The sequence below is a fragment of the Adiantum capillus-veneris genome, chromosome 10 (assembly GCF_014529385.1).
Source record: "Adiantum capillus-veneris isolate H3 chromosome 10, ASM1452938v2, whole genome shotgun sequence".
NCBI lineage: Eukaryota > Viridiplantae > Streptophyta > Polypodiopsida > Polypodiales > Pteridaceae > Adiantum > Adiantum capillus-veneris.
The window spans coordinates 132,359,652-132,431,740 of record NC_140940.1 but is presented as its reverse complement, the minus strand read 5'-3'; the positions used below and the strand labels follow the sequence as shown (position 1 = coordinate 132,431,740).

The window sequence follows — 72,089 nt, the reverse complement described above, 5'->3', positions numbered from 1 at the left end:
ACTGGTGAATTTGATACCATGCATGCGTACAAAAAATATGTAAAATGAAAGTAGAAGTGCTACTAACAAGAACTGTGTGTGTGTGTGTGTGTGAGAGAGAGAGAGAGAGAGAGAGAGAGAGAGAGAGAGAGAGAGAGGCGATTGTTTTGGAGTACTTTTATCCTTCTTTTGGAAAGATGTGATGATGTGATGACCGGTCGAATTGTTTTCCAACTTCAAACATGCCTTTGCATGGTGAGACTCCCAAGTAAAGGTGTATGTTGACAAATATTCAAGTAAAAGAGGTAACATTTGTTTGAGGTTTTTGGTTAGATCTTGACATCTATTTAACTTTCTTGCTTGCATTCAGCACTGAAAGAACTTAGGGTAGCTTAAGCTAAATATTGGAAGACAAAGGCCCACATTCGGGGGGCGAGAGTAATGGAATTAGGGTTACAGAGAAACACACACAGCTTGGAGAAGACGAAGGAAGCTCAAGGCACACAATAGAGAGTGTGTTACTTAGTGTGCAATGGAAAGATAGATAGCCCTAGAGTGATGGGCGTATATACAATGCACGGAGGAAAAAAACTCCTAAAGAGGGAAGAAATGCCCCGGCGGTCCTAGTGTGTTCACACACATCACTACCACATGTATATGGTAACAAATCCCCCCTAGAGTGATGCGGTGAACGAGAGCTGGCACATGAGTAAAGGGAAGTGCCATGCCCTGAGGACAGGATCAATCCACAAAGGGGAGTAAGCCCAAAGCTTTGCGGAAGGCTTCAAGCTTCTCACGAGACAATGCCTTTGTGAAAAGATCTGCAAGGTTGTCCTGTGTTGGCACATAAGCCAGGCTGATCTCTCCTGCTGAGAGCCTCTCCCTAACATAGTGGTAATGCACCTCAATGTGCTTTGTGCGAGCATGAAAAATTGGGTTCCTCGCAACTGCCAATGCGCTCTGACTGTCAGTGTAGATAGTGTTGACAGTGTCGTGTCCAACACCCAAATCAGCCATAAGGCGTCTGAGTCATACACACTCAACCGTAGCTGTGAAGACTGCCCTGTACTCAGCCTCACAACTCGAAGTGGCCACAGTAGGTTGCTTCTTGCTCAACCATGATATACATGAACTGCCAAGCATGAAACAAAAACCACTTGTGGACACTCGCGTATGTAAGTCTGGCGGCAATGATCCCCCCTTGGGATAAAACAAGCCAAGATGTAAAGTGCCACTAAGGTAGCGGAAAATTCTCTTGACAGCCTGCCAATGCTTAGACCCTGGGCTATGCATAAATCTGCTGACCTGTGAGACTACAAACTGAATATCCGGCCTCGTGTTACATACATAAATGAGGCAGCCAACAGCAGTTTGGTAAAGAATGACATCAACAGGATCGCCAACATCATGTAGACTCAACTTCAAACCTGTTTCCATGGGAGTGGCAATAGGTTTGCAATCCTCAAGTCCAAACTTACATAGCAATGTCTCTATGTAACTTTTTTGACACAAGGCAATACCACCATCACACTGCTTAAACTGTATACCCAAGTAATGATGCAACAGCCCCAAATCTTTCATCTTGAAAGTAGCATTCAAATCAGCCTTAAATTCAGAAATATGTCTCTCATTTGGTCCAGTGATCAGCAAATCATCAACATAAAGAACCACGATGAGAAATACATCACCCTCACACTTTACATACAATGTGCTTTCTGTTGGACTGTTACGAAAGCCTTGTTTGACCAAATGAGTGTCAGCTTTCTCATACCAAGCACGAGGAGATTGCTTCAACCCATACAAAGCCTTGTTACATTTGCACACTTTGTCCTCTTGTCCTTTTATGACAAAACCGCGAGGCTTCGTTACATAAACTTCCTCAAATATGTCACCATTCAAGAAAGCAGTAACAATGTCTGATTGATGTACATCCCAACCAAAATGAGCTGCCAATGCACATAGAAAACACACAGTAGTCATACGACAAGTGGGAGCAAAAGTCTCTTCATCATCTATGCCTTTTTGCTATGCATAACCCTTTGGAACAAGTTGAGCCTTATGGCGATCGATCTCAGCATCCGGCTTGCGTTTCAACTTGTAAACCCACTTCGTACCAATGGCCTTTTTGCCACGAGGCAAATCAGATAAAGTCCATGTGTCATTCTCTATAAGTGCTTCATATTCTGATTGCATGGCAGCCATCCAATTTTCTGAATTCTATGCTTCATCAAAAGATAGAGGCTCCTCAACATCATGTAAACTAGACACAGCCAAAGCATAACAATCTGATGCATAAGATGCATGGCGAGAGCCCGACTAGACAAAGGTGCATCCAATTTACTGTCACGCAAAGTGTGCACCAGCCATTTTGGCATACCTCTAGCCTGCTCATTTTCAACCCTTTCCTCATCAAGTACATCATGTACATGTGCATCAGCAATAGGCTGATCTAAAACATTTTCAGAAACCCCCATACGCTGTACATTTGCCTCATTGGAACTTACATTCATATTTCCACCATTGAAAAGAGGCAACAAAGTGTCATAAATGTCCTGTGAGCTTACATTACTGTCTCTAGTACATGACAGCAAGGGCTCAACAGAATCTTCCACAAACACTACATCCCATGAAACCAGAATACGTTTTGTTTGCGGATGATACAACCTGTAACCTTTACTTTCACCACTATAACCAAAAAAAATACATTTGACAGCCTTATCATCCAATTTTCTGCGTTGCACTTGTGGCACCAAAGCATATGCCAAACAACCAAAAACACGCATGTGCTCAATAGAAGGCTTTCTATCATGCCATGCTTCATATGGAGTAATAGACTGCAATGCTTTCGTAGGACACCTGTTAAGTACATAAGTGGCACACATGATGGCCTCAAGACAAAAAGAATGCGACAAAGCTTGACTTTTGACCATACATCATGCCATTTCCGTCAGTGACATGTTTTTCCTCTCAGCAACACCATTTTGCTGAGGTGTATAAGGCAATGTACATTGGTGTTTTATCCCACGACTATCCAGAAATACATTAAATTCATGAGACATATACTCCCCCCCTCGATCGGAAGGGAGGGTGCCCATAGTACATTTCGAGACATTTTCAGCCAAAGCCAAAAATTGTTTGAAGCACATGAAAACTTCGGACTTCGCTTTAAGCGGAAATAGCCATGCATGCCTGGAGTAGTCATCAATGAAAGTCACGAAATACAGGTAATTGCCCAAGAACGGAGTTTGCATGGGCCCACAAACATCACTATGCACAAGCTGCAACCTGCATGTGGCCCGAACTGAACCATCCTTTGGAAACTTAGAAAGCTGCATCTTACCCAAAATACAGACTTCACAAACATGTTTGACAGGTGCTTCAAGAGGCGGCAAAGAAGCAACCATATCAGATTTCTGCAAACGCAGCAAACTAGCAAAATTCAGATGACCAAAACGTGCATGCCAAAGTTTTGCATCTGAAATAGCCCTTGAATCTGCAACAGCATTTGCAAAATTTTTTCCACACTTGTCATACAAAGTGAGCTTATACAGCCCACAGCACAAAAGGCCAGATGCAACAATTTCATCACCAAAACTGAGATCATGAACTGTACATATGTCATCCACAAATTTGACTACAAGTCCAAGTCTAGCAAGTGCGGATACAGACAAGAGATTCTTCTTGATCCCAGGTACATAAAGTGCATCAACAAGTGTGAAGGAACTGCCATTAGCAGCAGTGAGCACAATCTTTCCAACTCCCTGAACTGGATGAGAGGCATTGTTGGCACAAGTGACTGAATTCCCATGAGGGACAGACTTGAGAGAGGTAAACAATTCACGATGTGAGGTAATGTGCTTTGTAGCACCACTGTCGAAATACCACACATGTGAATCTGCAGCAACTGACAACCATGCATCATGAACAGCAGGATTGTAAGTGCACTCTACGCTAAAATCCTATTCTGCATCAACATCAGCAACACAGTCTCCTTTCACAGAAGACTCAACAATGGCTGCATTTGTAGTGGAACCAGCATTTGCAGTGGAACCACCCTCTTTCTTCTTAGCCTCTTTGGCCTTCAACTTAGGACACGACTTGATCAAGTGATCATTGGCTTTACAATAATGGCAACGCATCTTCTTTTTTCCCTTATCACCAGAATTGCCAGACGAAGTGCTGCCAGCAGAAGCATTAGGAACAGAATTTTTGCCACTCGCAGCAGAACCATAAGAAGTGGCTACATTACTGTTACCACCCTTTCTTTCAGAAGCAATAAAAGCATGTTCAACTGCGCGCTGCCTAGTCCTGTTTTTTCTAGAAAGTGACTCTTGCAACAGCAATGTGCATAATGCATCAAACTTGACAACTTCAGGATTTCCTTGGGTCATAATTAAGTCTCCAAGTACTAGCAAAAGTCTGGTAGGAATCTGGCAAGGCATCAAGAACAGTTTCCACAAGGGAACTGTCTGAAATGACTTCACCTGCAGAAATAAGCTTCTCATTGATATCCTTGACACTAGCAAGGAAAGTGTCCATATCATCTTCCTCATGCATAATCTTGGACTCCAGCTCTTTACGCAACAAATCAATTTTAGCCTCATTGCGGCTTGCATAAAGACCTGCTAGAATATCCCAAGCCTGTTTTGCAGATTTTGCTGAACGGATGGGAGGAACAATGGTGCGCTTCACAGACAACGCAATCAATGCATGAGCCTGCGCATCCTTAACATCCCAACGAGCTTGTTCTGCCGTAGGCAAAACAACTCTAACAGCTGCAATCCTTGCAGCAAGACCTGCAACATCCTCAACATCGCCTACATCCTCAGAACCAGGACGTACATCAATGCCTTGCACAATGTTCCAGACACCCTTTGACACAAGAACATGTTGCATCATATAAGCCCACATAGGGTAGTTGTCCCCATCCAACCTGTCCTCAGCAGCAAACATCTTGAACACATCTGTGTTGTTGTTGTCAGCCATGGTAAATGTTGCACCTGATGTGAAAACTGCCCAAAAATAGGAGAAACGGAGCGGGAACAATATGTGCTATATAGCACAAACCGTAGAAGACTATAAGGCACCTGTTATGCAGAAAACGGCACTTACAGAAATTCTGCACAAAATGACGAAATAGCCTGTGCAGTACTGCCTGTAGTGGAAACGGAAGCCGAAATGAGCCCAAATCAAAATTCTGAGCAGACCAAGCTCTTCGAGCATTCCCAAAGTATTTTTCGACCTGCGAACGCTCACCAAAGCTCACTAAAATCGGAGAAAGTGAGCAGGTGTGTGCTGGAGCAGCTGGCGACTAAGCCCGGGAGAACGTGACCTGCTCTGATACCAATTGTTGGAATTAGGGTTGCAGAGAAACACACATAGCTTGGAGAAGACGAAGGAAGCTCAAGGCACACAATAGAGAGTGTGTTACTTAGTGTGCAATGGAAAGATAGATAGCCCTAGAGTGATGGGCGTATATACAATGCACGGGGGGAAAAACCTCATAAAGAGGGAAAAAATGCCCCGGCAGTCCTAGTGTGTTCACACACAGCACTACCACATGTATATGGTAACACACACACACACACACACACAGAGACAGAGAGAGAGACTCCTATTAATGCATCAAATTTTGAAGTTGATTTCCACATGAGAGAAATGAAATGATATATTAACATATTCAAGAAGCCAAAATGACCTATGGAACCCAACCATTACTAGCTGGTGAATCCGATACCATGCATGGGTACAATATATATATATATATATATATATATATATATATATATATATATATATATATATATATATATATATATATATATATAATGAAACTAGAAGTGCTACTAACTAGAACTGAGAGAGAGAGAGAGAGAGAGAGAGAGAGAGAGAGAGAGAGAGAGTTGCATAGGAGAGAGCACGTGTCGTAACCTCCTTCATTCGGCACTATGTCCTGTAGCTCTTTTGACACAGGGAACAATGTGCACATAGCTAGAGAGAGAGAGAGAGAGAGAGAGAGAGAGGCAACTGTTTTGGAGTATTTTTATTCTTCGTTTTGGAAAGATGTGATGATGTGATGACTGTGTTGAATTGTTTTCCAGCTTCAAGCATACCAAATAAAGGTGTATGTCGACAAATATTCACCTTTCTTGCAATCTATTTAACTTTCTTGCTTGCATTCAGCACTGAAAGAACTTAGGGTAGCTTAAGGTAAATATTGGAAGACAAAGGCCCACATTGGGGGGCGGGGGAGGAGGGAGAGAGAGAGAGAGAGAGAGAGAGAGAGTACTTTTCTTTATTTGCTTTACAAAATTTGCGAAGGGGGTTGAGGGTAAGAGGGGCATGCCGTCGTCGAAGGTGGCGCTGTTTTACTAGTTTGTATAGTGGTGGATGCTCAAAGTGATAGGGAAATACTGGTTTTTTTTTTTTTTCGAAGTGGAAATGCCAATACATAGCTTTGTGAGGACAATAAAGAGAACGATAGGGACATTGACACCACAAATTGGCATCTATGGACTTGAATGGAAAAACCACCATATCAGACGACCTTTGCATCTTGAAGCGAATAGATGAAGAAAAGGTATGCAATTGGACAAGAGTTAACGGACTTGACACAAAAGAGCACCAATTGGAAAAAAAACAGATCGACATAATTACTGAAATTTGTGGGACAAGATTACTAGCAGCTTGACAAGTAAATATGGCATACCTAGCTGGGCCCTTGCCCCCAATAGTACCTAGCTAGGTATGCCGTGCCTCCCTCACAGAAGCTCATGATGTTGATGTAAGTCATAATGTGGGAATTATTGTGAGAATCTGTCCAAAACTTCTGCTTCTCCTCCGCCTCCCGCAGCTTCGCTTCCTCCTCCTCCTCCAAGCAGAGTCACCGAACCTAACTACTCCTCCACCTGGCCAAACTACTCCTGGTGGCGCTACTCCAACTAATCCAGTACGTGCAGTTAGGCGCAAAACCCATGGCGGTGGTAATTACACGGCTCTGTGGTCTCCTCCGTCGTCCTCATAATCAACACCCTTTTCTCTTATCTCACATTTTCATCCCACGGGCCGGTTTGGGCCTTTACAGGTAGTAGCTGTCGAGATGAGGCCTGCACCCCCTGCGCAGTCCCCCATCACCAGAAGAGCCACGCACCATGCCACCACCGTCCACACCATCACGCTAAGTAGGCGCCGCCCCATCTCCTTATAATTCTGCTGCTGTTGCTCCCCGCCTGTTATCAACGCCGATGTGCCCCGCTACGTCAAAGCCAACTCCTTTTATAGTATGCAAACCCGATTTGAAAAGCTGACATACGCGTGCTTTTGGTATAGGAGAAAAGAGTAAGAGAAGAAGAAGAGAGTTTTGACATCGTAGGAAACTATCCCAAGAGAGCTTAAAGATCTATCCGACGAGGAGAGTTTAACGCGAGAGAGAGAGAGAGAGAGAGAGAGACAAGCTTAAAGGTAAAAAACAATCTATTTCGAGATATATAATTCATTTCCAGAACAGGCACATCTATCTATATTGTGGTGCGCCGGAATGAGAGGGCGATGGATCCAAACTAGGTATGCTCTCCACCACTAAGGCAGGCCATTATATTGATAACTAGAAGAGTACAACCAACTATCAATATCTTGGCATCTACTTGAGGGCTCACACATGGACCTAAATGACCACACATAATCGGGCAAAGAAAAAAAGGAAAATTGGGGTCCGGGCAACCCTGGAATTTAAACCAGCGTACAAGTTCGTAGTGGAGGCTATCAACCTCAAGAACAACGCGACCTATGTCTCTGAGAAACTTTTCAATATGCTGTTAGCCAGAATCAAGAATCCCGAAACTGATATCAGTCTAAGCACTTTCCTGCATAACAGTCTGATGCAGCAAACTGCAAAAGTGAAAACTCAAAATCTGTTCAAAGCATGGTATGCATGGCATTTTTTATATTGGGCTACTTGTCATTCTACTGCACATCAATGCTACCAGTGCTTGGAAGATAGCCCAGGTAGAATGCATTGAAGACACTCAGACCAGTGAACAAGAGACACAAGAGGGTCCGAGAAAGGAATTGGCTTTAGTCCCAATTGGCTCAAACAGAACAACAGAACAATCAAAGGAAGGCATCTCAGAGCTAGAATCAAAGAAACTGAAGTGTCAAATCTACTAGCATAGTTTAAAGCCAAGCAAAAGTCAGCAACAACATCAACTGATCTGAAGAAGTCACAATTTGAAGTAGAACAGACCAAGCGGTCCTATGGACAAGGCTATTGAACTGCCTGGTACTCCATCAAAAACTACTGCAGCTGATTCGGACCCTCATTGTGCATGCTAGATGAACCAATTTTGTCGAGTCCACTTGTGCCAATGTATATGTGACTTCTGCCGTTTCTTCTTCAAACACTTGTTTCCCCCGTGGGTCTTTGGGTTCTACCATAGTGGCATCTCAAGTTATGTGGTGGGACTATTGTAGTCCTTGTCTTTGTCATTGTGGAGTGGAAATGGGAAAAGGCGGACCATGAGATTTTGTTTGCTTGAACATGGTACCCGCCATTGTGCCTCAGTAGTTAGCACCATTGACCCTGACTCCGTAGGTTCCATCGATGCGTGGTTGATCGTGGTCGTCAGTGTTGCACATACACCCTTTTAGTACTCGACTAAGGTTCCATCCGTCCTAACAGGAACCTCATAAAAAGTGATTCTCTACGTATACACATGCAAAGGGAATAATCAAGTTTGGTGACGCTTATGATCTTGAAATCGTGGGTGTTGCAGGAGACATTAGATTAGCTCAAATGGTGGCACGGAGTTCATGTTACAAAACTACATATATCTCCAACCTAGCAAAAAGCTTGATTTTAGCAGAGCAACTAGATGGCTTGGGTTATACTACCATCTTTGGGAACGGCTCTTGGGTCATTAAAAAGGGACATCTTGTGGTTCTCAAGGGGCAAAAACATGGTACCTTGTACTCTATGTATGCGTCATGGATTACATATCTATAGTCGAGCTGTGTCTACAGAGTTGTGGCATAGTCGGCTAAGCCATATGAGCCAAAAGGAAATGAAAATATTGGCATGTTTGGTTACTTTCCTCTATCAAGGTTTTCTAACATTTCTATAAGTAAACATTGTGTTTATGACAAACAAACTAAATAGTGCATGTACCATTGAATAGAAAGTGAGTAGATCCACTAGAACTTTTCCATAGTGACGTCTGCAGTCGTATGCCAACCAAGTCTCTAAGGGGACTAGCTACTTTGTGACTTCCATTGACGACTCTACTAGAAAGATGTGGGTGTATACTCATGAAACACAAGGATGATTCGTCTAGTAAGAAGCTTAATTTACAGCTTATGGACTTATAATGGTAGAGAGTACACCTCCAAAGATTTCATAATTGACTTTTGTGCTAAGAAAGGGATTAGGTGGCCATTAACAATGTCAAAGATGTAGCAAAAAAGGATGAATCAAGTGATGACCCTATCTGCAATTGCAAGCAAATCTCCTCTCAGGACCTGGAAACCAATTGATATCGACTCTATTGTGACAGATCTCCTTGAAATCGACCTCCTACCACATACAGCCCACTGAATGGGCATAGGTGCACGCGTCGTAAGAGAGCCTTGCCGTGTAGGATATCCTAACTAGAGAGAGAAGGGAGTGCTAGAGGGGGAGAGATATTGATAGAAAAATCTTAGAGAGATAGAAATCAATGGTGCATAGAGATGCTACTGAGAGGAGAGAGAAAATTATAGATGCAAACTCTAGAGAGAGAAAGAGGCCTAAAACATTGACTATTCTACACTGAACATATGGTAAAAAATACACGGGGGGACTGCATATATTGGCAAATAGAAAATTTATCCTTCTAATTGCAAAACCCTACGATTTGGTAAATATGACCTAGAATGCTAATAAATGTGAAAAACTCACTAAAAGTGACCTGATGTACATATTTAGTAGCACAATTGCAAAGACTAGAGATGCTGACCCCAGGAAACCTTAGTAACAAGGGTAGGTCTCACTTCATGCCAGTCTATTGGGTGGACAACATCGTGGAATGCACTACCAAAAGAAGGTATGTCTACCTCATATATGACCAGGCATAGCCACAAAACAAAGTCGTGTATATGGAAGATAAGGCAACTATAGGCTATTTCTTACTACTCCATGAATCTACTCCTGAGCCAAAAGAAAAGGTGTAACCTGTAGTCAACCATCATCCATCTGGATCTGTGTACATCTGTCGCACATGTCAAAGCAAGGGACTTGCCGTACACTGGGTGCAAGCCACAAATGGTTGCAAAGCACACAACCAGATTAGTCTAGCAAGTTCAAGAGAGCAAGGGTGTGTCACTCACCGCCCAATTCTCGCCTTCGCGGAGGATTCCTCGCCGCGAAGAAGAGGCAACCTAGGTCCTAGTCTAGTGAGGAGTTATTTGCACAACACGCTACAGTTTGAGCATGGTGGTAGGGTCATCACCCTATAGGGTGACCGTAGTGTCTGTTCTCATCTCTTCCATGAAGCTACATAGAGAGGCCCGCAGAGGGCAGATATCAGAGATATTTGCTTGTTACCCTCTTTCAAATTCTATTGTTTTAAGTAAAAGTGATAAAAGTGATTCGTAGTTAAAACTGTAAATAATCTTTTCATAGACAAACACGCTAGAAAACATGGCCTTGGATGAGACCCACTATTTGAGAATCCTGTTTGGCATGCATGCACTACTAAAACAAAAAATCCAAGGCACACGAGACCCTTAAGAAAAAGTATGTAGATGCTTTAATGAATTATTAGAGGAGTTCTAGAATGTATATCCTGGTGATTTTCCATATGACTTGCCGCCATCTCGAGAAGTAGACCATGGCATCAATGTTATATCAGGGTCAAAAACTATAAGCAAACTTGCTTTTAGATAAAGACACTCGAAAGCCAGGAGATGGAAAAACAGTTAATGGAATACGGGCTTTATTAGACCTAGTTCGATTCAGTGGGCATCACCTATTCTTTTGGTAAAGAAGAAAGATGGACCCATGGAGATGTGTGTAGATTATAGGGCTCTTAATCACATAACAATTAAGAACAAGTACCCAATGCCATGTATGGATGAGTTGTTTGATCAACTCTTTGGGTCAAAGTATTTTTCTAAAATTGACCTGAGATCTGGCTATCATCAAGTCATGATTATGTGAGTGCGTGTGTGCACAGATGCGTGCGCGGTGCAGTGCGTGCAGGGAAGGGGAAGAGCCAAGCCGGTGTGGGTGGAGCAGTCTCTGGCAAGTGAGAGTGAGGTGCTCCTTATTCTCATGTATATGAAGAATAAGGGTATGTACACATGTGGACGGGCGGTCGGACAATGGCCTTCCGGCCCCGAGCAAAAGTGTAGCGCCTTTACCCCAACAATCTCCCACTTAAAGGCGATGTGCCGAGAAGTGAGAGCTACTAGCTATTACTAGTATGTACAAAGAAACTAGGTGAGAGAATCTCTCAATCTATGCCCACTGGCTCACTCTATCGATCTACATGCAGTCGTATCGGCTCGAGTGGTAGGCAAGTGTGCGTACCCACACTAGAGCCTGCATGTAAATGCCCTAGACTACTTTGTATGGTCTACAAAGCTCCACGAAGAATCATGCTAGTGTCAGTTCACCGTACAACTGACTACCCCTGCTACAAATGCTCGCACTATAGCTACTAGATCGGGCCTCAACATTAACAAGTTGAACATGAGACGTTTGAATGCTCACAAAATCTGCACAAACGTGGTTGTACTTGCCTTCCCTGCGCTATCTGCAATCACTGCAACATCAAGACTACACATCGCGTATGGATGTGTCAACTTCGATACTAGAAAACCTACGTTCCTCTCACCCATAGGCAAAATTGTGCATCTTGGCACCAACTCATCAACCTCTAACATGAGCATGTCAAAAAACTCCATATCTATTAGCTCTATTTGTGTCTCTAGGGAGCAGACATGCTCTACCTCTGTCTGCATAAAGTCTAACAACACCTCCTATGTCTTACTAGAGCACTGCCGCTCTATCTATGTCTTTATAGAGTCCACTGGCACGTCCTGCACATCTAAATGCTCTGTCTCCTGAGCATGATGGAGATCACTGGCAAAAGAGACATGTCTTGTCTCTTGCTCAAAGCATGCCAGCAGAAAAATCGAGACTACGTCGTCTCGAATCTTAGACACATGCATAGGATAGACCAGGCTGCTGCGGGCTTCTCTGGCAATCACTAATGAACTGCAATGCATCTGAAAAGACTTCTCTCTAAGCAGTATCTGGCAACCAAATTCTACTAACTATCTCATTGAGATCAAGCTTTGTCTCAGTTGAGGAACATATCGCACATGTCTAGTGTGTATGACGCACCATTGGGCAAAGACAACCATCGGCCAAGTGTAGACAACCAAAAATACCACTAGAGAAGGTGGTAAACTAGTCACGATGCGGTGTGACATGGAAAACTACATCCTCATGTAGCAACCAACGTGGAGAAGTGTCATTGCTCAAAGACATGTAATTAGAAGGAACGCTAAAGGAAAATGTGACATCACCGTCACACTGGTATAGACTGCCACTGGAACTGCGTCTCTAACATCTGTCAAAGCCGCATCTGCATCTCGCATACATCTTCGCTGCTATCTCATACGTCTAAAACAATGGTGTCTAATGTTCCCTGTGTAACCGCAATGCCAACAACGCAAGTATCGGCAAGAACGAGATCGTCGTCTCTCAAAAGTCACTGTAGTGGACTCTACACTATCACACATATCTGCAACCATAAGTGAATGGATAAGAACCAAAATATGGCGAGAAAGCGGGGAGAATTTTGGCAGAATCTCCCCTGTAAATTGAGCAAAACCTCAAGTACAATCTCAACCATAAACCATGCCAACCTGGTAACAAAGTGGGAGGTAACTCGACCAGTAGATAAAAAACATGATCAAACACATCAAAATTGACGGTCAGATATGCCTAAAACCAACTTCACAATTTTCAAACTTTGCGAGCATAAATTGGGACAAATTGCTCAACCAAGTGTAAAGCGCATAACCATATTTGCAAGTAGAGAGAAAACTAGCTCAAAATGCATCCCACAAGACTGCCTGCAAAAATCCGCAAAAAACCTATGGCACTTGTGACTAGCAAAGTCTACAGCCACACAAGCATATGAAATACTCACTCATACGAGAGTGGGTACAAGAACACCAAACCGTGTCCTAACTGACAAAATCTGTCAAAGTGAGAGGAAACACTCAAAGTCAGAGTAAACACTCAAAGTGGGAGTAGCTCGACCACTAAACCATCAGAGAGAAAACTGCGAATATGCATAAACCATGGCCAAAAATCCTAGAAAAAATTTGACAGATTTTCCCCTGGAAACTGAGCAAAAACTCAAAAAAAAAGTCTCACCAAATTACATAAATAACAGACACTCAGTGTCTTAGTAAACAGATCCACAAATGGCATACATAGCAACTGCCAAAAACGGGGCAAAACGGCTCACTCTTGACCGTGTGGCTTTGTGGACGTATACCTGTCCAAAAAATCGTTGCAAACCTGTGAATCTGCTACCTGCGAGCTAAGCCTAGCTCAAGAGGTATCCACATAATGCATACATAGCATAAAATTGCACAAAACCGTGCAAAAATTGCTCTCTAGTACTCCACACAAGATGCACTGCAACCTGTGAGCAAAACCACTGGAAAACTGGCAACTACTACCTAATCGGTTGGTAAACACGTCGACCCGAAATGCCATCCAAGAGCCAAGTGCGCTCGAGGAAAAACCGCTCTGGAATGGTCCATCAGAGCCGTATGAGTCAATATGTGCCGTCGAAACCGGAAATTGGAGAACTTCGAAGTCGGAAAGCCGAAGATGGTTGCTGGAGCCGTCTTCTGCCGTGGGGCAGAAGTGTGAATTCTATGGACGCATGTGTCTATCAACAAAACGCTCGATGTCAGCTTCCGTTGCCAAGCGGAAGCGCGCTAGTCGAATAACCGCAAATCGATGTCGAAACCGATGCGTCGAGCCATCAATGCTCAAAGTCAATGTTGAGCCATTGATGCCGAGGTTGGAGAGGAACATCGCCGAGACACCAAAAAAACACCAAAATCAGTGTCAAAAATAGGTGTCAAGCTGCCAAAAGTCAAAACCGAAGTTGTAGAAAGTGTGCTCACCAATGCTGAGTCTAAGCCGAGAGGCTATCCTCTCTCTGTCTCTCACTCGCTTGCTCGCTCTCAAGCTCTTCTCTCACTCTTTCGCTCTCTCTCACAGATCTCTCTCTCTCATAGGTGTCTATCCCTCCTATCTCTCAAGCTCTCCTTCTAAGCTTGATTTGTTTCAAGCTTTTAAGACGTTGCCGACCCGCTGTCAGCCCATGAGAGCCTCGATCGCTGCAGGGAGAGATTGTGTGAGCGGGGGTGTTGGGGGGGGGGGGGGGGGGGGGGGGGGGGGGGGGGGGGGGGGGGGGGGTGTTGGACACTTGCACACACTCAATGTGTATAAGGTCAATTTTTAAAAAATAATAATAATTTCCTGTCTTCTGGCAAAAACTTGAGCAGCCTGCAAAATTCTGACGAGCACTGCGTTCTGCCGTATTCTCCAGCGCTGCCCAAATCTGCTCCTCTGCTAAAAATGCACCTGCTACGCTTGCCTCTGAGTGCTACTGCATCCTGCAGCTCGCTACCTACCCGAACCTGGCTAGAGCTTCTTGCTTTTGAAATTTCCTCTCAGTTGCGCCAATTTGCTGCTCTCAATCCCGCTCGTTGCTTACACACAATGTGTGTGTGTGTGTGTACTCATTTGCACACTCTTCTTATGGCTCTATTGTCTTCGATTTCCCCTTGTTCCCAAGGCTTGCAACTTCAAAGCTCCCCCAAATTGCTTTGCTCTACTACTCACCTCTATAGAGCAGTGGTCGGGCTTCAATTCCCTGCAGTCGATTCTAGTCAAGCTTGCGACTTTGCCCGAGACTTGTTTCTCCAAGGCTTGCAGATCTCTAGCTCACAAATCTCCATTGTCTGAAGATCTCTCACACACCCAAGAAGGGCTGCGCGCGTCGAGAAGCCGAGATCTCACCGATCTCATCCGATCCATGTCGGATCCGTCCCGAATCGACTCGATCCGGTGTTGTGAAGCGCCAAGCCCCGAGAGAATTGTTGCCTCCGCCAAGCCGTAGCTATGATACCACTTGTGAGTGCACATGTGTGTGGATGCGTACGTGCATGCGCTGTGCAATGCGTGCGGGGAAGGGGAAGATCACAAGCAGGTGTAGCAACCTCTGGAAAGTGAGAGAGAGAGGTGCTCCTTATTCTCATAAGGGTATATACACATGTGGACGGGCGATCGAACACCAGTTGTTTGGCCCCGTGCAAAGGCTTAGCGCCTTTACCCCAACATATTAAACCAAAAGATGTTGTGAAGACATTATTTAGGATCAATTTTAAACATTTTGAGTTCTTATTTATGCCATTTGGGCTAACCAATGGACCAACAACATTCATGACACTGATGGACATCGTTTTATGTCCAGACTTAGGAAAAGTCATAGTAGTTTTCCTAAACAATATACTAATCTATAATAAATCTCAAAAAGAACACTTAGAACATTTATATTTAGTGTTTAATCTATTGAGAAAACATTTGTGATTTCTTTGAGACCGAGATTCATTGTCTGGGTCACATTATATCCACAGAGGGAAGACAGATGGAACCTGAGAAAGTAGAAGTTATTCTTAGGTGGCCGGCACCAAAAAATCTTGAATAATTGAAGACTTTTCTTAGTATGTCAGGTTTTTACCGACAATATTTAAAGGGCTATGTGAAGATCACAGTCCCGTTGTTGATAGACCAATTGAGTTCAAAAAGCAAGAACATAAGTTGGAGGAAAGCCCAATAGGAAAAACTTTCAAAAGCTTAAGGTGGCTATAGCAGTTGCACCTATATATGAGCATAGTGGATCCAAATGAGTCGTTTGTCTTAGAGATAGAAACAAGTAATGAGACCGTTTGATCCAGCTTATGCAAAGTGGATGTCTGATTGCATTTGAAAGAGAAAAGTTAGATCGTCCCGGTGTAACTACTCTGCCTATGAGCGAGAGTTACTGGCTATAGTTCATGCACTTAAAAAGTGGAGACACTATTTATATGGTGCCACTTTAAGAGAATTAGAGTGGGCATTTTTGTGAGATCACTTTGAGAACATAGAGTGTTAACTTAATTGATGGTAGCAACATAAACATAGTACTTAATTAACTTGGCATGAAAAATACTTTGTCAAGAGAGAGAGTATTAGAGAACATGACAATAGTTGAGGACCGGATTTACTTGGAGCCGGTCCCCCTCCAAAAAGGCGTTTGTATTATAGATTCTTCCATCAAGAGAGACTTAGTACAATACAATCTTTGTGTTCCTTGTGACCTTGGTGATGCTATGAAGATGGAAAGTTGCATGCATCACGAGCATAACATAAACTTTGCAAAAAGCATTAACTATCCCAAGGCCTCAAACACCTTTGAAGGTGGAGAGAGCTAGTGGAGAATGCCGGTAGGGAAGAGGAAAAAGAATCATTCATAGGAGAAAGAAATAGTTTCTCACTTATCATCACTCTTCTTGCTTAGCATAGCATAATAGCATAATGAATATGAAGAAGATAGCAAGCTTAAGCATTGAAGCATGGCTCTTGGTTGGATTTGCATTCGATAGCCAAGCGTGTTGGTGTAGGCTCTCCACTTCTCAACAAACTTGGAGAAGGAGATGGAGCTCTTGCACTTCGCACTGCGCACCATGAGAGTATGTGTGTGTGTGTGTGTGGGAGAGTATACCCCCTCTCATGCTTGGTCCACACCTCTCTCCCTCTCTCTCTCTCTCTCTCTCATATTATTTAATTATATCATTTGGACATGTGTACTCTTTTTTCTCTTTGAGGGAAAGAGTTTAACTATTTATTTTTATGCATCTAAATTCTCATTGGACCCCTTTAAAGCCTATCCAATAGGATTCAAGCACACCATGAGGGCCACATGGGGAGGATCTTGACATGTGTCTTTTATGCTTCTTAAGTCATTTGGTTTGAATTGAACACTTCAAGCACCTAGTCATTTAAACATGGAAACCGTTTATGCCTCTTGAGAGTTTATGTTTGAATTAAACACTTCAAGAACCTTAGTCATTTAAGCATGAGAATCACCTCAAGCTTAGGAAAGGTTCCCACTTTAAGCACTTTAGTTAGCAAGCCCACAAGCACCTCATGCTTGGGTAGGATTCCCACCTCAAGATCAACCCTAGCTTGCCTAAGGTTAAAGGATTTTTAAACACTAACTTTTGGGTGTCTTTCATGAAGCTAACCGTAAGGTCTTTTAAGCTCCATTAGATGCACGTCGCTCTTTGACAGGCTACCTTCTTTTGGACCTCTGTTGAGATGTAACCATCTCTCTTCTTGGTCCCTTGCCGAGGTAAATCTAAAAGCACTTATTGCACATTGCTCTTTGGTAGACCGTTTCCTTTTGGACCCCTATTGATATACAACCATTTCTCCTTTTGGTCCTCTGTTGACATAGGTCTAGAAGCAAATATCTATATCCTAACTCTTGTTTTTTTTATCTTTTCATATTAAATGATCAGTTTAATATGAAAAAATCATTTGGATTGGTTAGATATTAATTTTTATGACACCATTGTCATATTAAGGAGGAGTACAATTACTTGCATGAATCTCGCATGAATCACCTTCTGAGATGGTAGGTAGGCCATTGTCAATGTGTGCACGCGCGTGTGTGTGTGTGTGTGTGTGTGTGTGTGTGTGTGTGTGTGTGTGTGTGTGTGTGTGTGTGTGTGTGTGTGTGTGAGAGAGAGAGAGAGAGAGAGAGAGAGAGAGAGAGAGAGAGGGCACCAATCAAGGACAAGAAGAGAGTAGAGACAGGTTATTTGCGTGTGTGTGTGTGTATGAGAGAGAGAGAGAGAGAGAGAGAGAGAGAGAGATCAGAGAGGCACTAATCACAATGAAAGGAAGATAGGGGGAGAGAGAAAGAGAGCCTAAGAGATCAAAGAGGTTAATTTTGACAATTTCTCACATTGAAGTATCATTAGTTTTTGGTAAAAAATGATAAATGGGGTTTTCCTTGCAATGAAACAGTGGGTCAACTACACCACACATAAATAGATAGATAGAGGGAGAGAGAGAAGAAAAAGACAAGTTCTATCTTTAATAAATTTTGGATGCTGGAAATTTGATGACCGTTCTACTACATCTGGGAAATAAAGGGGTTTCTCTCTCTCTCTCTCTCTCTCTCTCTCTCTCTCTCTCTCTCTCTCTCTCTCTCTCTCTCACACACACACACACACACACACACACACACACACACACACACACACACACACACACACACACACAACAAGAAGAGGCTGATTTGTATTAATTGAAAACACCTTTAAGAATGCCTAAAAGGTAATGATTCTAAGAGCACTGAAGAAACAACCTGGAATTTCTATGAAAACTGAGTACAAGTAGCCACATGGGTAAATTGGTGGAAAAGCCAAAAACCAAATGAAAAACCTCTCTTAAAGGATTAAATTTTCCTATGGTAAGCTAAATGGAGAGAGGATGACAGTTGTCAACAGCCTCACAAAGATAGGCACTTCCACCAAAAGCACACTTTAAAAAATCTCTCTCTCTCTCTCTCTCTCTTATACACACACACACACACGTGTGTGTTTTTTTTTAATGTATTAAACTTATACTTATACACAAGCAAACATAAAAGTTCAAACGATAGCTGGATTTAGACAAAGGAAAGAAATTAGCACAAAAACGACTCAGTCTTAGCTTCAGTTTTGTACATCAAAGTGAGAATGAAGTATCATTCCAATGCATTTACACATGAGATAGTCAAAACATGTGGTTTTGAAGTGGAGGAAGCCAGGTTCTTCAATGCCGGAAAGTAGCTAAGCCAAAAATTTCCTAAGTGAAGATAGAATTCTCACGTCAATAAATAGGAGAAAATGGAAGCCAGTCTGGTCTATTTTGCGTAGAAAATCCCCCAAGGTTTGCTTACAAGAGCGGCTACGAGTCCAAGACTGCAACTTATTGTGTAGCATGTAGGTACTAGTGATGGCGCAGGTGGGAGAGAGAAGAGAAGAGGGAGGACCAATGATAATATCTAAGAAATAGGCAGGGCGAAAGCCTGCATCAAAGTCCAATCATGTTCGGATGAGAGACGTACTCTATGAGCATGTACAAAATAATGCCAGGGGTAATAAATCCATTGAGAGTAAGTTTTGGGCAATGTTCTCACACACAAGGACTGTCAATATTGTCAAAGGGACGAGTTCCACCTGGTGCATATAAACTATAGTATTTTATTTAGGTCAAAAAAGTGTCAAAAGGGGTATGGCCCACAAGAGGAGAAATGCAAATTTTCTTCATCAAGTGGAAGACCCTGTAATGGATAGGTAAAGTCAAAATCAGTACAACAATTTAAAGGTCTGATCTAGGCAAACTCCCTACATGTCAACCACAATCAATAAACTTGTTAGCTTCGATAGCCATAATTACCCATAAGGCCAGTTTGGGTTAAATATGCAAGGTGTGCACATTATAACCATATGCTTCATCTACTAAGTACAAGCCAACAATAGTGGCTAAAGAATAGCAAGCTGAAGTAGTTATCTTGTGTAAGTACAAATAATTGGCTCGGATATTGCAATCAAAGTCAACCAAAGAAAACCTTCCCATTAGCTCCATTGGGCAATAATGTAGTTCTAGTCAGATTAAAGTGCCCAAGTGTGAATATGTGTCAAAATAACCATTTGCTACATCAGTAGTTCATATGTAATTGTTTGTATAGCTTGATGAAGAAATCATAGCTAGATGAAGTGACCAAGTGTGTGTGTGTGTGTGTGTGTGTGTGTGTGTGTGTGTGAGAGAGAGAGAGAGAGAGAGAGAGAGAGAGAGAGAGAGGGGGGGGGGGGGTTGGGGGATAAGGGAGGGAGGGCTGCTTCAAGCTCCGATAGAGCCAAAGAAATGTGTGTCTCTGTTTGAAATAAAGTTCCCTTTGATATACAAACTGTATAATTAAATTGTACTACATTTCAGTTGGTTCAGATATTTGCAAAAAAGAAACAATAAATTTATTCGATATTCATGAAAAACTTGATACATCATATTCAATTACAATACGAGGCGATGGATCTTCAATGGAACAAGGGTGAAGCTTGTACGTGCCACCATCCAACAAGACATATGCATTCGAACACACTCTGATACTATGGGAAGACAAGTATAGGGCCACCTCAACCACTTGTGATCGCTATTAGTCCCAATAAATTCCTCACATGCTTGTATTATACTTTTATTCATAATATTGCACATCTCTCTTGGCATTTTTAGCCAAATAGGTTCTAGTCCTAGGAGATTGAGTTTGGATTGTGTCATAGACAACTATGACATGATCATGAATACATTTGGCATGTGCTAATGCAAACTTTTCATTGATAGCTTTCATCTTTTCAAGTCAGTACAAACATGCATTCTAGATGTACTTTTGTAGATGACTTCCTAATTGGTCAATGTTTTTGCCTGCAACAAACAACTATTCATGAGATATTTGTTATTGGTATACATATGTTGCCCTAATCTATGGGTTACCTAGTAATAGTCAAATTGTCAATGCCATGTAGAAAGAAGTCCAGAAGTTTGATTTCAAGGTAAGTGTGACAATCAGCCACATCAAGCTTTCATTACATCATCGGCCAGCCAAGTTTGTGCCAAAGGATGTGAGAATAATTGGCGTGACAACCAACCAACTATGTTTTTGTGACATAATTTATGAAATTATTGTTAATAGATCTAGCCCAATATCCCAAGTATAGACCTTGAGTAGGATAGTAAGACCTAAAAAGAGAACTTGCAACATTTTGAAAATTTCAACAGCATTTTGTTTGTTTGCAAGGTATATTTTTCAAAGTTTACCATATACGGTGCATTGGAATATCCTCGAGGTTTCGATCACCAAGCCACTAATACCTTAATCATTATCCCCAAAATCTAAAATTTTCAGCTAGGATAGAACAGATATGAAAAACATTCCAATGTTTAGTGTTTTCTAGAGTAAATAGTCGTGAGATTACATACTTGGCTTTTGAAAAAAGTTGGCGATATTTTTTGTGTAAATCAACCATTTAAAACAAAGAATCAGTAAGCTTATGTCAACATTGTTTTATTTTTCCCAGACTAGATCCGCATTCAATCATTTTGTAAGTAGGATAACTATCATCGACATTGTTTACCAGATTAATTCATTTATATACCACAAAATAAGCATATGAAGGCATTAAAATGTAAACCATTCATCTGTATGATTACGACTTTGAAAAAACATTAATGTACAACCCATGACCTGTATATACCATTCATGCACCAGGAGGTCGCAATATACTTCAATGCCCAATCAATCATTAAGATAGTTATCATTAACAATACACAAAAATGCTAACAGTAGTTCGTCTATTTTTAACAAAAACCAAAGATAATTTTATAGCTTAATGTATTGAAGAAAACAATTATCCTAGTAGGTGCATGAATGCCTACCTGAGTATTCACAAATGACTAAACAAAGTTTGAGTGTAGTAATGACTTGGGGTTACATTGTCTATAAGTTTTCAAGCTACAACTACATAACAATCTTGGAAACACTCTCTTATTGTTGTTAATAAGAAGTGATTAAGAGAGAGAGAGAATGTCTCTTTTCTTTTTCAAACAATTTAAGGTAGATAAATAAGGCCAAAGAGAGTATCCATGCCATTAACAAAGTCCCCCTACAATGGACACACACATGGTGCATCAAATATGTCCACTACCTAGCATATCACATAGGTGAACAAAGAGTTAGATAAACATGCATCTTCAAAAGCCAATTACTTCACAGATTCCCTTTCGCTGAGAGAGAGAGAGAGAGAGAGAGAGAGAGAGAGAGAGAGAGAGAGAGAGGAGAGAGAGAGAGAGAGAGAGAGAGACTCATGCATCAACTTTTTGATAATAGTAAATAAATTTTCTTGGCTAATCGAACAACAAAATCTTAGAAACTATTGATTAGAATATTATGTGATATGCAAGTCTACAAATCCTCATAAATTATACAGGATTATACATCTTATCTATAGATAGGATGTATAATCCTAAAACAATTAGGCCGTGCTGCGAGCAAAAAAGTGTATCATGTATGAGTTGTTTGCCAACATCAAAGAATAACCAATTCAATGGAACAATATACCAATTTAAAGTAGCCAACAATTACTTTATGTTTCAAAAAGGTTATAAGGATAAACACATTGATGTGGGTAAGGGATTTTCATTGGATTGTCTTTTGGAAGGGTTTAGATGTCATCTCCTCCGTTTTTCTATACTAGATGTCACTTTTGAAAGTTAACTATAGTTGCTTATCATAGCTTTGGAGGAAGATCTTTTTTTCTAAAAGGCATCCAATAATATATTTGGTACTACCTTATTGATGCATAAAGAATGTTTCCACATGTTACCACTTTGGGGAAAGGTGAGGGAGGAGAGTGTCACACAGTTAAGCCTTGCTTCTAATTAGCCGCAACAACGCGCGGGTCACATATCTTCTTCATGAAGAATGTTCGTGAATTGAATTGAACTGTTTCCGTCGATGAATGCACAATTGGTCCGGATTCAAGAACAAGATGTTTGAGACAGATGTTGGCACTCCCGTCTCAAACTGGAGAGATAGATAGATAGATAGATAGTTTGGATTATCGTCCACGGAGGTCATATATGACCTATGGGACCAAGAACACAACATTACAACGATTCATTCTCAGTGTGTGCTGATACATATCAGTTAAGGACTGAGGGTCCATCAAGAGGGTAGGGTAGGAGAAAACAAACAAAAACCTAAGGGTCGGCTGGGGGGAGAGCTGGTTTGGGATTTTGAAATTCTTGGATGATCGCTTTGCCACCTCGATAAATTGCCCATTTTCCTTGCTTACGCGCTTCATGCACCTTCTTAAGCTCACTCGCTTTACTCTTGAGTTGATTCATGGTCAATTCTTCTGCAATCCAAAGCTTGGTTTCTTTGAGAAGGCGGGACTGATGTAGAAACTTCACCCGCTCCTCTTTGTTCTTGAAGGTAAGAACACAATGCTCGGGACGCACATGACGATGTGTATCATTGATCCAAGCGACATTCTCTGACTTGATGTTGATTGGCTCAATAATGTTGTTAAGTTTGATGATTGCCTCTTCAAGGGTGTCCTCAACAGTGCACCACTGCAAGGGGAGCCCACCGATGCGTACCTTGAGAGCATTATCTTCTTGAGATTTTTGTTCGGAGATTTCCTTTGTTACACACGTCTTTACTTGGGCAATGGTTGTTGAGTGAACTTGGCTAACCTTTGCCTCAACCTCCTTTACCTTGTCGGTGGTGAGGTCAGCCATAGACTTGAATTGTTCTTCTAATTTGCACAGGCGAGATTTGAGTTCAAAGTTTTCCTCCAAGACTCGATCAAGAGTTGCTTGCAACTGTGTGATGCGATCAAGTTTGCTAGGGGCTACCAGCACTGTTGCAAAACTCGGTCTTGTTTTGGCGGGGGTCTTTGGAGTAGCCATCCCTGTGCTTGAGGGGATAAAAGCGAACCAACCACTGACTCGCAAATTCTAGAGGGAAAACCCTTTGAGAATGCTCAAGGCTTCAACCTTTGAAAAAGTTATGAACTTCAGAACTGTGAGAAGGCTTGAACTGTGTCGTGACCTGCAGATTTAACTGTGTCGAGTATCTTCTGGAGGGCACCACGACCTGCTGTACTTCGCAGGGCTGAAGCCGAAAACCAAAAACCAATGCCGGAAAAACCTCTCTAATGCCCAAGGCTACAACAACCTTTGAAAAGGTTTTTTTTTTTTTTTTGAGTGTATCGGGACCTGCAGACGCCTCCCCTGTCGAAAAAACAACAGCGTAGAGTGGAAGCTCGTGTTGCGGGTGTGCTCGCCCCTGCAAGGGTGCACAATGCTTGGAATCTCTCCCTGGCGAAGGGCACCGCGGCCTGCTGTACTTCGCAGGGCTGAGTCCGGAACCCGGACTGAGGCCGTCCTCGCAGGGCTGGGGCAGAGCTTCGCACAGAGCTGCGTGGGCTGTTGAGGGGGGCTAGGCTAAAGCTTAACGCCTCCCCCAGGGCAGCCCTTCGCCCAGGGGGGGCTGAGGTAGACGATGTTGGTCTGCTCTAGTCTGCGCTAGGGTTAGGGGAGAGAGAGAGAGAGAGAGAGAGAGAGAGAGAGAGAGAGAGAGAGAGAGAGAGAGAGAGAAGGAAACGAAGAAGAAGAGAGACTATAGATTATAAATGAAAAAAATAAAACATACCTTCCAAAAATTGGCCGTTGTACACGGGCTAAAATTCCCTCGCTTCTGAAAGGCAGTCCCAATAAAGAGTCCTTTCCCATAGCCCCGATAACAAGTTGTAGAAGGTGCTTCATTTCCTATGTTGGGTTATGCTGCATGCTTTTCCTGGGAAGGAGGGTTTAAAAGACGATTCGATATTGTGTGGGGTCGTTTAACCACCCCCCTAACGAAAAAATCGTCGTTGCCGGTGACTGCTGAATCAGCATTAAAGAGTGCCTATGGGGTAGCCCTCTGAGACCATGGCAAGCCAACCATCAATAAATCATAATAAAACCATTCCTAATGTCTAGGTTGATTGCAGAAAGAATATACGGTTCCACGTCAGATTTAGATAGAGTCTCTCGAGAGTCAGAGAATATGAAAGACCACGTCAGTGCAGAAATTGCGGCGGCGATCCGACGTGGTCCTGCCGACTAGTCATCAATGACGCATGAAAGTGGAGGGTGACGTGTCGTCTTCCTCCACACGATAAGCTTTCCATTGTTCCTTGGAAAGTCATTTCGGTGATCTCACCATCGCCGCGCGCAAGGCACGCTGCACGCCCCTTCATCAGACGTTATCTGAACCCCCAGAAGACGAGGAGGAAGAGAGCTTCACCACAGCTTCCATCTCCACACGGAGAGAGAGAGAGAGAGAGAGAGAGAGAGAGAGAGAGTAAAACGCTGCGTTTCTCCCCCCTTGTACAACTTCCTCCATCGAAGCTGCGGAAAACACAGAAGAAAGGCAGAAGCACAAGAAGAAAGTTGTGCATCCCTTCTAGCATTGAACCACACAGAGAGAGATTTTCCGACTCAGGAAGAGAAAGAACCGCTGCGCTTTTTCCGCTTTTGTCTCTTCTAAACTCAACCGTCCTGTTCCCTTCAAGATCAGCGATTGCAGCAGCTCCCTCAGAGTCAGAAGTAGTTCTAGGGTTGGTTTGAGAGCTCTGTAATAAAGCTGTGATTTTTTGAGTATATAATCGATCATATTCATTGTATAGCCATGGCTTCACCAATCAGTGATGACAAGAAGGTACGACGAAGGATGCAAGTGCTGTCGCTGCATCTTGGCGCAAACAAGGTGTCTCCAATGTCATTGATCGGAAGTAATATATGTCTTAGTGGAGAAGAATCTGAGCTCCCAGAAGAGGACCCGGTTTTCAATGATCGTAGCAATGCTCTTTTCAGAATGGTAGCAGGCAAGCATAGGAGCATTCATGAGCCCATTTTGTACTATTTTAGGCAACATCCAGAGCTTGTGAATCCAGTTGAGATGCTGAAAGATGAGCACCGAGAGCTCACTATGCGGCAACTGGAGGCCATTGTTTGGGAAATTGGCCTGAGACCTCTTACTCTCCTCTCTCAGGATCCGGCAAAGTATTTTGCCCTTACTGAGGCTGTTGGCCATGTTGACCTCTCCCTTGGTATCAAGCTTGGTGTGCAGTACAGGTATGTCGACCTTTCATGCTAAGACTATCTCTTGACAGATGGAAAGATAGCATTTAGAGAAAAGATGAGTGGTCTGTGTTTTAAAAGTGTTATTCTTGTCCCTTTTGTGGTTTTGTGATTGCAAGGCCTTTTGAGGAATGTTGAGCTTTGCAATGGATGTATAACTAGCCTTTTTCTAATCTTTTCTTTGCAGCTTATGGGGTGGTAGTGTAATTAATTTGGGCACTCAGAAGCATAGAGACAAGTACTTTGAACACATTGAGAATTTGGAATATCGAGGATGCTTTGCCATGACAGAACTCCATCACGGTAAAATTCAACACATTTCAACGAATTAGTTTGCTACCTGTGTAGTCTTGTTATTTGCCTGCTTAAGTTCGTTATGGTTTTGATGTTCGAATTTGGATAGGGTCCAATGTGCAAGCTCTTCAAACAACTGCAACGTTCGACAAAGAGACTGATGAGTTTGTGATTAACACGCCCAATGAGGGGGCAACAAAATGGTGGATCGGGAATGCAGCAGTACATGGCCAATTTGCCACTGTTTTTGCTAGACTCATTTTGCCCTCGTCTGGCTCCGCAGGAGATACAGACATGGGAGTCCATGCCTTTATCGTCCCAATTCGTAGCCTGCAGACACATGCTCCCTTACCTGGTGTGGAGATAAGGGATTGTGGTTTCAAAGTTGGCTTGAATGGGGTAGATAATGGTGCGCTTCGCTTTCATCATGTGCGCATACCGCGTGACAACCTCCTCAATAGGTTTGGGGATGTATCCAAGGATGGTGTCTACAGCAGCCCTCTTCCCACATTGAATAAGAGGTTTGCTGCAACATTGGGCGAGCTCGTCGGAGGTCGAGTGGGTCTTGCAGCAGGGTCAGTTGGAGTTTTGAAAGCTGCAGCTACGATTGCCATCCGATATTCATTGTTAAGGCAGCAGTTTGGTCCGCCAAATAAGCCTGAGATAAGCATACTTGACTATCAATCCCAGCAGTGCAGGCTTCTCCCAATGCTGGCATCCACATATGCTTTCCATTTTGCAACAGATTATCTTGTCGACCGTTATGTAGAAATGAAGAAGACTCTTGATGATGAAGTCATTGCTGATGTTCATGCTCTATCAGCGGGGCTAAAGGCATATGTAACGGCCTATACAGCAAAATCATTGAGCATATGCAGGGAAGCATGCGGTGGTCATGGATATGCTGCTGTTAACAGGTTTGGGAGCCTGCGGAATGACCACGACATCTTTCAGACTTTTGAGGGTGACAACACTGTTCTCTTGCAACAGGTCCTTATACATTTTGTTTCCTCTGCGTTGTTTGAAACAATCTGGTGCTATTTTTTGAGCTTCCGGGTAATTGTTTGCTTCAGGTCTCTGCTGATCTTTTGAAGCAGTTTAAGAAAAAATTTGAGGGTCGTGCGCTTACCGTCACGTGGAACTATCTTAGGGATTCTATGGGCACTTACCTTTCCCAAACCAATCCAGTGGTAACACATCGTGATGGTGAAGGACATCTCAGGGATCCCAATTTTCAGTTAGACGCTTTCCGGGTAAGACCTTATATGGTTTTTTACGTCCGATTGACGTGTAATATGAAGCATTTGTGCGTGTTAATCCTTTTGCATTCCTCCATTTAACACAAGCTTTTCAACCATGTGCAGTATCGCACGGCACGACTGTTGCAAACAGCAGCCTTCCGTTTAAGAAAGCTGACAAAGCAACATGGAAGCTTTGAAGCGTGGAACCTTTGCCTGAATCATCTGTTGACGTTAGCTGAATCACATATTGAGACGGTGATTCTTGAAAAGTTCATACATGCTGTTAATAGGTATGACATAAATTTCTCGTTCTCGCTTTTCCACCAGCCTCTGTTGACTGAAAATAGGAGTGATGACCTGTCTTATTACAGATGTGACGATAAGACGGCTAAAAGCCGCTTGAAGCTTCTATGCGATCTCTATGCATTAGATCGGATATGGCAAGACATTGGTACTTATCGCAATCAAGATTATGTTGCTCCCAATAAGGCAAAGGTAGGCGCACTGGGTATTGACTAATTAGTCTCCTTTTGAAGCGGATAGTTGGAAGTCATTGGAGCTTTACAAGCTTTCTTATGCAGGCAATTCAGCGACTTGTGGAGCATTTATGCCATGAAGTGCGTCTAGTAGCGAAGGAGCTAGTGGATGCATTCGGGATCCCAGATTTTATACTCAGGGCACCGATAGGCTTGAAGTCCAGGCAATATTCGGAGTACTCGCACATTGTCGGATTCTAATGGAAGGGAAGTCAGCAATATTCTGATTACGTGCACATCATCGGATATCAATGGAAGGGAAGTCAACAAGAGTGAAAGGTTCCATTTATGTGTCATATAGTCAGCAACTGATTGGTTTGAAGTGGCAATGAACTTCATGCCATATAACCCTGGAGGGTGGTGCTTCAAAGGAGGATGTTTCCATCTCTGCTGATGCTGTAGTTTGTGTAAACACAGGTTCGGCTGTAGCAAGTATATACAAATTTGTATTTTCAGGCAAGCTTGTGGCGTTATCATTATTGTGTACAACACTTGTGTGTATGGTTGTGGAGAATTGTGTACATGTATTCTTTCTGTAGCATTGTGGATGGAGTTGGCACTCAATGCAGCAAGGTAGAGACTTATTTTTGGAGGATTACTTGAAAGCATTGGTACCTGTTTCTCATTGTGCTTGAAACTTCTTGCTCTTAAATGTGAACCTAATGTGGGTGATTGTTTTGTGATTGGTTAACTTTTCTTGGTTTAACTTGCACACAAACCCCCCCTCCTCCCCCCCCCCCCCTCCCTTTTTTTAACCCTGTCAGGTAGATCTTACAGGTCTCTTGGGATTGTTCCTACAACGTTAACTTCTTCTCATGGGTGGTATCTGCTCATGGGTGTGCGCACGTGTGTTTGTTCCCATCTGTTATGAATGACAATTTTCCCTTATCTTTAGAGGTTTGGGTATTCTTACATTTAGGTTTCCCATTATCCACACATACTCCCATTTTTCCATTTTTCTTTCGCATTATGCAGGCAAGGATAAGCATGTCTCATCATACACAAGGAAAATGAATCTCACCTCTAATAGCTTAGTAGATAAACCTCTTCAGAGCAAATCTTGTCCCTAAAGCTTTCCTTTTGTTAACAACCTAACTCGATTCTTATGAGCGTTTTCTTTCTTTCTTTTTTTGTGAACTTGTAAGATCAAGAAACCCTCTGATATTGTTGTTAAATATGGATCGAACGAGTGCTGAACCAAATATTAAGATGGAGCATTATTTAGACCAAATGTAATCACATTTTTTTCCCGCAAGACAACCCAGTATGTGACGAATGATATCTCCCTTATCCTTATGGGTCATTAGTTACTGATTGTAACCACCAAACCATCTAAGGTTTTAAGTTTGATGTGTTGCAATTGCATTCACAGGCTGTTATAGTGTCATCAAAATTTAATTTTGATGAACTTCAATCGTGCAAGGATATGCACTCATGGCTAAGGAAGTGCCAAAAGATGAACACCATTTCATAAGTGCATGTAAAATTCTCTTGAGAATTCTACTAGACTCAAAACAATAAAATGCGGCTTACGATGGGTGGGAACTTGGATAAAAGGGCATGTGGATGGACATGAGGGCATAGAAAGTTTTTGTTGTCCCTTCAAAGATCCAAAGAGAGGTTAAACCTCCACATTCTATACTCTTCCTCCACATTCATACTCCCATATTTTATACTCTTCCACTTCTATCTATACTATATATATAATATAATGCAATTTAAAATTTTTGAGGAAGGAGAGGGGCTCCACGTGTCATGCATTGGATGGAAGCTTTGACCTTTGAAACTTTTAGAGTTTTGAACCTTTAAAAAAACAAACTGCTAGGAATACTTTAGAAAATAGCATTTAATAGACCATTATTCTTTTTCATTCACAAGACTTTTGAGCCTCTTTAGAACACTTGTCATGCAAACAAAATTGAACGACCTTTGCCCATAGTGCATTAAGGCTTTAGCAAGTAGAAAAAAGACTTTTGTAGCTCTGTACTAAAGCTAAGATGACTTTCACCTTGGAAGAAAAAATCACTTACTGCCATATCATTGACATCAACCATCTTCTCTCTCCAATCTTTAACCTTTGAAGAAAAAACTTCTAGAGTTTTGAACCTTTAAAAAAAAATTTGACTTTTGCACCTCTACACTAAAGCTCACCTTCACCTTGAAAGAAAAAATCACTTGAATGCATGCCACCACATCATTGACATCAACCATCTTTTCTCTCCAATCTTCAACCTTTAAAGTAAAAAAAGGTTCCTGCACATTAGATATGTATCTCAATCTCGTTGATCTGTGCTTAAAGGGAGAAAAAATTTGAATACACCTAGCTAATCACAGAGGTTTTGATTCTTGAGGTTGGCGAATTCCTTTGAGGCAGTTGAGTCATGTGTGTGTGTGTGTGTGTGTGTGAGAGAGAGAGAGAGAGAGAGAGAGAGAATGAATTCAAGCTTGCGCCCTATTGTGACGTGTGTTAGTGTGTGTTTGTAGAGAGAGAGAACGACTTTATGACGCCATGTGCATATGTGTGTGTGTGTGTGTGTGTGAGAGAGAGAGAGAGAGAGAGAGAGAGGGAATAAATTGATGAGACCTACGTATCTTTATGACCCATCAGTTAGTTTTGAATGTGTGTGTGTAGCTGTTTTACTTATATAATAAGACATAAATAAACTTCTAAGCTCAAAAGACAGATGGCTTTAGAAAAGTGACAATGATTACTACCTGTTAACCCTCATGGCTCACGGACACCCTATCACCTATGACGGACGTTGTATTATTTACTTGGTAGAGTCAGGTACCGGGCTTGTCGGTTCAATAGGAAAAGGGTAAGAGTGATCGTTGATGAGAGGCGCACTCTAACTCGAATATTCAAGGGATTAGTTGGTTAAGCATGGGTGCTCAAGTGTGAATGGGGCGAGCTCATATACAAGTCAACTAAACCTAAAATTCACTCATTCTCTCATTTGTGCAATTGAAGAGTGCTCTTGCTCCATCTCCCTCTTCTTCTTCTTCATCTCCTTGTGTGTGTGTGTATGCGAGCGAGCGAGAGAGAGAGAGAGAGAGAGAGAGAGAGAGAGAGAGAGAGAGAGAGAGAGAGAGAGAGAGAGCATTGCGGCGGCACGAGGGCGGCGAGGCGGTTGAGCACGGCGTAGCGGCGTCTCCTTCTTCTTCGCGGCAAGGAATCCTCCACGACAGCAAGCGTAGAGCGGTGAGTGACACACCATCGCCATCCTTGAGCTTACTAGTTTAGGCTTGTTGTGTGCTTGGAGCCATTTGTGGCTCGCACACAGTGTATCGTCAAGTTCCTTGTATTAACACGTGCGACAGACGCACACATTTTTGGCGCCGCTGCCGGGGAATGCCATACACTAAGCTTGAATGGTAGTCTGTGCTTCTTTTGTGGTGCAATTTCAATTGTAGAAGGGTAGGGAAGGAAGGTACATGTGTTGAGAAGAAGGATTTTGTGTTTTTACTGTGTATTTCTTTGTTAATGAAGTTTTGAAAGGTTATTGTGTTTTCTCTGTGCTAAGGTATTTGTATTAAGGTTGTTAGTTCTGTGTAATGTAAAGTACAGTATGTAAGAAGTAGATCTGTGAGAGCTATTGAAGTGTATTAGTGTGTAACAGTAGGTGTATTAGTTGTAAATAGGGAGGTAGAGTGTGTGTGCACATGTGCGCAGGCCGCGACGACTTTATCCAAAAAAAAAGAATAAAAAAGAAAATTTTTTAAAGGTAGGACCGGGATTGGAAATATCTCCCAGACCCAAACCCAACCCCAAGCTCAAGCTCACGCTCAGGCTCAGGCTTAATCGCCCTTTAAAATTACGTACTTTAGCTTCACATGTAGCTAAAAATCGACTTTTTTGAGGACCAACGGAGCTTCAGGTGACTGAACGTTGTGCTGTAAAGCACACCGCGACCCTCTGAATGATACGCTCGTTTTGAGCTATTTCACACTTTAATAAAAAAATCGATCATTCAAAAATATTAAAAAACATAAAAAAACGAGTGAAAACGGATGCCTAAAAAAGTAAGCGGTTAAGTTAACCTTCAAGTTTATTCACCGACGCTTGTAGGGTGCCAAAGGCACATGCATTTGCGTTCAAGTCGTGTGCGAGACGGAGCAAGTAGAGAGAATTTCGACTTACGCGAGTTCTCATTATCCACCTACCTTAGGTTCCGGGCCCTCGGCGGGGACCCAAGGTAGTACAAACCAAGACCCGAACATAGCGGCTAGTGACTCTTCCTCTGACTAGGACGTCATGGAGGGTTTCCCAATGCCTAATCCCGATAGCTCAAGCCAAGCCATGCATGCCATGGACCCACGGTCCGGGCCGAGCGTGCTTAGCCGCTTGAAGGAAACCTTTAGTAGAGCCACTCGCTCCGAACATGGAGCTAATGATGTAAATGAGGGGGGTGGGGAAGTAAATTCTCCATTCATGACCAATGTAGACCCTATGCCCTTAGAGAATGTGCACGTGAATACTTCATTCACTGCACCTCCTGACTCTTCAGAGTTATTTCTCTCCGAGGTCATATTACCCGATGGTAGAAGCCTTGCCGAAGTGCAAGAGGTTGAGCAGTATATTCTTGCAGCAAGGGAAAAGAAAATCGAGAGCTTACGCAAGGCGGAGCAATGAAGAGAGTTAAAATCGAAAGCTCCTATGTCAATATCTTTGCTAGGAGAGCAATCGAGGGCTCCTAACTTAGCAACCGCTAAGGGCCAACCCCTAGAAAGCAACATTGCATCTAGCTCAAAGGACACCCCTAGCACCTCAATTCTAGATGGAGCGTTCTTAAACGAGAACTGGAAATACGAACTACAAATGAAAACTTTGACCGACCTATACACAATTCACACCTATCATGTGGGTTGGTTAGATGTCCTACAATCCACAATGGGTGCTACTAGTGTGGAGATCAACAACAAAGAGTTTGTGAGGTCATCCATAGGGTGATTGAGTTAGAGAGACAGAACAAGGGGATCCACATGCCTTCAACGGGTCTCATGAGGTTCTTGGATACAAAAAAGGCTAAACAACCGACCTTATCGCAAATGGAGACTCCCTCGGTAAGTCCGATAGATCCTCCATATGTTGTTTCTCCAGGGGTCTCAGTGAAATCTGAGCCCACAAGTGATAGCTTTACCTTTCCAAGTCTAGCTCATCTTTCCGTTGATGACACCACGGCTACCATGCCTACCCCAATGATGGGCATGCCGAGAAACACTCCATGGACCTCATTTGTTAGTAAAGCACCACTACATGGTAGTTCAATGCCTGCAATAGTACCTACAAGTGTGTACCAATCGTATACACCCATGGATCCTCGTACTCATGTAGTCCCTACCCCTCCCATTGTTTCAACTCCCTATGCTTCACAACCACAACACCCAAGTTCTTATTTCCATGGGACTATACCGGCTAGCATTAGCATGTCACATCCGACGTCTGCTATGCCTAAGGCCACACATATGAACTTTGGACCGCCACATGGCACAACACCGTACCAAACGTGGAACCCAAGGGCTTCCTATGTGCCAAGCCCAATGCCAATACCTACTCCACATGTAGTCTTTGGAGCACCTTCACCCACTGTTCCTGCTCACTTAGGTGACTTGGCAACATTTGCTCAAGCTATTGGTCGATCTATTGCTGAGAATATGTGTAACACGCCTCATAGAGAGCCTAGAAGTAAGGCAGTACAAATAGACAAGCTCACACAAAAATTAAGTGGAGACGGGGATGTGAGAAAGCATATCGAAGTGTTTGAACAAATATGCGATTCTCTAGGAGAACACAATGACTTGCATAAGAGCAATGCTTTAAGCCTAACCTTAAGTGGAAAGGCTGGGGATTGGTATAGAACCCTAAGGGTGGAGGAAACAACAATTTACCCTACTCTTAGGAGACTGTTCTTAAAAGAATAGATACGAGAGGGAGTGCTTTGGGGTGTAACCTCTCAGCTCCAAAAAGCCCAACGAGACAAAGGAAAGTCGGTGAGAGACTTTATTAGTCGCTTGAAGCATTTGAATTCTCGTTGTAATCCAAATGAGCGCTTCAATAATAATCAATTGCTTGATAGATTCACTAGGGGATTACGACATGAGGATATCTACAATGGCCTAGTCATTAGAGGTATCACCACTTGGGAAGCAGTCACCACCAATGCGATCCAATTGGAGGATAATTTAATGATTCAAGAAGAAAGAGTGTCTGTTGAGCCTAAATCTATTAGCTCGCAAGCATCGGGGCATCAACCAATGACCCTAAAACCTATTGCTTAGGAGCCAAAGATATCTGAGATGACTTTAGCAGATCTCACCAAGGCTATTCAAGAGAGTCTTAGAGACAATCGTGCTCCGCAAAACAATCATATGTATCTAAGAAGGGAGCAACAATGGTGCTAAGTATGCTATGGACCGCATAGTACCACTGAATACCCTACTTTTATAATAAAATTCAATGGGAATTGCAATGCTAGTGGAAGGTATGGTCATCAAGCTAAGGATTGCATAGTATTTAAGCGCGTGATGGCCAATAGACCAACCTTAGCATGGACAGGCACACCTCGAGTGCCTGCATTGATGCCGGCCCCACCTCTTGAACAAACAACACAACACATGGTCCCTAGGGTCCAAAATGTTGTTCAAACAACACTCTTACCACCTCCAGTGCTAGGACCACAACCACCACATCCGAGAATCACTTCTATGAATCAAGTGGGTTATGAGTCATCCATTGCTTGTTTGGAAGTTTGTGAGAAATATATTGACCCTAATATTGCATATGGGATGGATGTGCTTGAAGAAAGTCCACAATACTACATAGAGGACTATTGGGAACAAGTCAAACTTGTCTATCAAGTAGCTACTCTTGCTACAAGAGGCCAAAATATCAATTACACTGCTAAGAGACCACCTCTTCAATGCTATGAGTGTGGAGGTCCACATTGTGTAGCCGAGTGTCCTATTAAGCTACAAAAGAACGCCACACTAATGCAAACCAACCAAGTGAGCACGTCTACAATGCCGATACTCATGTGTAATCGATGTGGCATAGATCATTTGATTTCCCAATGTCCAAATAATCCAAATGCACCAAAGATCACGCCATTAAACTTGATTGAGGTTACCGAGGAGCCATCACAAAGTACACATGTGGTACCAGTAAACGTACTCACACGATCGATGCTCCAAAAACAAAATTATATTCTTGAGGAAAGAGACACGGCATCAATTGCCCAATCTCAGAAAAAGAAGAAAACAAGAAGGAAGAGATTGCAAACAGCAGCGAAGTCAGACCCCAGTTCAAAGACCAACATAGGGACTGGTGATGACCCCGTATATATGAAAGACGCTGAAGAAGATTCTGATTCAGGCAGTGTTCGGGAAAAATGTGTCTCAGCTTAATATCGTGCCGTTTTCAATTTCCAAAATGCCGGTTCACGACAAGGGGAAAAGGAGAAATTCTGCCCCATAATAGAGAAAAATAGTGTAAAAACCTGAAAAAGTAGCTTAATTTTCTAAAATTTCCTCCTGGCAAATTCAAGGAAAGGAATTTTGTATGTTTGGAAAAATGATTTTTCCCAAACACTGGATTCAGGTGAAACCATGGAGACCGAAACAACCACTAAGATAGAAACTAACAAGGAAGATCTTCATGAGCCACAATGGCAGGGATCCAAGAAGAAGATAGGAACTTATTCAAACCCTACAGAGGAGATCGAGCGAGTCAAGCAATTAAGGAGTTTGGTAGAAGATACCCAAAGGGATCTAGAACCAGCACCTAGGCAGATCCAGATTACAGACACCGTGTTCCCTACGCAACAACAACCTCACCAAGGCCATAGACGCTTAGCCATCCCTAGTGTCATCCAAGAAGAAAGTGACTTAAAGTCATGGGAAAGTGGGCATACTCACTTCTTGATGGAAAGAATGTTTACAGAGGGACTACTTGATCCTATCAAAGAAATGGAGATCCCATCTTCCCCACATTAAGGGACTGAAGCCCAAAAGCTGCCGTTAAACATTGCCAAATTCATGGATTTCATGTCTTCAGAAGTCAGAACCACCATCATGTCCAAACTATATAAAGACCCCGAGCTAGTCTCAGCCCTTGGAGCCTTCCTCAATGGAGAACTGAAGTTTGGGCTACCACAATTTGCACAGATGGATGGAGCTGGGGAGATGCCAATAGAGGAGGAATACATAGATCCACAACCGAACCTAGATGAGAACCTTGTTATAGAAATACCTATTAACAAGTTGGGAAAATACTTTGAGGGTGATGAATCCAATGCGACCATACCAATCACTACTAAGGGATTAACTATGAAGGGAATCCTTGATGGTGGTGTTGGGGTTAGCATTGTGACTAAAAATTGCTGGGAAACTATGGGAAGACTTCACCTTGCGACCACAACCATAGTAGTGAAGATGGCCAATGGGTCTATTGTTAAACCTATTGGGATGCTAGAAGATCTCAAGATCAAGGTCTTTGGACATAAAATAAAGATTACCTTCATTGTTATGTATTTCTCCAAACACACTATGGCATCGGAGATGATCTTAGGACATCCTTTCATGAGGGAAGCAAAAATGGTGCATGACTGGTCTAAAAACCATGTCTACTTGCAGTTCCAAGATTCTGTCATTAGAGTGGATCTTGTAGCTGGTCGAGCACATCCTCTAGGAAACAGGTTTATAATTGATCATAGATCTGACACCACAGTTCACTCGGCCCCATTGTAGTATTGTTACACGTGTAAAGCGGACACTGATGTTGGGGAAGATTCTCCTTATATGGATGTACTACTGGGATTGATCATAGATCTGACACCACAGTTCACTCGGCCCCATTGCAGTATTGTTACACGTGTAAAGCGGACATTGATGTTGGGGAAGATTCTCCTTATCTGGATGTACTACCTGGGATGACTGAGTCGGACCATGTGGATCTCTACCTAGCAGCAACCATAGACACTTGGGGAAATAGGGGGATGACCTGGGTAACACCTGAGGGGGATGAAATGTCCGTACCCTTAAATATGCTACATGAAATGCATATAGCTTCTGATAAGACTCATCGTAATATAACGAAGAAAACATACAAGTGGGTCCCTAAAGCTTCTTTAGCGACCATAGCTAGTGCTAAAAAATAGAAGCCTTGTAAGAAACGTCCCACTCGCCCCAAAAAATGTAAGGAAATGTGGTGTTGGATTCATAAACGACTATTGGAAGACCAAGGCTACTATCAAGGAAATGATCAAATATGGGTGCCAAAACGTAGATTGTATTCTTACGTGTCACCCGACCCATGAGAGCCCAATCTCGTAGCTCCAAAACAAATCAACGATCGCGGAAAGAAAAAAATCACAGAATGCTACACACCCGCTCCAGAGCTAGTTTGGGTACCGAAGAAAGAACGATTTGTTCCACCTAGCTCAGGAAGGGAGGAGTCCCATTAAGCTTCTAGATCCTCATGTAATGCATCCATAGAGGTAAAAGCTTCTCCACAGCCTCCATCTACAATAGTGGACCTCCATAAAGCTACAAAGGAATCCACACCTCCCAGTGTTCAAGAATCACCTGATGAACCACTTTAAGTTCGATCCTGGGAGAGTACCTTACCACCCTTGCAACTCGACGAGGCACCTAAGGTAATAGAAAACTAATGGCAAAAATCCTCACCTATTACCAACTGGAACAATTGGTTTCAAAGGGTGACGAACACATTTCAAACGGTATGATCTACCCAAGGAAGGGGGGAGTGTTTGCTGATAGTCATCATTCACTCACTCCCCTCTCAACCTTTCTCCCTGACCTCTCAATCACCAATCTTAGGGAATGTATATATAAAGACTTATACTCACAAAAAAAAAATCAATAAAGAGCAAGAGCAATTAGCAAACGAGTATGCACAGTAAAAGTCAAACATTGATCCAGACCTATGCATTCACATCCGGTACACTGAAACAGAAACCTATGTCATCAAACACCTTTGATCCTCATCACCCCCGTGATGGAGGATAGGTAAGATTAGTACGATAGGAGTGTTTCTGTTTTAGAGTTGAGTGTTTAGAAAAGTTCTTTTTTCCCACTGATGTGCCTCCTAGAGGTATTCTTGTGTTTCATAGTGTGTACAGGAACGTGTTGCTGTGGTTAGGATTTGGACCTTCATGGAATCTTTCTCTCATCCACTTTTCAAATCAAGCGCGACCATCAACATAAACAGGTGTTTCTTGTCCATTAGCATTGCCCCTTATCTTTTTGCATCCATGTTTGTTTGCTTTAATTGTGATTGGTAGCATAATATCCGGCACATTTGCTTAGTATCAAACATTAAATTCAATGTAATTTTTTGTCATAATCACTTGTCTAGGTTTAAAAATCAAGCAGTCCAACTAAGCTAGTTTGACCGAGCTAGGTGTTAGAGATATTCTCTTAATACCATGGGGAATGCCTTCCTAATAATCAATGGTTACTTAGGTTCTTAATCCGATTTAGGCAGCATTGTGTGAAATGTACTAGGGCTTTCTAGTGGGCTTAGTCCCTATTGCCCTTTAGCTTAATTATCATAAAGCGAGTTTACTAGTGTGATGAGCCTAGGGAGGGTAACAATGTTATATGACCCCCCAAAGTTACAAAATTAAAATGCTAAAAACGAACAAACAAAAAATCAAAGTGCCACAATGTAAAATCTTAAGCTGGAAGAGAAACCTCAGCTGGAAGAGAAACCTCAGCTGGATTTGGTACTCCACTCACATGTATCGCCTATGGTACTAGAGCCCTAGAGGTTCCCAGTGTGGCCTCTTTTCCTTGAAAAGCAAAAAACCCAAGGCATACAAAATAAGCACACACATCAAAATTGAATCACTGTGAAAAGACTTTGGGGGATCAAAGAAAAAGTAATTAGTCAGGCGATGATTTCATGAGAAATTTCTTTTATTGTAGCTTAACTACAAGGTCTTCTAGGTATAGCCTCTAGTCAGCCCTCGAACATGAAATACTTGGCTCTCGCGATTAAACAACTTAATTGACCAGAGAAAATTGAGAAGCTTATCCATGGTATTAATAGTCGATCTTTAGTGCCTTTCGACCGTTAAATTAGCGATCCCAGACTTGTTCAATTTTTTACCTTTCCACCTATTTATGCGTTTGATTATATTGCAGAGGGAGTCTTTTTTGCTTCTCGTGGATTTTACGAGGTTCATCTGACAGATCATATGTATAAGCAAAAACTGCTTGAGGCTTCGCCATTGTTTTATGGCAAGCAGATGGTTCATGTTTTGCCTTGGTCGCCTAGCAAGGACTATCAAAATTTGATTTGTCACTCTTGTCCAGTTTGGGTCGAAGTAGTGAATTTTTCTGACTATATGAGAGAGGAGCTCCCTGGTTTGGCCGCCTCATTGGGTAAAGTACTATGTCCTCCTCGTCCCACTGGGAATAGAAACAGGTTTTGCATTTTGTAGGACACTAATAAACCCACTCCGCCATCTATTGCAATTGAGGTTGAAGATGTTGAAATGGGGGAAACCTATTTTGATTTGAAATGGGGAGTTTTTGCAAGCGTGGGTTTTACATGCCATAAATTTGGACATCTTGCTTCGGAGGTGGTTCATAAGCCACCCCCAAATGATATCCCTCAATCGGAAATTGTTCCTGCTTGTTTAGTAATAGAAAAAGCTAAACCTTTGGGATTTGTCATATCTGATGCTAATTTAAAGTCTGCTCCTCAGCTAGTTGCACAGTCTTCAAAAGCTAAAGACAAGGGGAAAGCTTTGATTGTAGATGCTAAAAAGGCTAAAAAGCTTTGATTGCAGATGATAAAAAGGCCGATCTTAATGGTTGGCAACAGCCAAAAACAGTTTTCTCGCCGAAGACAAAGCCTCTCCGATCTAGAAATTGGAGTGTGACGGCTCCTACGCCAAGATAGATTTCAGTGGATACGTCTCCAACTTCTAGACTTTGGACTGATGTTTTGAAAAAAGGGTTGCCTTTGCTGGATGTGGATGGCATGGATGTTCTTCATGCTCATGCTCAGCCTGACGAGCATGAAGATATGGCTGTTGCTTGATCGTTTATGCAAGGATCTGTACATATGTATATACTCAATGTCTTCTTCACTTAAGTGTGTCTCTTTTAACATACAAGGCCTCTCGCATGTAAATAAATGGAGGCTTTTTTGGGATTACGTCAATACAATGTATCCTCATGTTGTCTATCTGCAAGAGCACAATCAACATCATTTGGCTGGTTAGTCTAGATTCTTTGCGGGCTACCATATCTTTTATGCAGGCTCTACAAATTTCTCAGGAGTGGTTATGTTAGTCCACCATAAACAGAATCCGCATGTCGCATACAATGATCCTGACGGTAGACGGATGGTTGTCTAATGTATCATAAATGCGGAAATATACGAGTTTGCTGGTGTGTATGCTTCGCAATCCTCTAGAACACGGGCTCTCTTGTGGAGTTCTTTGAGTACTTATCCCTGGCTCTCAAATGATTTCATTTGTGGTGATTTCAATAACTCGCCATCTTCTCGAGATAATACTTCTCAGAATTCGCATATGCTTCAGTTTGAGAAACAGAGATGGTCATCTTTACTAGAGGTTTTGCATGCTGAGGACTTATGGATTTGTACAAATCCGATCAATTCGGTATTTACACATACGCATAATGCTTTTGCACGCTATCGAGCGAGACTAGATCAGTGGTATCTTCTCAATGCAAATCAGTACAACTCTTTTGTACGTAAAATGTGGATGGATCATTCCATATGTTTATCAGATCATGCTCCATTATGGTTGGAGATGTTGTTTGATATGTCTCGAACTGAGGATGATTTGATGTCTCGCCGTTTATTACATGTAAATAGCAATTACCTATCGCATGAGGTTTTCCGTCAAATGGTTGTCACTGTTATACATCCTCTATTCATGCATACGCATGCTGACATTGAATTTGCATGGAATTCTTTTGTGGTACGTATGCAATCTGTTATTCAGGACTTTGGAATATGGTATCTTGGGGATCAAAGAAGAGCATTGGCTTGGGCAAAACAACATCGAAATGTATTATGGAGTCGGATTCTGATAGTTTGTCGGCTCAATCTGTTCAAGAATTGTTATGTGAGGCAAACCATGTAATTTCATGCAATCAAATGCTTAAAGTTCACAAATGGAAAGTACGATCTAGAGAAAAGCAGATAGCGGACAAAGGTTGTTCATCCAAACAATTTTTTAAAAGTTTGCATGCTTCGCGACAGAGACACTCCATTTCTCGCATCAAAATTTCAGATGGCTCATGGACTTCTTCAAAACTGCAACTGTCCCAAGAATGCGTTCAACATTATGCTAGATTGTTTGCTGCTCTTGCCCCTTTATCTGCTTCAGAATCTTGTGCTAGACTGCAATTTCTAGAATTTGTTTCCCCGCTTATGGATTCTGATGAAGCGAATGCATTGGAACAACCCTTCTCAGATGAAGAGCTGTATCATGCTTTGAAAGCACTAGGGAAGGGGAAAGCTCCAGGATGGGATGGTCTTACTGCTGAATTTTTTGATGCTTTTTGGGATGAACTAAAAGATGCTTTATTGCTCATGATAAACAGTGCATGGCTGGAACAGCAGCTTCCATCTTTATGGAAATAAGGTTTGTTGAAATTGCTCCCAAAAAAGCATTTGGCTGAAATCTTTGATGACTGGAGACCAATCACTCTTATGCCAGTCGTATACAAACTTGTTGCCAAGATGTTGGTGCATAGAGTAAGGGAGATTCTTCATCGTGGCCTTCATCCTCATCAATATGGGTTCATTCCGAGACGTCATATTATTGATAATATTGCGAATGCTATGATAGCCATTGAATATGCAAATATTCCTCTCATGATGTACTTGTATTGTAGGTAGACATAGCCAAAGCCTTTGATTCGGTTCGCTGGGATTTTATTTCTAAGAGTATGTCTAGATTGGGTTTTGGTCCTAAATGGATTAATGTAATTTACTGGCTGTATTTTGAGGCTACGACTCGTGCTATCATTGCGGACGGGCTCTCTAACCCTTGGGAACTGGGTTGTTCTGTTAGACAAGGTTATCCCTTGAGTGCTTTGCTTTATGCAATTTCCACTCATACATTGCTTTTATATGTGGACAAGATGGTTGACATTGGTTTGTTACGTGGAGTGCAAATTTCAGGGAGTCCTTCTTTTCTTCCTCACGCATATGTGGACGGCTCTTTTTTTATGCCTAAAAACGATCGTGCGGATCTTCAAGCTTTAATGAAGATTTTGTCAGATTTTGGGCTAGCAGCTGGTTTGCATATCAACTTCAAAAAGTCCATTTTGCTGCCTCTTAATTCTTGCGACTGGCACTCTATTTTATGGCCTGGACAACTGCTGTCACCACATGATGTGATACGTCACCTTGGTTATCCAATTGGTTGGTTCATTACAGCGACACATCAAATGGAATGGGTGACTGCTAAGCTTGCGCAGAAACTGAGATATTGGAAATTGTCCACTTGGCCTCTTCATGTACGACTGCGAATAGTACAATCCATTGTGATGGCACATGTTCATTCTATTTTCCGTTGCTGTCTTGGACACATAAAGACATTTCAACCTTTATGTTGCAGGCAATGGAATTGTTATGGAAGACACATCCCAAACGCAAAGATTTACGCTTGTTGAGAATGAAATCTACTTGTACACCAAGATCGCATGGTGGGTTTAATATATTGAACATACATTTCCATCTTTTGGCACACAAAGCCACACTGCTGGGGATGATTTTTTCGCGCAAGTACAACCTTGGTCACGCATGATAGCTACTATGTGCAATTCTATGAACACAAAGGCATATGGTAATTGGATCACTAATCAATGGGAAGTTGTATTGGGTCGTTTTGAAGGTACCATACCTAGCTGCCCTCACTCTACAAGATTGATACTGGATTGGAAACATGTACTTTTTCAGATTATGTGGTCCGGGAGATCCTCTTTGAATGGTAACTCATTGCGGAAAGAAAGCCTTCACTGGTCTGCAATATTTCCTTTTCCCTTGGCAGTTACTCAACCGGTCAAGGCTTACAACTTGATGAAAATGAGTATCAGACGTATTGAGGATGTTGTGGATGAAAATGGTTGTGTGTTATCTTTTCCCGGTGCTTGTTAGACACTTAATTTGGGCATGCACCATCGGCCAATTTGGAGGGACATATGTGCTTTGCTTGCTCCTCTTATACCTGTACCAATACTCAATGAGGAGGATAGGCTTAAAGATTGGGAACTCTTTGGTAATTCCCCAGGTTCCAAACCTATTTCTATGCAGAATTGGACTTCAAGGAAAATTTATAGAGCTATTGTGCCTCCTCCATGGATACAGTCTCATGGCAATTTGCTTTGGCACATGCATAAGTCAATGCGGTGGTGGAAAATGGTTCTTTCCATCAATTGGAAAAGCAATTTGCCATTAAAACAAAGAGTGTTTCTATGGAGATGCATGCTTGGCATATTATTGGTGGGTAAGATTTTGGCTTCTTGTCGCATTGCCTCTTCATCTTGCCAAAGATGCTCGAATCGAATGGAATTAGTTCCTCATCTTCTTTGGTTTTGCTCCGACTCTTGGGATTTCTTGCTTGTGCTTTCAAGGCAATTGTGTTCGAGGTTTCGTTCTGCTGCATTTGGGAAACTTTTTTGGGTTTTCGGAAAACTCACACTGCAATTGCGTTCGCATGCGATTTTCATGCATTGGGTCAGATTTTGGGCCTTCTCCTCGATCTGGTCCAAAAGAAATGTTACTCTTTTTGAATTTCGACAGTTTCAGCTCTACACTCACTTTAGAGGCTCTCTACCGCAATCCTTGTTTGACTACTGTAGACTAAAAGACATAGACATCACGACTTTGACACTTTTCTATGACTGTTTCTAGTTTGGAAGTTTGCTCCTATATGGAGTGACTTCCGCATTTTCGGTTGTATAGATCTTTATGATGGGTTTTCCTCGCGTTGAGGCTTCCCACATGTAAATTAATCCAATAGATTTACGAGAGAGAGAGAGAGAGAGAGAGAGAGAGAGAGAGAGAGAGAGAGAGAGAGAGAGAGAGAGAGCTACAAAATTGATGTGCTCTTTGAGCCCCAACAATAGCAAGGACGGCGGGATCATATGTGTGTGTGTGTGTGTCTCCATCCTCTCCTTCCTCTCCTCTAGGAACCTCATCTTCAAGAGTGCAGTGACTATAAGAGAGAGAGAGAGAGAGAGAGAGAGAGAGAGAGAGAGAGAGAGAGAGAGAGAGAGAGAGAGAGGCTGCTTCCATAATCATGATCATCAAGGGCATTGAATTGAATCCAATGCAAGGGGCGGAGGAAAACAAATCAAAGGTCAGTGTTGAAGACGAGAAAAATTCAGGCAGAGGGCAAGCGAACCCAAGGCGATGTGCGTGAATCCAATGTGGCATGAGCGAATCCGAGATGGCAAAGGCAGGAGGCAAAGAAAAATCTCGACAATATTTGAAGGTTTCTACACTAAATTCCTTTAGGATTTGAGGCGTTCTCACTTTCAAGTTAAAATTTAGATTTGAATCTCAAAATTTGTACCTTGGATTTCGTTGAGCTTGGGTTTTTCTCTCACCTTAAGTTAGGAATTATTGCTAAATCTCAAAATTAATAGGAAGGATTACACTAAACCTAAGTTTTCTTCGAGCATTTGCATACAATACAATGCTAAATCTCAAAAATTATAGGTAGGATTACACTAAACCTAAGTTAAAAAATCAACATATGATAAAATTTACGAAAACGTACAATACAACAGTAAATCTCAAGATTTATAGGTAGGATTACACGAAACCTAAGTTTAAAAACCGACAAATGAGACAATTTGCAACAACATACAATACAATGCTAAATCTCAAAATTTATAAGTAGAATTACACTAAATCTAAGTTTAACAGGTGAAAGGGTCAGGGTGGCTTTCTAGAACAATAAGAAAGCGATAAAATCATTAGGTTGAGTTTAAGTAGAACTATATAAGGTGGAGCATTCTTTGGGAATGTCTCTTTTATTAAGCGGCGAAGTTCCTCCTCGCAAAGAAGCAAACCAGAAATCCTAGCATAAATTTTGAAATTTTGAGGATTTTTGAACTAAATTCTTATACATTTCATTAGTTTTTCTCCCTTTTACCATGATTTGCTCATATATATATATATATATATGTGTGTGTGTGTGTGTGTAAATATAAATACAAATAAATAAGTAAAAAAATAAATATATATGTATATGTATGTATAGAATTTAGTAGAATTATGTAGGTGAAGCTTCACTTTAGCATTCTAAAAATAGAATGCAAGAGGAAAGTCAAGTCTTGTGAGGATGCCAAATGAAAGGTGAAATAAAAATATTCATTCAATATTTTAAAATCTAAATAACATTTAAGGTAAGTCTCAATTATCATTAAAAAGATTGAAAGTATGCCCAACTCAACACTCCTCTAAGGCTTCTTTTAGAAAGCCAAAATCTAAATAACATTTAAGGTAAGTCTCAATTATCATTGAAAACATTGAAAGTATGCCTAACTCAACACTTCTCTAAGGCTTCTTTTAGAAAGCCAAAAACTGAAGTATGATTAAATTTGCGACAACATACAATACAATGCTAAATGTTAAAATTTATAGGTAGGATTACACCAAACCTAAGTTTAAAAACCGACATATGAGAAGATTTGTGACAAAATACAATACAATATTAAATCTCAAAATTTATAAGTGGGATTACAATAAACCTAAGTTTAAGAATTGAAGTTACTATATGAGAAAATTTGTGGCAACTTTACTTTGATTCAATGTTTTTTTTCCTAAAATTTGTAGGTTTTCTCATCTTTGAAACTAGAATTTAAAGGTGAATTTTAAAATTCATATGCTACATTTTTTTCAATGAAAACTTTTAGACACAATCTACTTCTACTATCTATAATACATATAATGGACCTTAATATTTTGGAGGAAGGAGAGGGCCTCCATGCGTCATCTCTTGCAGTGCTGGACGAATTGCACTTTGGTCTGCACTTTCAATGTTGCAACTCCCACTCGAAGTCCATCACGTAAATACACCTCGTTGAACTCAACACTCAACATTCTCAGTTGAATCTTTCAAGCTAAGTTACATCACGTTTTTGTGTGTGTTCTTGAGATTGAGAGAGAGAGAGAGAGAGAGAGAGAGAGAGAGAGAGAGAGAGAGAGAGAGAGAGAGAGAGAGAGAGAGACCCAACTACATCTTGTGTAACATCGGCTTCTAGATGTTAGAGGGCTTGCACGGACATGCAACATCATCTCCCTTTGCATCATCATCCCTATAGTTGTCACATCCTATTACATTAAAGACATCGCATGGTAGTCGTGTGATGTAAAAGTGCATTGAAATGTATGCTGCCTTTAAATTTGTGCTGCCATTTGGAAGCCATTTTTATTTCAAGCCTTTCCAACATCGTGCAGATGGTGGCCACGTGCACTTGTGTGTGTGCATGTGTGTGTGTGTGTGTGTGTGAGTGAGAGAGAGAGAGAGAGAGAGAGAGAGAGTTCACTTTAGGTAATGTGGCAGGGTAGATCTTTATACTCGGAGCATTGTCTACTTCTCAACCGTTAGTTCGTGTGATCGTCTTCACAACCATTATACTCATTTTGCAGTGCAATGTCACCCAGGATCGCCCTCTTCTTGACTCTATACTTTGCGACTCCCTCTCTTGAAAATCCTATAATGCCTACAAAAAGTGTCCCAATAGCTTCCCTTGCATATCATGTCAAATTGTTTATCATACCTCCAAAATAGAGATTGTCAAGGAGATGGCAAGGATGAAGCAAAAGATCAAGGCCATCTGAAAGCTTATTGCTAGTTCTCCCAAACGCACATAACTCGGTGGTAGCCAAGGGCTTCTTATCATACTAGGGACTACATCCATCAGCTTATTGCCAACAAGAAGTGAATGAACATATCCCTTAGCGGTGGAATGGACACTTGATAGTCCCTTCATGGTGTTGCCTCATATAGGCTTGCTCTTTGTATTGCACCATTATGGGAGGGTGTGAGCATTGTTGGCTTGATTTGCATGGGGATTCATGGAATCTCCTTTAAAGGAAGAGGTGGAGTGGTTCATAATTAAGGCATTGACTTGAGACTAGTTGTGCATGTGATAGAATCAAAGGTCTATGCCAAGATTCTTGATCTTATAGAGGTAGATGAAGAGCTTAATGCTATTAAAGTGACATTTGGGACTTTTGGAGTATTGCCACGATACAACCATTAACCATTGATACAACCATTAACCATTCATAGCGCACATCATTATTTTGGTATGTCTTTTGGGTGACATTCCATATTAATAGCTTTTAGCTTTTGAAGTGCTTTATACTACATGTAGATCTTGCACACAAAAATCATAACATTTAGCCCTTTTGCCCATGTAGGGAAATCGTGAAATTTTTAAATGTTGTGTGTAGTAAAATTTCAATTCTTGGTTTCTTTATGTCCTTTCCAAGTTGGTTTCATTGTGCTTACTAGGTCACTTTGCTATTGGAACCAATGTTCAGACAATCCATCACCTATCTTGATAGGCGTTTGAACATTGACAAATCTTGATCTCAAGATCTAGAGAGAGAGAGAGAGAGAGAGAGAGAGAGAGAGAGAGAGAGAGAGAGTTGTCATCTTCTTGGAGTGATTACAAGGACTACAATCTACCTTGTCCACTTTTGTGCATATGTGCGCACGATCACACACTTACAAATATGGGGGAGGGGGAGGGTGACCTAATGGCCACACTTTTCTTAGCCGCAGCAACACACAGGTCACATACTATTCCTAATGAAATTCAAAGTTACTTTTTTTGAAAAGATAAGGGAAAAAGTGGTCTTCATTAATTTGAGCATAACTCCCTTATACGAGGTTGGGTTGCAAAACTTCCTTTATTAAAATTTAGCTCTTTTTAAGCTCTCCAACTTAAAAGAAGAAACCAAAAGATAAATCTAAGATAAAAGAGGCCATCTGACGTGATTTTTAGAGATTGAATGAAATTTTAGTAACCTCTACTAGGATTTACTATATTACTATGCAATGGAGCTTCTTCTTGTCAGGCTCATGACAAAATCCCTATGGATTTCGCATTCATTCATGCTTTGAAGAAGAGGAGAATGTTTTATGATGATAAAGAAAGCAGCTAAGTTTCTTGGATCATGGAGATTTTAGCCTCCATGGTCCTATGTCTAGTCAAGTTTCTCTTTGTTGTAAAGAGCTCCAAGAGCATGAGTAAAGAAAAGCCTTTTGAGGGGGGGTCTCTTATAAAATCTAGCCCTTAGCCTTGTGTCATCTTTGTTGATAATCTTCTCACTTTTGGTTAAAATCATACTTGTTAACCCTCACGGCTCACGGACACCCTATTACCTACGACAGACGTTGTAACCTACGGCGGACATTGTATTATTTATTTGGTAGAGTCAGGTACCGGGCTTTGTCGGTCCAATAGAAAAAGGGTAAGAGTGATCGCCGATGAGAGGCGCACTCTAACTAGAACATTCAAGGGATTAGTTGGCTAAGCATGGGCGCCCAAGTGTGAATGGGGTGAGCTCATATAAAAGTCAACTAAACCTAAAATTCATTCATTCTCTCATTTGTGCAATAGAAGAGTACTCTTGCTCCATCTCCATCTCCATCTTCTTCTTCTTCACCTCTTTGTGTGTGTGTGTGTGTGTGTGTGTGTGTGTGAAAGAGAGAGAGAGAGAGAGAGAAGGCGGTCGAGCATTACGAAGGCACGGCGGCAGCGAAGCGGCGGCTCCTTCTTCTTCGCGGCGAGGAATCCTCCACGAAGCAAGCGTAGAGCGGTGAGTGACACACCATCGCCTTCTTTGAGCTTACTAGTTTAGTCTTGTTGTGTGCTTGGAGCCATCTATGGCTCGCACACGGTGTATCGGCAAGTTCCTTGCATTGACAGGTACGACATATGCGCACATTTTTGGCGCCGCTGTCGGGGAATGCCGTGCATTAAGCTCGAGCTGCACTCTGTGCTTCTCCGTGGTGCAATTTCAATTATAGGAAAGGTAGGGAAGGAGTGTGTGTGTGTTGAGAAGAGGGATTTGGTGTTATAGCGTGTGTTTTTTTTGTTAATGGAGTTTTCAAAGGTTCTGTGTTTATTCTCTGTGTATTAAGGTAGTTAGTTTTCTTTGTTAATGGAGATTTCAAAGGTTCTGTGTTTATTCTCTGTGTATTAAGGTAGTTAGTTTTCTGTGTACAGTAAGTAGGAAGTAGATTAGTGAGAGTTAATAGAGTGTGTAAGAGTAGGTGTATTAGTTAGAAGTAAGTAGATAGAGTGTGTGTGTGCTCTCGCGCAGGCCGCGGCAACCTTATCCTTAAAATAAAATAAAATAAAAATTTAGTTTTAAAAAATAATAAAATAAAAATTTTAAAGGTAGGACCGGGATCGGGAATATCTCCCAGACCCAAGCCCAAGCTCACACTCAGGCTTAGGTTTAAGTCGCCTTTAAAAAAAATGAATTTTAGCTTCACACGTAGCTAAAAATCGATTTTTTTAAGGCCCGAAAATTGTGTTGTAAAGCACATATCGACCCTCTAAGTGATACGCTCGTTTTGAGCTATCACACACTTTAATCAAAAAAATCAAACATTAAAAAACATCAAAAACAAGAAAAAATCAAGTAGAAAACGGGGTGCAAAACACCCACAAAACAAAGCAAGTAACCTTTGAGGGTACTTGCCGACACTTGTAGGGCACCCAAAGCACATGTATCTATGCTTTGGTCATGTGCTAAAGTCCGAACAACTAGCTAGTGCTTCGATTTACGGGGGTACTCACTATGCTTCCACGCTAGGGTCTACGCCCTCGGCGGGGACCCAAGGTAGTGCAACCCAAGACCCAAATATAGCGGCTAGCGACTCTTCCTCTGACTACGATATTATGGAAGAGCATCTTACACAAAGCCCCGGGGGAACAAATGAAACCGTGCCTAGCTGGGCCCAACAACCTGGAACTAGTGTTTTTAGCTGTTTGATGGAAACTTTTAGTAGAGCTACGTGCTCTGAACCTACAGCTAGTGAAGTAAACGAAGGGGGTGGGGAAGTAGAATCACCATTCACATCTCCTGTAGACCCCACACTCCCTCAGAGTGTCCATGTGAACATTCTACCTACTTCATTTAATGAGGGCCCTACCGAGCTACCACTTTCCAAAGTCGAGCTACCACTTTCCAAAGTCGCCTCTAAGGTAGCGGTGACTAAAAGTCAAAACACGGGAAGCAACATTGCATCCACCTCATGGCAACCCTCTAGTACACCAAGTTTGGAAGAGGTATTTCTCAATGAAAATTGGGAATATGACCTACACACAGAGACTTTGACCGACCTATACATGGGCTACACATACCATGTGGGTTGGTTAGAAGTTGTACAATCCACATCTAGTGCCATTAGTCTAGAGGAACAACAACACATGATCTGCAATGTCATCCATAGGATTATCCAGTCCGAGAGGAAAACTCGAGGAATAAACATACCTTCGACGGGTCCTATGCGATTTTTAGACACGGGCAAAGGGAAACAACCTACTCTATCACAAATGGAGACTCCCCCAATGAGTCCCATCGATCCCCCATATGTTGTTTTGCCAGGGGTCTCAATGTAATCTAAGCCCACAAGTGATAGCTTTACTTTTCCAAGTCTAGCTCATCTTTCCCTTGATGACACCACGGCTACCATGCCTACCCCAATGATGGGCATGCCGAGAAACACGCCATGGACCTCATTTGTTAGTAAAGCACCACTACATGGTAGCTCAATGCCTGCAACAGTACCTACAAGTGTGTACCAATCGTATGCACCTATGGCTCACACTCATGTAGTCCCTGTTGGGGTATAAAGCCCAATGTGGTCGCCCAGGTAAGTGGGCGGGCCGCCAGGTATGTACACATATTCTTTTGTAAAAACCTGATAAGAACTCACTATGCTCTACACATTACAGTAGAGCGAGTTCACCATATTTTCGTGCTCTTCTTCTCGCACTCTCTCTCGCGTCGAACTTTCGCTCGTACTCCTTCAACTGGTATCAGAGCTCAGATCGAGGCTCGGGGCAGCACTACAGGAGGCTAGAGTCACCAGCTCAGATTGGAGTGAAATTTGACAAGCGAAGACACGGCCCCAAATCCTGTGGGCAAGCCCAAAGGGCTTGGTGTTCTCAGAATTTCATTCTGAGGTCATCTCGGCCACCGTTCAGCTTCGACAAAGGTCTGCGCAGGCCATTTTCGACTACGTGGTCTCGGCGGGTGCAGATCCGACTCTGCAAATTTGGGGTTTTCGGCCTACGATTGCAGGTGCTGAGGATATCGACACTCCCAGAGTGTTGATTTGTGGCTGTCTACACATCGAAGGACAGCTCACAGTTCTTGGAGGCGTGTCACATACGACACGGGCGCATCTACACACAGACTGTAGGCGACATCCACTAGTTCATCAGGTAGCTTGTGTTTGCTGCTTGATATTCCAGATTTCATCCTGACATTGCAGGTACTTCCACATGGGATGTATTGTCAGAGATGATGTATGTCTGTTGAGGGTTTGTTGGCTGTGAGTCACGTAGCAAACAACCGCCGCAACGATTAAAGCATACAGTGGGAAATTTGTGGATGTATGACTTTGTGGGAAGTCTATGTACTGTCAGATTTATTGCAGCCTTTGTTGAGGGTCGAGTGAGGTTTTATTGAGTTGGGGGATTCTCGAATGTTGAGATCCTTTTGGTGATACAGGTCTTGGAGCGATCCCTCGAGCACCCTTAGATAGGCTGCTAGGATGTATTGACTGTGAGTTAGACAATTGGGATTGCATCTTTGCTTTACTGCCGTTGAGGCATTGTCGCAGTCTATGCTTACAGGACAGTGACAGGATAGTCAGAGACAGTACAGGTGCAGAACAGGTTTACCCACAGCTTACAGTGTTAGAGAGACAGTGGGTTTTTGAGCTGTTTTTTGGTCTGTTTTTAGTACACCAGAGCCATTTTACAAAGGAGACTCTGCCAAAATTTCTGCAGAATCTGAAGCTTTCTTGGTTCATTTGACAGGTTGATATTGGTTCAGAGGTCAGTTTACAGGGGAAACTCTACCGAATTTTTCCCAGGAAAGTAAACTATTGCGAAGCGTAGCTATGGCTGGATCACAAGACACTGCTCTTTACAATATCAAGAAGCTGGATGGAACCAATTTCCCATTGTGGAAGAAGCAGATTTGGCACGTGTTGGTACAAAAGAAGCAGATAAAACCTATAAAGCTCAAAGGGATAAAACCAAAAGATATGGACGAAGATGAATGGAGCGAAATGGATGAATTGGCACTTTCTACCATTATGCTGACTTTGGCAGAAAGCGTTTACTTCAATGTAGCAGACGAGATGTCGGCTTATCAAGCATGGTTAAAGCTGAGTGATCTTTATGAGAAGCAGAGTGCAGCTTCACAGGTATACTGGCTTAAGAAGCTTGTTGACTTGAAGATGAAAGAAGGGACACCTATGTCCAATCATCTGAATGAATTCAACACAATCTATAGTAAGTTGTCAGCTCAAGGTGTCAAGTTTGATGAACCTGTTAGAGCTATGTTCCTGTTGATCACATTGCCGGAAAGTTGGGACACTTTTCGCACAGCTTTGAGTAAATCTGCACCTCGAGATGGTTTGAACATAGCAGGTGTAGAAGGAAGTCTGCTTACTGAAGAAACCAATAGAAAGACAATGGACAAAGGCAAAGGAACAGCCTTAGTTGTCAGGGGAAGGACCAAAGAAAAGTACAAAGGTGGAAAGAGGAATCAGTCTCATAGCAAGTCCCACAGTGCTAAAGGCAAGAGTGACATAGAATGCTACCATTGTGGCAAGAAGGGTCACATGAAAAGAGACTGCAGAGAATGGAAAGAAGAAAAAGGCAAAGAGAAAGCTGAAGACCATGGTGAGAAGAACAAGTCCTCAGTGAAGATTCAAGAAATAAATGTGACAAACACTGTTGCAGAGGATGACAGTCTAGTGTCAGGAGACATCTACTTCTTGAAGAATACAATGGACTCAGCTCTTCTTACAGCATCTGATGGAAATGCACTGAGTGACTGGATAATAGACTCTGGGGCATCACTTCATGTGTCTCCAAACAAGGAGTGGTTTACTTCTTATGTGACCACTAAAGATCATGTTCGGCTAGGCAATGGGCAGACATGTGAGATCTTAGGTGTTGGAGATGTTCAATTGAAGTTTCAGAATGGCTCTTCTTTCACGCTGAAGAATGTGAGACATGTTCCCGCAATTACAAAGAGCTTGATCAGCACAGGTTTACTTGATGATGCTGGCTACGTCACCACTTTTGGACAGAACATGTGGAAGATATCCAAGGGTTCTATGACAGTAGCACATGGAGTAAAGTCTGGAGGACTTTACATGATTTATGTATCAAATGTCTCTAAAAATGTAATCAATGTAACCGAGCAGCCGAACGTTTCTTTGTGGCATAGCCGGTTAGGACATATGTCCAAGAAGGGAATGGAAATCTTGTCTCGTTCTAGTTATTTGCCTGGCTTTTCATTTAATGATTTTGAATTCTATGAACATTGTCTGTATGGTAAGCAAACACAGCAGCCACATAAGCATAGAAGCAGTAGAAGAGATACACAGTTGGCACTTGTTCATAGTGATTTGTGTGGACCTATGCCTAACCTATCTCTAGGGGGAGCTTCTTACTTTATGACATTTATAGATGATTACTCGAGGAAAGTATGGGTTTACTTTCTCAAGCATAAGGATGAAGCGTTTAGTGTTTTCAAAACGTTTGTGACACTTGTGGAGAATCAGAGTGGCAAGAAGCTTAAATGCTTACGCACTGACAATGGTGGAGAGTATGTTTCAAAGGCCTTTCAGGACTTTTGTGAGTCAAAAGGTATAAAACGAGAACTTACTGCTCCTTACAATCCTCCTCAAAATGGTGTTGCTGAGAGGATGAATAGGACCATACAAGAGAAGGTCAGAAGCATGTTGTCTAATGCACAGCTGCCAAATGGGTTTTGGGCTGAAGCTGTATCAACAGCTGTTCATCTTGTAAATAGATCTCCTAGCAAGGTTTTGCAGAAGGATTCAGTGCCAGAGATGGTATGGTCAGGCAAAATGCCCTCATACAAGCATCTCAGAGTCTTTGGCTGTGAGGCATATACTCATGTTCCAAAGGAATTTAGGAACAAACGTGAGCCAAAGAGTAGAAAGTGCATCTTTCTAGGCTATGGTAATTCTGGTGAGATGGGGTACAAACTTTGGGATCCCGAATCCAGAAAGGTTGTCCGCAGCAATGATGTTCACTTTAATGAATCCAAATATCATTCTAAACCAGAGAGGGTTGAGGAGATTAGAAGAGTTGTCTTCCAAGAAGATGGACCTGCACGTGCAAGACAAAATGTCAGGGCTCAAGAGGAGCAAGGACAGGATAGAGTGGAACCACAGGTTGTGGCTGAGCCTGAGCCACTTATTGTGCGTAGATCTGGACGTGTCACGCGACCTCCTGATAGGTTTGTTCCATCTATGAACTTTGTCATGTTGACTGATTGCAATGAGCCTTCATGTTACAAGGAAGCAGTGCAAATGAAGGACTCCGGGAATTGGCAATTGGCCATGCAGTCAGAGGTGACAGCTCTGCATAAAAACCAGACATGGAAGCTAGTTAAATTACCACGGGGCAAAAAGGCTCTACCCTGTTAATGGGTTTACAGGTATAAGATCACCGCTCATGATAGTCAGCCAAAGTACAAAGCAAGGCTTGTTGCCAAGGGCTTTAAGCAAGAACAAGGAATTGACTTTGATGAAGTCTTCTCTCCGGTGGTCAAGATGACTACATTGAGATGCTTTCTTGCATTGGTTGCGATATTAGATTTGGTGTTGCACCAAATGGATGTCAAGACAGCGTTCTTGCATGGTGATTTAGATGTGGAAATTTACATGCAGCAGCCAGAAGGGTTTGTTGAGAAAGGAAAGGAAGATTGGGTATGCCAGTTGTTAAAGAGTCTTTATGGCTTAAAACAATCACCGAGGGCATGGAACCATAAATTCCACAAGTTTATGCTTTCTCAAGGCTACAAACGTAGTGAGTTCGATCACTGTCTATATACAAAGAAGGCTAAGGATGGTAGTTGGCTAATCCTTATTTTGTATGTCGATGACATGTTGATTGCTGGCAAGCACTTGGAAGAAATTTCAGCTTTGAAGTCAAAGATGGCAAAATCGTTTGACATGAAAGACATGGGTGAGGCAAGTCATATACTTGGTATGCGCATTGAGAGAGACAGATCAAAGAGGTTGATTTGGTTATCACAAACAGAGTATATTGACAAGGTTTTGCAACGTTTCAATATGGAGAAGGGAAAGGCACTGAGTGTTCCATTGCCACCATATGTGAAACTTAGCAAACAAGATTGTCCTGTGTCTGAGGAAGAACAGGCTGAAATGGATAAGATTCCATATGCGTCTGCAGTGGGTAGTTTGATGTATGCAATGATTGCTACTCGCCCAGACATTGCATTTGCAGTGGGAGTAGTAAGTCGATACATGTCAAACCCAGGCAAGAAACATTAGGAGGCAGTGAAAGGAATATTGAGATACCTAAAAGCTACAAAGAGTATGCGTATATGCTATGGGAGTCAGGAGCTAAGTGTAAAGGGTTTTACAGACTTAGATTATGCAGGTGACTTAGACAACCGAAGGTCTACGTCAGGGTATGTCTTTACATTGGCTGGTGGAGCAGTATCATGGCGTTCTAGATTACAAGATTGTGTTACTCAGTCTACTACAGAGGCTGAATATGTTGCAGCATCAGAGGCATGCAAAGAATCAATTTGGCTTAATCGACTAGTAACAGATTTGGGAATCAAAGAAGAGATGCTTGTGTTATATTGTGATAGTCAAAGTGCTATACAATTGGCTCGCAATCCAGTTTATCACTCAAAGACAAAGCATGTGGATGTGAAGTATCATTTCATCAAGGAAATGCTCGAGGATAAGCAACTTCAGCTTGTCAAAGTTCACACCACAGAAAATCCTGCTGATCTACTTACAAAAGAACTTCCCTCAGAGAGCTTTGCGCATTTTCGCAAGCAGTTAGGTGTAGGGTAGTACATCACTTCTCTACATCTCTTGTATATTAGCTTGTATAGTAGCTTCTCTCACACTTAAAGTACCACACTGGACTTTAAGTGGGAGGTTGTTGGGGTATAAAGCCCAATGTGGTCGCCCAGGTAAGTGGGCGGGCCGCCAGGTATGTACACATATTCTTTTGTAAAACCTAATAAGAACTCACTATGCTCTACACATTACAGTAGAGCGAGTTCACTATATCGTCGTGCTCTTCTTCTCGCACTCTCTCTCACGTCGCACTTCAGCTCGTACTCCTTCAGTCCCTACCCCTCCCATTGTTTCAACTACCTATGCTCCACAACCACAATACACAAGTTCTTATTCCCATGGGACTATACCGGCTAGCATTAGCATGTCACATCCGACGTCTGCTATGCCTAGGGCCACTCATATGAACTATGGACCACCACATGGCACAACATCGTACCCAACGTGGAACCCAAGGGCTTCCTATGCGCCAAGCCCAATGCCAATACCTACTCCACATGTAGTCTCTGGAGCGCCTTCACCCATGGGGCCTGCTCACTTAGGCGACTTGGCAACTTTGCTCAAGCTATTGGTAGATCTATTGCTGAGAATATGCATAACACGCCTGATAGAGAGCCTAGAAGTAAGGCAGTACAAATAGCCAAGCTCACACAAAAATTTAGTGGAGACGGGGATGTGAGAAACCAGATCAAAGTGTTTGAACAAATATGCGATTCTCTAGGAGAACACAATGACCTACATAAGAGCAATGATTTAAGCCTAACCTTAAGTGGAAAGGGTGGGGATTGGTATAGAACCCTAAGGGTGGAAGAAAAAATGATTTACCCTACTCTTAGGAGACTCTTCTTAAAAGAATACATACGAGAGGGAGTGCTTTGGGGTGTAGGCTCTCAGCTCCAGAAAGCCCAACGAGAGGAAGGAGAGTCAGTGAGAGACTTTATAAGTCACTTGAAGCATTTGAATTCTCGTTGTAATCCAAATGAGCGCTTCAACAATAACCAATTGCTTGATAGATTCATTAGGGGATTACGACATGAGGATATCTACAATGGCCTAGTCATTAGAGGTATCACCACTTGGGAAGCAGTCACCACCAATGCGATCCAATTGGAGGATAATTTAATGATTCAAGAAGAAAGAGTGTCTGTTGAGCCTAAATCTATTAGCTCACAAGCATCGGGGCATCAGCCAATGACCCTAAAGCCTATTGCTAAGGAGCCAAAGATATCTAAGATGACTTTAGCAGATCTCACCAAGGCTATTCAATAGAGTCTTAGAGACAATCGTGCTCCGCAAAACAATCATATGTATCCAAGAAGGGAGCAACAATGGTGCTCAGTATGCTATGGACCGCATAGTACCAGTGAATGCCCTACTTTTAGAGTAAAATTCAATGGAACTGCAATGCATGTGGAAGGTATGGTCATCAAGCTAAGGATTGCATAGTATTTAAGCGCGCGATGGCCAATAGACCAACCTTAGCATGGACAGACACACCTCGAGTGCCTGCATTGATGCCAGCCCCACCTCTTGAACAAACATCACAACATATGGTCCCTAGGGTCCAAAATGTTGTTCAAACAACACCCTTACCACCTCCAGTGCTAGGACCGCAACCACCACATCCGAGAATCACTTCTGTGAATCAAATGGGTTGTTAGTCATCTATTTCTTGTTTGGAAGGCTATGAGGAAGATATAGATCCTAATATCGCCTATGGGATGGATGTGCTTGAAGAAAGTCCACAATACTACATGGAGGACTATTGGGGACAAGTCAAACCTGTATATCAAGTAGCTACTCTTGCGGCAAGAGGCCAAAATATCAATTACACTGCTAAGAGACCGCCTCTTCAATGCTATGAGTGTGGAGGTCCACATCGTGTAGCCCAGTGTCCTATAAGGCTACAAAAGAACGCCACACTAATGCAAACCAATCAAGCGAGCACGTCTACAATGCCGATACTCATGTGTAATTGATGTGGCACAGATTGTTTGATTGCCCAATGTCCAAATAATCCATTGAAGATCACGCCATTAAACTTGATTGAAGTTACTGAGGAGCCATCACCAAGTACACCCATGGTACCAGTAAACGTACTCACACGATCGATGCTCCAAAAACAAAATTATATTCTTGAGGAAAGAGACACGGCATCAATTGCCCAATCTCAGAAAAAGAAGAAAACACGAAGAAAGAGATCACAAAAAGCAGCGAAGTCAGACCCCAGTTCAAAGACCAACATAGGGACTGGTGACGACCCCGTATATATGAATAACGCTGAAGAAGATTCTGATATAGGTGAAACCATGGAGACCAAAACGACCAGTAACATAGAAACCAACAAGGAAGATCTTCATGAGCCACAATGGCCAGGATCCAAAAAGAAAATAGCAACTTACCCAAACCCTACAGAGGATATTGAGCGAGTCAAGCAATTAAGGAGTTTGGTAGAAGATACCCAAAGGGATCTAGAACCAGCACCTAGGAAGATCCATATTACAGACACCGTGTTCCCTATATAACAACAACCTCACCAAGTCCATAGACCCTTGGACATACCTAGTGTCATCCAAAAAGAAAGTGACTTAAAGTCATGGGAAAGTGGACGCACTCACTTCTTGATGGAAAGAATGTTTACATAGAGACTACCTGATCCTATCGAAGAAATGGAGATCCAATCTTCCCCCGTCAAGGGACTCAAGGCCAAAAGGTACCATTAAACATTGCCAAATTGATGGATTTCATGTCTTCAGAAGTTAGAACCACCATCATGTCCAAACTATATAAAGACCCCGAGCTAGTCTCAGCCCTTGGAGCCTTCCTCAATGGAGAACTGAAGTTTGGGCTACCACAATTTGCACAGATGGATGGAGCTGGGGAGATGCCAATAGAGGAGGAATACATAGATCCACAACCAAACCTAGATGAGAACCTTGTTATAGAAATACCTGTTAACAAGTTGGGACAATACTTTGAGGGTGATGAATCTAATGCGACTGTACCAATCACTACTAAGGGATTAACTGTGAAGGGAATCCTTGATGGTGGCGCTGGGGTTAGCATTGTGACTAAAAATTGCTGGGAAACTATGGGAAGACCTCACCTTGCGACCACAACCATAGTAGTGAAGATGGCCAATGGGTCTATTGTTAAACCTATTGGGATGCTAGAAGATCTCAAGATCAAGGTATTTGGACATAAAATAAAGATTACCTTTATTGTTATGGATTTATCCAAACACACTATGGCATCGGAGATGATCTTAGGACATCCTTTCATGAGGGAAGAAAAAATGGAGCACGACTGGTCTAAAAACCATGTCTACTTGCAGTTCCAAGAGTCTGTCATTCGAGTGGATCTTGTGACGGGTCGAGCACGTCCTCTAGGAAACAGGTTTATAATTGATCATAGATCTGACACCACAGTTCACTCAGCCCCATTGCAGTATTGTCACACGTGTAAAGCGGACACTGATGTTGGGTAAGATTCTCCTTATATGGATGTACTACCTGGGATGACTGAGTCGGACAATGCGGATTGGGTCCACCTAGCAGCAACCATTGACACTTGGGGAAATAGGGGGACGACCTGGGTAACACCTGAGGGGGATGAAATACCACCACTTGTACCCTTAAACATGCTAGAAGCAATGCATATAGCTTATGATGATCTACAAGATGAAAGTTTGGCTGGCATTGAAACCAGTAGCGCCTCACAAGACTATAGCCCACACGATTTGGGGTCAGAATCATCAATTGACTTTGACTGTGAGGACAAAGAATCTAAGTTAAATCTTAGTGCAAATGTGGCACACAATTCAGGGCCCAGTGGTAACCTAGATGATAATCTATCCAAGGGAGCAGAAGACACAAGTAGTGATTCATCTAGTGAGTCTTCACTAGAAATCGATTGTAATCGAGAATTAAACAAGAAGAGTAAGAGATATAAGAGGCGACGATATCAAGCAAATGTGCGTGCTAGAATAAATGAAAAGAAATCTATCGCAGAATGGCTTAATTATATAGGGGCATGTGATGCTCATCGAAAGTTGGTAGATAACTAGGGTGAATACCTTCAAAGTGTTATGTTGTGTAGTCCACAACCCATTGAAATCGCACAACTAGAGGCTACAGATAAGCCAAAGTTGAGACGTACCGTAAGGAGACGACAAAATCGAGAGTTAGCTCAACAACAAAAGGAATCAGAAGTTAAATCACAGTCCACAGAACAGCAGGACCCCACAGACTTACACCCTGCACAGAGGAACGTATACCACAGAGGAACGTAAGGTTGTGTATACAAAGGATCAAAGAAAACCTATCGATGGGAGCAATGGATTCTATGATGGTCCAGCAATAGTTAAGGAAATAGAGCTAGAAGACCCAGGAGAAGAGTCTAAACCTGTTTTCATTGCCCAAGATCTAACCGAGACTGAGGAGTGTGTACTTAAAGTGCTTCTCAAGGAATTCAGGGATATATTTGTCTGGACTTATCATGATATGAAAGGTGTTCCACCTTCCGTGGTGCAACACACAATCCCTATGAATAGCATGGCTAAACCAGTTCAGCAACGACCCTACCCAATGAATCCTAAATATGCAAAAATCGTTCAAGAAGAGATTGAAAAGCTTGTGGAATGCGGATTCATATACCCTATTGAGCACTCAGAATGGGTGTCACCAATATTGATTGTGCCAAAAAAGAATGGGAAACTCAGAGTGTGCGTGGATCTCAAGAAGGTCAATGCCGCCACTAGGAGGGACCATTACCCCTTGCCATATTCAGAACACGTGCTTGAAAGAGTTGCAGGGAAGGAAGCTTATAGCTTTTTAGATGGGTACTCTGGCTACAATCAAATCACAATTGCGTTGGAGGACCAAGCTAAAACAGCCTTTATGACCGAATTTGGAGTGTTCGCATTTTGTGTTATGGCTTTTGGCTTAACCAATGCCCCGTCTACCTTTCAAAGATTAATAAACACTGCTTTTAGAGAATATTTGAGGGAGTTTTGTGAAGCTTTTTTAGATGACCTTTGTGTTTATTCCTCTTGGAAAGAACATCTATCATGCTTACGAAAAGTATTTGAGAAGTGTAGATTGTATCGCATCTCCTTAAACCCTTTCAAATGCCAATTTTGGGTTAAACATGGAGTCATTTTAGGGCATATAGTGTCGAAAAATGGGATTTCCACAGATGAGAGCAAAATTAAATCCATTGCTGAATTGCCACCACCTACAAACTATAAAGGAGTTCAAAGGTTTATGGGCCATGTTGGTTATTACCGACGGTTTATTTTGAAGTTTGCTGAGATAGCTCGCCCTTTGTACAAGCTTCCTATTGAGTTCCAATGGACTACGGAGTGTGACCATGCTTATGAGTCATTGAAAAAGACCTTGACTAGCGTTCCTATTCTACGAGTTCCCGATTGGAATGTAATTTTCATGTGCATATTGATGCATCGAACTTTGCTATGTTGATCATCAAGCCTTGTTGTATCTAGTAAATAAACCTTGTTCCACGGGAAGAATTACACGATGGTTGTTAATTCTCCTTGAGTTTGATTTTACCGTTGTGGTGAGACCTGGTAAAAGACATGTCATGGCTGATCATTTGTCTCGCATACCCAATGGTGAAGCCCCTACTGGAGTCGATGATGATGAATTGCTTGATACTTCTCTATTCCTAGTCGAAACCATACCTGAATGGAGTGAAAAGATTGTGAACTTTCTTGTTAATGGTTTTCCACCCAAAGAGCTTCGTAAAGACAGAGCTCGAAAACTACTAAAAGAATGTGAACCTTACTCTCTCATTGTGGGAACTCTCTATAGGCTAGGGAAGGATGATATTCTTAGACGTTGTGCTCGTGAGGATGAGTATTTATACATACTGCAAGAAGCCCACATGGGTATAGCCGGAGGATATTTCTCAGGGGAACTAACAGCTAGAAAGGTGTTGCAATCAGGCTATTGGTGGCCAACCTTATTTCAGGATGCATCACTTTTTGCAAAGGGATGTGATGAATGCCAACATTACAAGATCACACAACAAAAGGATAGGATGCCCTTACATCCTGTTAAAGTGACTCAACCATTTGAAAAATGGGGTTTGGACTTTGTAGGCCCAATTAGTCCGGCAGCTCGTAGCACTCACTCTCGATATATTATCGTTGCCACTGACTATGTGACAAAGTGGGCGGAAGCCAGGGCGACATGTAAGGCCGATGCTAGGTCAACTGCCAAGTTTCTCTTTGAGAACATTGTTACAAGATTTGGTTGTCCCTTTGAGATTGTGAGTGACAATGGTACTCATTTTATAAATGGAGTAATAAAAGAACTCACTACCAACTTTATGATAGCTCACCATAAATCCACACCTTATTATCTACAAGAAAATGGCCTGAGAGCACCAATAAGACCTTAATCTCTATCTTAACCAAAACGGTGGAAGCTCATCGCACAGATTGGGATTTAAAGCTTACATCAGCTCTATGGGCTTATCGTACTGCGTATAAAGTTGCCATTAACTGCACACCATTCAAGATGGTGTATGGCCAAGAAGCGGTGAGGCGGTCCGGGGCGGGCAACAAGAGAGGCGACCTCTAAACACCCCTCAAGGCTCCCGTGCTGCTCAATTGGGGCTGGGGCAACCACAAGCACAACACAACAACAAACCCACAGCCAAACCCAAACAAGATAGGGGCACCACCTAGTTATGGTATGCGAACTAGGACGCAAGAGAGATTTTGGCACAACCAAGAAGATGCACCACACAACACACACAAACAACCTCAAACCAAGACACACACAAACTGGACCAGAGAGAGCTAGAGAAAAAGTAAGAGAGAGAGAAAAGGATCTTGCATAATACCTTATTTGTGACTTGCAAATGGAGATGGTTCGTTAGGTTGCTATCGTAGAACTTGTACAAAACTCACTCAATGCTTAGTGATTGCTAAACATTGCCAAAACACACACACACTGTCTTAGGGAGTGGGAGACCTCTCACCACAATACCCTCTTACAATGGACACAAAACTAGCAATGAAAAACACACTAAAACACTTTCTAAAATCAAGATCAACTGATAAAAACTCAAAATACACAAGTCACCTTGAATTCACCAAACCGTATTGCACAAATGGAAGGACGAAGATTTGAACGTCGAATCACGCCTTTGATGCACCAAACCTCAATTTATTGATGATAAAGGAGCATATACAATAGTGGTTTTGAGATTTGTGAAACTCACGCTCTCTCACTTGCAATGTGTAGCTTGAAAGCTTCTCTCACACCAAGAGTGAAGCTCACAAGTGGTTGCTACACCTAAGTCTCTCCTCACGCATAGAGTGTTGGGGTGCTATGTGAGATGTTGGAGGTTGTTTTACAAGAAGGAGAGGGGTCTATTTATAGGTTGGAGACCCCTCATAAAGATTATTGAAAATCCTAATTTACAAGCTAACAAATCAGGATTATGATTTTTTTGAATATCAAAACATTGCGGGCCTTCTTTGTCTGCTTGAGTCATGGGTGTGGGCTCAAAAGAGAGCATTATTGATGGTAGATAAGGTGAAAGTAAGTAAGGAGAGAGAGAGAGAGAGAGAGAGAGAGAGAGAGAGAGAGTTACTTTGTACATGTCTTGAGGTGAGGTGTCTTTTATGGTTAGGTCAATGCTATTTTGTGTTAGTATGTTAGTCGTTAGTAATCACTAGAAAGTTAATGTTACATTTACAATGGGTAGAGTGAGTTGATTTGATGAAGGAAGAGGGGTGAATTAAAAGAGAATTATTGAGATGGTGAAGCTTTGAAGAAGCTTGAACTCACCCTTGTGTAGATTGTGGAAAAAATGACCGCTGGTCTTCTTCTTCTTCTTCGCTTCTTTACGCCGCCGCCACGGTTGACCACCACGATGAAAAGAGGATTTGTTGATGAAAATCCTCAATTTGCAGAAGTTATCATGGTTAAGATGCTGAATTTTAGATATTTTTAGGAGAGGTAAATGAAATTGTAACATGGAAGCAATAGAGAGAGACATGGAGAGGGTGTATGTATGTAGAGGTTCATAAAAGAACTATAGGGATGGGAGAGAAGGGTAATGGTGAAGAGGGTGGGAGAAGCCATGGAAATTGCAGGTTTGAGTGAGGGAAGGAGAGGGAGGGATGTGTAAGAGTGAGTAGGTGTGTGGAAGGGTGAGAGAAGACTAAGGGCTACTTGTGAGAAAAGTGGGCAGACTGGGGTCCACTCAAAAAATCATAGCTCACCGCTGGTAGCTCCAAAAATCATGAAAAAATTTGAGGTGATTATTCAGAGCGTGGGCTACATTTTCTCTTTTGAACACCGCTCCAAATTCGGAGTGGAGATAGGTGCCAAAATTCTCACCAAAAAGCCTGTTTTTTATGCCTGCAAAAGTCTTTTAGTGGCCCCCTCCTTTGTTGAATTTGTACAATGCATCCAAGAGTGAGCCCCTACTTTGTCATATTATAATACAAAGCATTCAAGTTGCCCTTGACCCATGCATGGAGGAGGATTATTGGTGAAATAAGAAATATATACATGGTGGGACTAGTGTATGGACTATTCATGGACTTTAGCTCAATGAGCACATGGTGTTAGAATAATGAGTAAAAATAATAATAAAAATATGGAGGAGTTATGGATATGGAAAGATATTGGAATCATATGATATGGTCCCCCCTTGAATTATTTTGGGTGAAAGAGGAAAAGGTATGCAAGTAAATAATATAATAAAAGTAACCAATGAGTAGAAATCAATTTTTTGTTTTCACGAGGGTGAGGGTGAAAATGTGGGAGTGATTTGTATAAAAGAAATATATGAGGTTAGAGTATGTACATATTGGCAAAAAATATAATTATGGTGTAAGAGGATGAAAGAAGGTGTACATAGGTTTAATAAAACACACACCTAAGTAGAAATATTTAAATAAAATATCAAAATAATTATAAAAAATCCCTATATTTAAGCCATATATACAATGAAATATTTACACACAAAGAGGCCATAATATACTTTTATTTTTTATTTTTTTTATTTTTTTGGCTCAACTAGCCCAGTGACTAGCTAGCTGAGGGTTTTTAAGAAGATATGGGAAAAGCCCCCTAACTCACACACGCCTATGTACAATGAAATGGTAGGGATAGCCATAGTGTTTGGGTGAATTTGGTAGGGTGGAGTAACTTAGTATAGCAATTATGGAGAGCCGAAAAACGGCTATCAGCGGTTATGCCATGGGAGTTTGTCGTTCCTAGTCTTCGAGTAGCTTCTCAAGAAGGTTGGGATGGTAACCCCTTAGTTGAGCGATTATATATCCTTGAAAGGCTAGATGAAGAGAGGCAATTAGCTGTGCAAAATGCACTTGTGGAGAAAGATAGGAAGAAGAAATGGTTTGACCGTCATCTAAAGAACAAAGATATCAATGTTGGTGACAAAGATATCAATGTTGGTGATAAAGTCCTTATGTATGGAGTGCGTAATAAAAAGAAAAAGTTGAAATATACGGGAAAAGGACCATATAGAGTATGTGAGATCACCCCACAAGGAACCATTCGTGTGGAGACTCTTGATGGAGTTGAAAACATTGGATTCCTCAATGGGAGCATATTTAAAAGATACTATAATCCTTTAACACTAGGTTGGTAACCTTACAGGACATAAAAGTGTCCTTTCAGGGTTTTGAAAAAAACCTCCAAAACCATAGTAGACCCACTCATTTTGTAAAATACTTTCATGAGGTTATAGTTCAAGGCCTACTACACATGGAAAAAATAAGAAACTTGTAAAATTTCTCATCTTTTGGTCACACCAAGCCTCCAAAGTTGATGGACCAGTGCATTTTCATCAAAACAGTCATTTCTTACGTTTTGTTGCATAAAAATAAGATTACGGACTTTTGTAGGACTTGAGATAAATTCCCTAGTTAACTTCAATGGGTTGGTGATCAGAAAATATGATTGCTTCTCACTCACTATTTTTTGTTTTTCCAAAATAAATAGGTACAAAAAAGTTGAATTTTTACCATTCTACAAACCTATCATCAAAGTTTCTATAGCCACGCTCAATACAAATAATATATGCATGTTTCCTTAGTTCCCTATTGTCCTTTATGTCCATAAGGATCCATGGAGCATGTCAAAAGAATAATACATCTCTTACCAAGGGGAATCTTGGGGACAAAGATGAAGTGCTAAAAATAGCAAACATGAAAAAACTGGGTTCAACATTATGAGTTGTAGAATCCCATAGAAACTATTCAATATCTAGCCAAATTTGATCCTTATGACTAGATATGGTTACTACCTACAAAATCCATGTAGTTGTCACAAGAAACTAACAATATTGAAAAAGCTATACTTGATATACTAGAATGTTTCGTTTTCTTCTATAATTGAAAAAATCAACCATCGTTGTGTACTATGCAAAATAGGGTATTAGGTGCCCCAAAACTCAAGGAATATTAGCTTTATGTTACAATATGCGACATAGAAAATAAAAAATGCATTTGGATATCATGAAATCCACAAAAAAAATAATAGAAGAGCTAAAATTGGCTAAAAAACAGGATTTGATAATTTTTGTAGTTTGTTCATAACTTACAACTTTAATATTTATTTCTCCCTAGAAGCATCAGGACATGTTGAGGACTACTAAAAATAGTTCTCTAGCATTATAGACCTCATAAAAATGAATTCTAGAGTGGTATAGTTGCAAAAAGCCAAAAACAGGACCCGTTTTTTCACACAGTTTAGGTTGTGAAATGTTGTGCAAGGACAAGGTTAAAGATGGAATTGATATTCCAAAAAAATGTCGAGTTTTTTTCAGCTCACGAGACAACTTTCTAGATAGATAGCATCTTAAAATCCATTTTGAAACTCTTGACATAATTCAAGAAAAATGGTCACTTAACAGGACATAAAAGTGTCCCATTACCAACCTAGTGTTAAGCCAAGAGGAGTTGCGTGCCATCCATACAAAAAAAGCAGCCAAGGCACAAATAGAATTGAAGAAGATACAAGCTCAAGCTGAAGCTAAGGAGCGACAACAACGTATAAGACAAAAATGAGAGGCTAACCTTGGAGTCACACATGCATTCCACGTTGAAATCGACGAGGATTGGTTGGACTCTGACACACCTCTACGATACCCTATTGAGTTAAATAGTGCCTATGGAAAAGTGCTATATAACGCCTTATTGGACACGGGTGCTAAATATAATCTGCTATCATATGGGGTGTGGTGTCAGTTAGGGAAGCCACCTCTATCTGAGAGTATTATCCAAGTCAAGGGTGTCAACAAGAAAAAAACTATGGTTTTTGGAATCTGGCACACTTTTGTCAGTTATGACAATGGGGTTGTAGCTCAAGACTTTTTGGTCATGCCTACTGGAACTATGGAGGGTAATATAAACCTAGGACGCACGTGGATGATAGCCACCAAATGCACTATTGATTGGGGGACTGGGGGTGTCACAACGCAAAAACCAACTCTTATCCCTACCACTCAAGCCATAATCCCTGAGATATTGCCTAAGGAAATAAAACCCAAGACATTGCATGTCCAGGAGGTTGAACCATACGTCCCCATAGCCCAACTCTCTAGAGCTTCAACTGATGTAGTTGAAAGAAAGCTTGAGACACACAAGAACCATCCTAATATAACAAAGAAAACAGACAAGTGGGTCCCTAAAGCTTCTTTAGTAACCATGGCTGATGCTAAAAAACGGAAGCCTCGTAAGAAACGCCACCCTCACTCCAAGAAATGTAAAGAAACATTGCACTGGATTCCTAAACGACTATTGGAAGCCCGAGGATACTATGAAGAAAATGATCAAATCTGGGTGCCCAAAAGTAAATTGTACTCTTACCTGTCACCTGGCCTATGTAAACCCAATCATGTGGCTCCAAAACAAATTGAAAATCGTGGAAAGAAAAAAATCACGGAATGCGACACATCTGCTCCAGAGCTAGTTTGGGTACCAAAGAAAGAACGATTTGTTCCACCTAGCTGAGGAACAGGGAAAGCAAATGAAGCTTCTTGCTCTTCATGTAGTTCCTATACGGAAATAGAAGCTTCGACACAACCTCCACCTACCATTGTACATATCCATACAAGCAAGAAAGAGTTTGCACCTCCCGTTGTAGGTTCACCACCTACAACAATGTTGCAAATAAAATCATGGGAGAGTACCTTACCACCCTTGCAACTAGATGAAACACATAAGGCGATCGAAAACTATTGGTTAAAGCCTTCACCCATAACAACTTGGAACAATTGGTTTCAAAAGGTGACGACATCATTCCAAAAGGTATGATCTACCCAAGGAAGGGGGGAGTGTTTGCTGACATCCATCATTCACTTGCTTCCCTCTCAACCTTCCTCCCTAACCTCTCAATCTCCAATCCTAGGGAATGTATATATAAAGCCTTATACTAGTTCTAGCAAACAAACAAAAAAAAGATTAAAAAAAAAAAAAGTAAAAGAGTAAGAGCGACTAGCAACGAGAGAGCACCCTATTAGATCCTACACATAAGTCTAAATTCACCATGTCACATCAAGCAACACACAAAAACAACTCATGTTTTAAAGACCTAACCAAATCTATCTGTATTCTCAGAGATGGCTAGTTCACCAGAGGCATGCGCTTCTATTTTTGATGAAAGGTACCCTTTTTCCTTTTCTCAAGTGTTTCACATCTGCTACCCTGTAATTTCTTGCGAATGGGATTTGGTAGAGACACTTGCGCGTGAGCAAAATTTTGAGGAGTTAGAATGGCTGATACGTCTATGGATAACTAGTGATCCCTACCCAGTAGCGAACGTTTCTCCGGTGGCACATGCTTATTCTTTTGTACAGGATGAGTATCCACGCATCGTGAGGTTCTTGATTAACACGCTTGTGCAAGAGGATGATGAACAAGAAATAATAGAGACCGAGGAAGACTATGGCCTCACGGAAAATGATTTCGTTTATCTAGATGATGAGGATAGAGGCCTAGCCTTAGGGTGGCCACCCGGTTTATATAATATCCTCTTTCCTTGATTCTAAAAGGGATGACATATAGGTAGGTTAGGGTCTGGATTGTGTTTTGAGTTTGTTTTCTAGGACTTTTAATTTTTTCACACTTACATGCCTCCTAGAGGTATAGTGCTTGTTTTTTGGATGTGTTAGGTAGGACTTATATGGATCTCCATCCACATGGCTGAGGACATCTGCTTTGACGAAATGAGCAACTCCATACCTCCAGGTGTACTACTTTCCATGATTCATGTTGGTGGATATGTATAATTGCTAATAATGATTTTTCATAGTTTGTTTGAGTGCAATAGTTATGTTTGTTATCTGTCATTATAGATGTATAAATTTGTCTTTGCTTAAGTTGATGGAACTAGAGTTTAATCTTATGGATGAGCCTTGAGATTAGGAGACCGTGACTTTAGGTTAACTCATTTACTTGACCACTAGGCCCAGTTGATAAAATTATCTGAGTATTTGAGACCTTAGGAATGTTTAAGGCATAGAGAAGCTTGCTCACTTAAACAACAAAAACACTAGTGAGAATACAAAGGAAATGGAAGCAAAAAACATAAGTTCCACAAATGAAAAATCTAATGCTGGAAGAGAAATCCTGGCTTGATTTGATACTTCAGTCACATGTATTGTCTATGGTACTAGAGCCCTAGAGGTTCCCAGTGTGGGCGCTTTTCTTTGAGAAGCAAAAAGCCCCGGACATACAAAATAAGCACACACGTCAAATGATTGTGAACCAAAGTAAAAAAGAGAAAAAGAAAAAAATGAATGACATTTAAAAGACTTCCATCGAGCTTACAGTTAACATTTCAAGATTTTGTTTGCAATTGTGAGAGCTAGTTGGCTAATCAAAGCTGAAAAGCACAATTAGGGAATCTTGCATTTGGATAATCTTCTTAGCTTAGCTAGTACTAGAGTAGTTGTTTTAACCTTAGTCATAGCTAACTGATTGATAAACTCACCCATAAGCCTAAAAATCTTGATTAATTAATTTACTCAAAGTGCGATTTATTTGTCCTTAATGGCAGTCTAACATTTCATAAATCTTGCATTTACTCATTTCCACATGTACTTTACATTCCCCTCAAGATTTATGGCCATATAATTCCGCTTGCTGAAACAGTGACTTTGCCTTGAAGATTCAAATCCAGATGCTCTACAACATGGACATAACAAGCTTCAACTCAATAGCTTCCGAGGACGGAATCTACATCAGGAAGGGGGGCATGTTAACCCTCACGGCTCACGGACACCCTATTACCTACGACGGACGTTGTAACCTACGGCGGACATTGTATTATTTATTTGGTAGATTCAGGTACCAGGCTTGTCTGTCCAATAGAAAAAGGGTAAGAGTGATCGCCGATGAGAGACGCACTCTAACTAGAACATTCAAGGGATTAGTTGGCTAAGCATGGGCGCCCAAGTGTGAATGGGGTGAGCTCATATAAAAGTCAACTAAACCTAAAATTCACTCATTCTCTCATTTGTGCAATAGAAGAGTGCTCTTGCTCCATCTCCATCTCCATCTTCTTCTTCTTCACCTCCTTGTGTGTGTGTGTATGTGTGTGTGTGTGTGTGTGTATGTGTGTGTGTGTGTGTGTGTGTGTGTGTGTGTGTGTGTGTGTGTGTGAGAGAGAGAGAGAGAGAGAGAGAGAGAGAGAGTGTGAGGGCGATCGAGCATTACGAAGGCACGGCGGCGACGAAGCGGTTGAGCGTGGCGAAGCGGGGGCTCCTTCTTCTTCGCGGCGAGGAATCCTCCACGAAGCAAGCGTAGAGCGGTGAGTGACACACCATCGCCTTCTTTGAGCTTACTAGTTTAGGCTTGTTGTGTGCTTGGAGCCATCTATGGTTTGCACATGGTGTATCGGCAAGTTCCTTGCATTGACACGTGCGACATACGCGCACATTTTTGGCACCGTTGCCAAAAAATGGGAATACAAAGGAAATGGAAGCAAAAAACATAAGTGCCACAAATGAAAAATCTAATGTTGGAAGAGAAATCCTGGCTTGATTTGGTACTTCACTCACATGTATTGTCTATGGTGCTAGAGCCCTAGAGGTTCCCAGTGTGGGCACTTTTCTTTGAGAAGCAAAAAGCCCCGGATATACAAAATAAGCACACACGTCAAATGATTGTGAACCAAAGTAGAAAAGAGAAAAAGAAAAAAATGAATGACATTTAAAAGACTTCCATCGAGCTTACAGTTAACATTTCAAGCTTTTGTTTGCAATTGTGAGAGCTAGTTGGCTAATCAAAGCTGAAAAGCACAATTAGGGAATCTTGCATTTAGATAATCTTCTTAGCTTAGCTAGTACTAGAGTAGTTGTTTTAACCTTAGTCATAGCTAACTGATTGATAGACTCACCCATAAGCCTAAAAATCTTGATTAATTAATTTACTCAAAGTGCGATTTATTTGTCCTTAATGGCAGTCTAACATTTCATAAATCTTGCATTTACCCATTTCCACATGTACTTTACATTCCCCTCAGGATTTATGGCCATATAATTCTGCTTGCTGAAACAGTGACTTTGCCTTGCAGATTCAAATCCAGATGCTCTACAACATGGACATAACAAGCTTCAACTCAATAGCTTCCGAGGACGGAATCTAAATCAGGAAGGGGGGCATGTTAACCCTCATGGCTCACGGACACCCTATTACCTACGACGGACGTTGTAACCTACGGCGGACATTGTATTATTTATTTGGTAAATTCAGGTACCGGGCTTGTCTGTCCAATAGAAAAAGGGTAAGAGTGATCGCCAATGAGAGACGCACTCTAACTAGAACATTCAAGGGATTAGTTGGCTAAGCATGGGCGCCCAAGTGTGAATGGGGTGAGCTCATATAAAAGTCAACTAAACCTAAAATTCACTCATTCTCTCATTTGTGCAATAGAAGAGTGCTCTTGCTTCATCTCCATCTCCATCTTCTTCTTCTTCACCTCCTTGTGTGTGTGTGTAT

The 72,089-nt window shown here is 41.8% G+C and overlaps 1 protein-coding gene and 3 pseudogenes across 1 annotated transcript; 3 read left to right on the top strand and 1 right to left on the bottom strand.

The window, feature by feature from the left end:
* Positions 1–20,796: 20,796 nt before the first annotated feature.
* LOC147449676 (uncharacterized) lies at positions 20,797–23,617 on the bottom strand (annotated as a pseudogene).
* A 1,230-nt stretch (positions 23,618–24,847) lies between these two features.
* Positions 24,848–28,542, top strand: ACX2 (acyl-CoA oxidase 2). The gene is made up of 7 exons (XM_086522054.1): positions 24,848–25,828; positions 26,022–26,137; positions 26,238–27,118; positions 27,202–27,381; positions 27,493–27,659; positions 27,741–27,864; positions 27,951–28,542. The coding sequence occupies exons 1-7, from the start codon at positions 25,383–25,385 to the stop codon at positions 28,104–28,106; spliced, it is 2,070 nt and encodes a 689-aa protein (XP_086378180.1). The 5' UTR covers positions 24,848–25,382; the 3' UTR covers positions 28,107–28,542.
* Positions 28,543–42,744: 14,202 nt separating this feature from the next.
* On the top strand, positions 42,745–45,804 carry LOC147449674 (uncharacterized; annotated as a pseudogene).
* A 72-nt stretch (positions 45,805–45,876) lies between these two features.
* LOC147449673 (L-gulonolactone oxidase 3-like) lies at positions 45,877–47,195 on the top strand (annotated as a pseudogene).
* Positions 47,196–72,089: the final 24,894 nt, after the last annotated feature.

Excerpts from the sequence above, each read along its gene's own strand:
- ACX2 (XM_086522054.1), top strand. The coding sequence starts at position 25,383 with ATGGCTTCACCAATCAGTGATGACAAGAAGGTACGACGAAGGATGCAA. Across the intron at positions 27,660-27,740 it reads TTCATACATGCTGTTAATAG|ATGTGACGATAAGACGGCTA; the intron begins GTATGACATAAA and ends GTCTTATTACAG. Across the intron at positions 27,865-27,950 it reads TTGCTCCCAATAAGGCAAAG|GCAATTCAGCGACTTGTGGA; the intron begins GTAGGCGCACTG and ends TTTCTTATGCAG.